At 53.6% G+C, this 60,948-nt stretch overlaps 1 protein-coding gene across 2 annotated transcripts; it reads right to left on the bottom strand.

Moving 5' to 3' along the window:
- Positions 1–2,990: 2,990 nt before the first annotated feature.
- Positions 2,991–29,963, bottom strand: MTCL2 (microtubule crosslinking factor 2). Of its 2 annotated transcripts, none has more exons than XM_064465789.1 (15): positions 29,154–29,963; positions 20,741–20,965; positions 19,063–19,221; positions 16,350–16,412; positions 12,272–13,504; positions 11,146–11,265; positions 10,837–10,962; positions 10,240–10,470; positions 9,954–10,061; positions 9,514–9,681; positions 8,173–8,424; positions 7,928–7,999; positions 7,499–7,569; positions 5,795–7,244; positions 2,991–5,699 (listed from the first exon to the last, which is right to left on the bottom strand). In XM_064465789.1, exons 1-15 carry the CDS (start codon positions 29,865–29,867, stop codon positions 5,550–5,552), a joined length of 5,142 nt encoding a protein of 1,713 aa, XP_064321859.1. In that variant the 5' UTR covers positions 29,868–29,963; the 3' UTR covers positions 2,991–5,549. The 2 variants fall into 2 exon arrangements, with proteins under 2 accessions (XP_064321859.1, XP_064321860.1); XM_064465790.1 differs by having other exon boundaries at positions 11,146–11,262.
- Positions 29,964–60,948: the final 30,985 nt, after the last annotated feature.

Here is a 60,948-nt window from a genome sequence, read left to right as displayed (position 1 = left end):
TCCTCCCACTTCCCCAGTGACCAGTTCCAGCTGCACCAGCCCTAGGGAGAGGCGTTTCCTGATGTCCAGCATGAATGTCCCAGCCTGCAAGCTGTGGCCATTACCTCTACTATGAAAGTGCCTTGAATAGTGGGGATGGGGTGCGAGGCTGGTCCTCCATCTAACCTAGCCACACATCCCAGCCCCAACAGTAAGGGCCCTTCCTGCTTGCATCAGGGATGGCTGTGTTGGAGGTGGCTTTCCTGGCTCGTAAGGGATGGGATACAAGGCATGGGAAGGAGGAATAGAAGGAGAAAATAACAGCAGGAGTCAGATGTGCTGGGAGTAAAAGAGTGCAGAGAGGAAGAGGAGAGGAAGAATGGGAGAGGTCAAGCTGGGAAAAGATGGCAAGTCAGGATGGAATTGGGAGGTGAAGGAGAATGGAAGGACAGTGAGAGAGGGAGGTTGCGAGGTAAAGGAGGGAGGCTGGAGCTAAGGGAGGATGGTTAGAGGTCAGGAAGATGTGGAGAGCAAGTCTGTGAGATAGGTGGGACGCCTGGAGGATAAGGAAGGATGGGGAGATGGGGAGAGATGGAGGAGCATGAGGAGAAACAGGGAGACTGTGGGAGGCGAATGATGAAATGGTGAGATAGCCAGAGGTCAGGTACGAGGAGGAACAGGGCAAGAGATGAAAGAACATGAAAAAAGATGGGAAACAATGGGAGGTGGAGGTTCACAGGAAGGATAGAGAGACTGAGGTGGAGGAATAAGAGGCATGAGATGGAGAGGAAGGAGAAGGTATGAAGGATGGTGGAAAGTGGAGGGCAATGAAGAGGAAAAGAGGGGTCGGAGGAGGATGAGGAGGACTAGGCAGATGGTAGGAAGTGGAGGATGAGGAAGAACAGACAAATAGTGGGCAGTGTTGGAGCATGAGGAAGGATGGGGAACAGTGGGAGGTGGAGAAGGATGAAGAAGGTGGGTGAAATGATGGGCAGTAGAGGGAAACAAGGAGACATGAGATGGTAGGTGGTGGAGGACAAGGAGGGAGGGAGAGATGGAAATGAAAGAAGAGGAGGGATGAGGAGACAGTGAGAGATGGATAGGGATGACAGGAGGGGTGGAGAGACATTCAGGGGTTTAGAGGAAGACAAAGATTGGTGGGTAGTAGAGGAGGATGGATGAGGAGATGGTGGGAAATGGAGAAGCACAAGGGGGGAGGACTGGAAATGTGGGGGTGGAGGAGGAGGAGGAGGTGGGATTAGGTGATGTTGGCAGCTGGAGGGATGGGACAATGGTGGGAGGTGAGGGTGGATTTTCGGGTGAGGGGGATGAGGAGATAGGAGGAGGTAGAAGAGGCTGAAGGAAGATAGGAAAAAGATGAGAAGTGGAGGAGGTTGAAATGGGTTGGGGTGATGGTGGGAGCTAATGGAGGATGAGCAGGGATAAGAAGATAGTAAGATGTAGAGGAGGACAGAGTGGTGATGGGAGCTGATGGAGGATGAGAAGGGATGGTGAGATGTTGACATAAGGAGGAATATGAAAGGAAAAGAGAAACTGGAGACAAAGCAAGAGGAAGATGGATGGAACGATGGAAGTGGAGAAGGAAAAGAAGACATGGGGGGGATGGTGGTAGGTAGATGAGGATAACAAGGAATGGGATGTGATAGATGGAGGAGGAGCAGGGGAGGGATGGGATGCAAGTGTGACAGAAGACAGGAAGGTGGGATATGATGGGCAATGGAGGAGCACAGGAAGGAGGGATGGGAGGTTGTGGGTGATATAGAAGTGCGGGAAGAAGGGATGGGGTGTGGTGCGGAGCACAGGGGGACAGGAGGGGACATGGTGGGTAATGGGGGAGCATGGCATGGCAGGGAGGGATGGGACACGGTGGATGACAGAGGGGCACACTTTGGAAGGAGTGTGGAAGGATGTATGGGATATTAAGGGGGTGGAGGAGAACAGGGAGGGATGGGAGGCGGTGGGTGATGGTGGAGCACAAGACATGTGCATCATAGGACATGATGGAAGATGCAGGAGCACAGGAAGGAGGGACAGGACATGGTGACCAATGGAGAAGCACAGAAAGGAAAGATGGGATGTGGTGGGTGACGGAGGAGGATAGCAGGGGTGGATGGGACACAGTGGGTGACAGGAGCAGAGGAAGGAGGGACTGGATGGGAGGACAATGGAGGAGCAGCGGAAGGAGTGGGACAGGAAAGATGGAGGTGCACAGGAAAGAGGAATAGGATATGGTGAGTGATGGAACACGTGAAGGAGGAATGGGATGGGTGGGTGATGGAGGAGTACAGAAATGAGGGCTGGGATGAGTTCGGTGGGTGATGAAAGAGCAGAATAAAGAGGGATGGGACATGGTGGGCAATGGAAGAGCACATAAAGGAAGAAAGGGATGGGATTGAGGATGGAAGATAACAAGAAGGAAGGATGGGACATGGGGGATCAAAAAGCAGGGACAAAACAGATGGGACTTTAAGGATGATAGAGGAGCAAAAGGAGGGGCGGGTCATGGTGGATGATGGAGGACCTTAGGGAGGGAAAGTTTAATGTAGTGAGCCTGGAGGAGGCTGGGACCTGCAGGTAATGAGGGGCACAAGGGCAGGAAGCCATAGGCAGCGATGGGAAAGGGGATGTGCGGTCCACGTGCAGGCTGGGGAGGATGGGATGGGACAGGGGAGGCATAAGAAGCACCAGCATCACAAGAACAAAATGGAGCCAAGAGGAGCCCTGAGCAGGGTGACACAGCCCTAGCAGAGGGGACACACACGAGTGATGACAGGTAGCTGCGGTAGTGTGGCACAGCCAGGGTCAGCGCCCGGGGACAGGACTGGTGAGAGGCAGGCGGGCGAGGAGATGACAGGACACTGTGTGTGGGCTGGGAAGCTGGTGGGATGGAGAGACAGGAGCTAGGTGCATCTCCCCACCCCTGGGTGCCCCAGCCACTCCAAACTCCCCTCCACAGCAGCACCAGTTCCCCAGACAGGACAGGCATCACCGTCCCCCTGCCGCAGCCCGGGAAGGCAGAACTGAGGGCATGGGTGAGGGGTCGCAAGGCCTTTATTCATCACATGACAAGCAGGCATGGTACAGGGGTGCAGGACGGAACGGGTAGGGAGCATGTCATCGGGGCAGAAGGTGCCCTTCATGCGACCTTGGCATGGGCTGACAAGAGGAAGCAGGAGGACAGGTCAGGGGCAAGCGTGGCTTTGCCCAAAGCTTCTCCCCAGGCCAGGCACTGGCGTGTGGGGAGGATGGGGGCAGAGGCTGTGCTGGGGCTGGGGCCGAATCAGCCACCTCCACACCTCAGGCAAATTTTCCCCATTGCCTTTGTGAATCCCCTGCCTGCCCCTAGCCCCGCAGGTAATGCCCAGCACCACTATTTACAGAGTACAACAGAACTGACCAACATTACAAATAATTAAAAGGCAGTAAAAATGAAAAACCACATTCCGAAAGTAGAGAGTCTTTAAAACCAAACCAAACCAAACCAAAACCCCAATTATCAATGAAAATGCTAAAAACCACCCCGAAAGGATCTATGTACAGCAGGAGATTGCTCGCAGCAGCGCTGTGCCTGCTGGGGTGCAGGGACCCAACTTCTCCGTGGCAGGCAATGATGCTGCCTGGCCCCGGCTGCTGGTGAGGGTTGGCAGTGCCTGCCCTGCGCACCCCATACCCAGGTGACGAGGGTCCCCATGGGGCCGGACAGACACCGCAGGAGCAAAAGGCCATTGGTGCTGGGCCTGCTGGGCCCTGGCTGATGCTGGTGTGTCTGGAGACACAGGCAGTGAGCGGCTGTCGCGGAGATGCTGACGGAGGCTGCGACGTGGCAGTGATGCAGCCTGCCTGCTGCGGGTAGCGTGTGGCTGGACGGGAGGGGGCAGCAGCTTCAGCAGCCGGAGCATTTTTTAAGCGAAGCTGCAAGATGACAGCACTGCGCAGAGCCCCTAAAGCAGCGTAAACAGCCCCAGGGCAATGGGCAGAGCCCCTGGAGCAGCACAGGGAGCCCCTGGAGCAGTGTACAGGGACTCAGAGCAATGCACAGAGGTCCTGGAGCAGTGTACAGAGCCCCAGAGCAACGCACAGAGGCCCTGGAGCAATGTATAGAGCTCCCGGAGCAATGTATAGAGCACAGAGTCCCAGGAGGCATAGGCACCTGCAGGCAGCTCCATCTGGGTGAAACCCTGCCTGGCCCCTGGCAGGCAGCTCAAAAATAGGTCAGGCAGCCTCCTCTAAAATTGCTGTTCTCTTCTGGGGCTGACAGGGGCAGCAACGCTGCTCTGCGTGGGGCTGGGACACAGCTCCCCAGCCCTGGGAGCTCTGCACCGCCTCGGGGCTGTGGCCATTGCCCCCCTTCCTCCCGGGTAAGGCTTTTTCTGGCAGTGACCGAGGGATGTGTGGCACAGACCGTGGCCCACGCTGCAGCCTCCCAACCCACAATCTCTTAATCCAATTGGTGCATCTCCAGTGTAGCTCATTTCGGTATTTTTAAAATGCACTTGGTTTTACATTGCAGGCTGTCCGGAGTTGGGCAGAGCCAAAAGTGGAGGAAAAAACAAACAAACAAAAAAAAAACAAAAAAAAAAGAGAGAGAAATATGTATATTCTGTATATTCAGCACTTGGAGGACCAAATAACTACAAGTGGTCCCAGGCAGGGAGGTGGGTGCAATGGAGGGGGGGCCGCACAGCCGTGGCCCCTCAGGATGGTGGCAGGAGATATGCACGCACGCGGGTGCGCACACCCACGCACGCACACGCTGTCTCTCCCCATGCTGTGCACACGGCGCCTCTGTCGCTGCAGTTGGAGGAGCCGGGGGGAACTGCCCGGACCCTTCCCAGCAGTGAAGGACCTCAGCAGCACCCCCCCAGAACGGAAGCGTGCCTAGGAAGGACCCCCACACCCAGCCCAGCCGGGGTGACCGCAGGGACCCTCCCTGCCTCCTTCCTGCCCGGGGAAGCACATGCAGCCCTGCGGCTGATGCAACCGCACCGGAACTGGGGCTGGCAGGGATGCGCTGGAGCTCGGACAGGGCAGGAAGCACTGGCAGCGGTCGTGGGGGCCGGAGCCAGCACCCTCCGCCTGTGGGGGCCAACACAGCATCATGCCTCCATCCATCGCATCCATAGGGCGTCCCTGCTGTGCTTCGCCCCAGCACTGCCCTATCAACATGAGCAGCCTCCCCCAGCTGCTCTCCCCTTCTCGGGGCCCTGGCAAGCCCTCGGCATGGCGGGGTCTCAGATGACATTCCCAGGGCGGTGGGCACTGGCAAGGACCCCCCAGTGCCGGCAGCGGCTCCGAGGGATTGGGTGTCCGCACAGACAGGAGGTGAAGCAGCCACCCTGGCAGGATGTCCCCGTGCACCCCGGGGCTGCCGGCAGCCTCTGCTGCTGGCTCCACATCTGCTTCGTAAGCGTCCCCGGGGGCGAGGGGACGGTTAGGAGACAGATGCGCCCGTGCTGCCTCCGAGAGGGGCCCCCACGGGGTGTCAGCGCGGGCGCTCCTCCAGCAGGAGAGTGGATAGCAGGCACGCTGCGTCCCCCTGCCCCCTGTCCTCACTCACTCGAGGCCCCCAGCTTCTCCTCCACCCTGGGGGGGTCCGCGGGGTGCAGTTTGCACTTGGAGGGGGAATGGCGGACGGTGGAGCGGGACGGCCGGGCAAAGCAGGACGTAAGGGATTGGGAGCTGCAGTCACACGCCGTGTCCTGCAAAGACAGACAGGGCACAGGGGGGTTAGAGGGGTTGGGCACCCCATCCCCTGCCATGCCGGGACACCCCCGGGGGCACCCTGCCTCGTTACCTCGCTAGCTATGGCCGAGATGAGGTCGGGGTCCCGCAGGGCTGCGTCCTTACTCCCCTGGCCGGGGGACGAGAGCTTGGGGTCCTCGCAGCTGCTCTGCTTGAGGACTTTCTTGTTCAAGACGCGGGAGATGTTTTCGGCTGGGTGGTGGGTGGCTGGGCTGGGGTGCTCAGCTCTCTTGCTGCCCTCCTCCCCGGTGACCTCCTTCTTTTCTGTGGGGGCAGTGGGGCTCTGCGCCCGCCCGCAGACGTTCCTGAAGAACTCCTGCACAAGGCCATACTTGGGTGCTTCGGGCTTGGCCCGGCTGATCTCAGGGCAGCCTGGCTTCCAGATGGACTCAGTGCTGCCTGCGTGCTCCACCACACTGAACAAGCTGGACAAGCCGTCGTTGATGTTGCTGAGGACAGGGCTGTCGCGGGTGGTTGTAGAGCGGGCCCAGGCAGAGCCATTCTGCTTGCTCTGGTGCAGGTTCCAGAGGCTCCTGTCCTTGGAGGCATCCAGCTTGGAGGAAGACCTCCTCTGGAGCTTTGGAGAGCCATATTTTGGGGAGCAGCATGGCCGCTCGATCCTGGAGTGGACCTTATCCAGGGAGGAGGAGATCTGCTTGCTGCGCACGGACACAAGGGAGGAGCTGCGCGGGGACCAGCTCTTGCTGTGCACGCCACTGCCGCGCGGCAGGTCAGTCTGCAGGCCGACGCTGACCGTCTGGATGGTCTGCGTCCCCACGTGGGCCAGCCCCACGGTCTGGCTGGAGGCGCTTTTCACCTTCCTCTCCAGTGAGCTGGAGCGGATGGCCTGCCGCACGCAGTTGGTGATCTCCTTCATGTCGTCGCTCATGTTGCCAGAGATCTCCAGGTCGTGCAGTGATGGGGGGAAGCGGGGCACCGGCGGCACCACGCTCTCCACCGTGCTGCCATCCAGCAGCTCCCGCTGCTGCTTGGAGAAGTTGCACAGCCACTGACTGTAGGTGCTCTCAGTGCTGGCTGACTGCTCTGGCTCCTTCGGCTTGGCCATGGTGAACAAGAAACCGGGTTCAATCATTATCTTCCCCTCCTTGTTGTGCACCAGAGGTGCCTCCAGCCGCCGCACCACCGGCGGGCTGTAGTAGATGCGGATCCCTGTCTTGTCAGGCGCTGTGTAGCTCCTCTGCATTTGCTTCTGGGCTGGGTCATGCCCAGAGAGGCTGCTTGCCTTTGAGTAGTCCCAGGAGGAGATGCCCAGCTTCTCCTTGGCCAGGCTGTCGGGGGCAGGTTGCTCAATATTCACATATGTACAGTTTGACGGAGGAACACTGGTGCTATCCCGGATCCCGTTGGGCAGCAGCTGGGTGGCTGCAGATGCCTTTTTACCCCGGGAATGGTCACCCAACCCCGGTGTGGTCTTTCCAGGGAGGTAGGGAGAACAGTCGAGCAAGCTTTCAAACTCTGACATGGAGGAAACGGACTTGGTCCTGTGGGGGGAGAGAGGACTGGGCTCACAAGGGGACAGGGCAAGCGGGCAGGGGGCAGCTGGAGGCACCCTGCTCCCACCCCAATGGGACCCTCCTGGGGACCCAGCCCTGCTCCTCATGGGAGCCCTTGGCCTCCAGGACAATCCTGGACCATGGCTGCATCTTCGCCCAGCTGCCAAAGCTGCCAAGACCAGGGACAGCCCCCCACAGCCTCCTCCATGCCTTGGGGACCATGCAGGCACCAGCGCACTCACCTTTTGAGGTTGGTTCCCTTGGCTTCTGCTTCAGCGATTGTCTCTTTGTCTGTGATTTTTTCATTGAGAGCCTAGGACACAGAAGAATGCTCTGGTTTCAGCAAGCACAGGACCAAAGCACACAATGGGCTGGAGCAGGGGCTGCACCTTCCCCAGGCACCCAGGCCCAGGATCCCATTCCCAGGGCTACATAGGGCTCACTGTGCCCACACCTATTTTAAATCAACTTTTTATTATCGCAGTGAAGCCCTTGGGGTTCAGCCATGCTCTCCACCCTCTCATTCTCCCCAGTCCCTGGTGCTCCCTGTTGCAGCCTCATTTGCTGTTCAAGGAGGTGATATTTGGGGTTCAGATGACCTCCCATCTAACCCTTAATATATACCTGAGCCCAGTGAACACCCTGAGAGGCCTCTGCCTTCCCTTGCCCACCTCCTTCCAGTTGCTGCCATGCTTCTCCATTTCAGAGTGCTTCAATGCCCAAGGGTTGGCTCCTTTCTGCAACTGGAGAAAGTGTCGGTCACTCAACGTGTGCAACACGTGCCCCTCTGGGCAGGCAAAAGCATTTGCTTCTTTGGCCCTGGTGCATGCCCTGAGAGTGTTTGCACGCTCTCAGGGGACACACAGAGGGCAAGTGGCAGAGGCTGGAGGGCATGTTCTTGACAGGTACACCATACCTGGTTGATTTTGTTCTGCAGGTCCTTTGCTTGCTGCTCTGCTTGCTGCTGCTCCTCCTTGAAGCGGGCCAGCAGCTCCACTTTCTCCTGGTTCCAGTTCTTCTCGCTGATCTGCAGCTGCTTGGTGAGGTCCATGACGGCGCTGTAGGACTCGGCTAGGAGATGCTGGTGCTCCTCACGCTCCCTCTTCAACGCTACCTTCCAGTCTGGCAGTGTGCGCTCCGTGATCCCTTTGCCTGCCTTTGACTCCAGCTGTGGGGACACATTGGTGGCTGTGAGGGACCTATGGCTCCAGCACGGTGCTGGACATCTCCAGCAAAGGGGTAAGGCTGCGGGCATCCCAGTTCCCAGTACAGGTCCCATGCTGCCCAGGTTGGGCAATAAGTGTGTCCCCAAGGCTGTGTTGCGCAGCACAGCTCGCCCCTGGGCCCAGCCGAGCTGCAGCCAGCCCTGGCTTGCAGCCATGCCATACCAGATGGCCCGACAGACGGTCACCCAGCGGGACACAGGCTGAATGTGCTGCCTGCTCGGCTGTGCTCTGCCTGCAACCCTGCCTGCTGGACCTGGCTCCTGGAGAGGGGCAGCATCACCTGCGGGGCTGGCAGAGCAGACCCTGATGCTGCTGCTGCTGCTGGCAGCCAGGAAGGCACCTGAAACTGGGGTGCTGCCACTGTGACAGCTCTGCTCTCTTTTGGCGGGGGAAAGAGGGGAATTGGGGACCACCACTGAGCTCTGCCTGGAGAAATCCCACCTGGGAGTTGCTGGCGCCTGCTCTGGGGAGCAGCGCTGATGTGCAGCCTTGGGCTGCTGCCAGCACAGCGCAAGGGAGCAGAAAACCCTCATCACTGTGAAGGCAGGGCTGGGGGACTGATGGGACTGCTTCTGCAGGCAGGAGCTTCCCCCAGTGCTGAGGCTGCCCTCCCTCCACCCTCTGCCCTTGCCGCAGCTGTACATGTCTTGCAGCATCTGCTGGGTGCTGAGTCCCCACCTGCGCTCTGCACCCCACATGGGGAAGAAATGGAGGGTCTGATGCTGCTTCCAGATGCCTGTCCTGGGAAGGGATGCTAAGCCCTGGTACCAGCCTACCCACCCCAGACAAACCCAGTGGAGGAATAAAGAGCATCCTCTGCCGCTCCACAGTCAGATTTTCGTGCCAGCCCTGTTGCTATGGAAACTCGCCTGCCAAAGCGGCTGCTAATTGAGATTCCCACAGTGCCACCCTGCCTCCCAGCCCTGCCCAATAGCCAGCGCTTGGTGCACGGCACAGGCAGCCCCCCAGCCCCACGTCCCCACCAGGCAAGGGGGAGCTCCACCAGCCCGCTGGGTGCCTGGGGCTCCCACCTGGGCGATGTGGCACTTGAGCTCGGCGCGCTCCATCTCCCAGGCAGCCTTGGCCTTGGTGAACTGCTGCTGCAGCTCGCTGGCGCTGCGCCGCTCCTCCCGCAGCTCGGTGCACAGCTCCTTCAGCGTCACCTTCATGTCTGCCAGCGTCTTGATGCACTCGTTGGGCTGCCAGGGGATCAGGGGTGAGTGGAGGGAGCTGGGGCCCCATGCCAGAGGGGACCCAACAGGGTGGAACCCCACAGGAGCTGCCCTCTCTGCATCCCAGCCCAGCAGACTGCCCACCCCCGGGGCGAGGGAGAAGGGGTGCCTCCAGGGCAGGGCACCACCCCTGGGGGTGACATGCCAGTGGGGAACATCCCTGTCGAGCCATGTACCCCAATACGACCCACCACCCCACCCCATGCAGCTGCAGCGGGGGCTGATCATGCCCCGCTCACCGTGTTGGGGGTCCAGCTGTCCCCAGTGCATGTCTTGTTGTCTGTCTGCTGCTGCGGGGCGAGCTCCTCTTCCTCCAGCAGCAAGTACAGCTCCTTCATGCTGTTCACCTGTGGGAGACACCACGGCTGGGGTGATAAGGGGACCCACAGCCCATGGCCAGGGATGGGGGGACACCCAAACAGCCCTGGGTAAGACATGTAGGCACGAGGGACAGCCCCAGGGATGCCTGACAGCATGGTCCCCCTTCCACAGCAGCCGAGGTGGGAGCCCCTCAGCCCACAGTACCTCCAAAAAGTCCTCGCCCTCACTGTGCACCATCTTGCCCTGGCGCCAGCGCTTGAGGAACCACTTGAGCTTCATGAAGAGCAGGAGGAAGCTCTGCCTGAACTGCTGCGACTCCTGCACCAGCAGGTTCTTCTCCTGGCTCCAGAACTTCTGCTCCAGCCGCCTCTGCAAGTTCAGGCTCTGCAGTTCGAACTCCCGCCGCAGCAGAGCTTTCTGATGGTCCTCCTTCAGCTGGCAAGAGACGCACGGGCTCCAAGACAGGGGCTAGTGGCAGCAATGTGGTGCCCTGCCCCAGGGTCTGGGCTGAGCCTGCTGCCAGCCCCATATTTAACACCCCTGGGGAGCTGCAATGCCCTGGCAGCATGCTGAGGGCAGCAGGGCCATTGAGGCATCGCCGCAGGTGGAAGCCCTGCATGGCTGCACATATGCAAGGAGGAATGTGCTCAGCCCCTGTGCCCCTTGAAGATGGGGCATGCTGGGTGCAGTCCTGGGTGACACCTGGGTCCCCAAATGGGTCATCAGCCTAGGGCCGGAGATGGCACAGCCATGGGTGAAGGGAAACCTGTCTCCCAGGGATTGGGGCTGCTGCCTACTCACCTGGCAGATCTTCTGTGAGAAGTTGTCCACCTCATCCTTCCTCAGCTGTCTCTCCTGTGAGAGCTGCTCCTGCAGTCCCCGCAGGCTCTCGTTGGCCTCTGACAGCACCAGCTGCAGCTCCTTCATCTGCAAGAGCCCGGGGAAGGGATGGGAACGGCCGGCTGTGCCTGGCCGCGCCGCCCCATGTCCCTCCCTGATGGGGCTCTGCTGCTTCCCTTGTCCCTGGCTCTCAAGAGGGACAGCCCCAGCCCCCAGCCCTGTCCCCAGCCCTGCTGGTGGAGAGGACACTGCTTCCTGCCTGCATCGTACCTCGGTGGCGTAGGAGTCGTTCTCCTCAGGCCGGCAGGTTTTGTAGCTCCGGGGATGCGTGGGGTCCATGTCCTTGGTGTGGGGGATGCGGTAAGGGTCGGCGTCCCTAAAATCAGGCTGCTGCATGCGTGGGCAAGTTAATGAGAACAAACCAAAAGAGCGGGAAGAAAAAAAAGCCAGAAAACAAAACAATGGGTCTCCGAAACAGTAAAGAACTACAAGACAACAAAAAGGATGAGGAGGAAAAGGAGCTTCATCACCATGGTGGGAGACAATGCAGAAACCAAAAGGAAACACAGGATGAGGAGACACGTGGCCTGGATTGTTTGGGGAAAGGGGAAAAAAAGAGAGAAAGAGGGAAAAAATGTGCAAACACCAGTTACGGTGCCATGCAGTGACTGTGGGAGACTGGGACCTGGGGCTGGTGGGACTACATGCAGAAAAATAGGACTCTGAACAAGCGAGTGTGCTCCAGAAAGGGGCTTGTACCCGCGGCCCCAGCCATCATTGACATCGCGGGCCCCCGACACGAGCTGGCCTCCCCGGAGAGGTGGGGGATGGCAGGGCATGAGCTGCTCTACACTGCTCCAAAGGTGCTCGCCATCAGTTGCAGATTTGCCCTGGAGCCTTTGCTCACCAAATTACCCTGCCTGGGTACCAGTGGAGGCTGAGGCTTCTTGCAACCAGAGTCCCCGCAATCTGGGCTGCTTTCAGGTAGCTGCAGGCTGCTCTCCCCCCATCTAGCTCATCCCCAGTAAGCAAAGTGCTTCTGAGCTGGGGATGTTGCGCTGAGACAAGGGAGAGCAGCTGAAACATCAGCCCCTGCAAAGGTGGAAGCAGCCCAGACAGCCCCTGGCCACAGGCAGGGCAGCCTCAGCATGACCAGCCCATGCCGGGATGCACCAGGATGCCCCCTGCCTCCTGCCCTGGGCACACTCTGTTGGAGCAGAGTCCTACCTTGTCCCCGGTGCCACTGGCATGCAGCGAGGTGTTAGTTTGGGTTTTGCTCTGGAGAGGCAGGAGGGAGGTTACAGTGGGGATTGGGGTTTGCTCCATTAAAGCGGGAGGAAACAGGGCAGCAAATAAAGCGGCGGCAGCTGCGGGGGACGTGGGAAGAAGCCCATACCTGGAAGTCAGAGGCATGCTCCTTCTGCAGTCCCTCTTTGGTGGTGTCGTGGCTGCCGGGGCCAGAGAAGGGGAAAGAGTCCGTGTGCTCCTTGAGGCCACTGGTGAGGTGGTCCACCTTCCTTGTGAAGCAGCCCAGGTCCTGCTGGAGCACACCCAACCGCATGAGGAGCACATTCATCAGCTTGGCATCGCTGGGGCTCTCGCTGCCACTACCCACCGCCTCACCCAGCAGCCCCCCCATGCACTCGTTGTCCATGCAAGCCTTCAGCCCAGAGGTGAAGCCATTGGCATCTGAAATCAAGACGTCGATTGCTTTGCTGACAAGTGTCGCCTGGTCCCGGATGCCCAGCAAGGTCTCCAGGTCCTTGGCCTTGAGCAGCTTGGCGGGACCATCGGGCACCTTCCCACTGCCGGGCACCCTGTCCTCCCCGTCGGCTTCGCTGCTGCCCATCCCGTCCCTCCAGCCGGCAGTGGGGATGCACTGCGCCGAGTCACCAGCCTCAGCATCGGTCTCCAGCATGGGCCGGGTGGTCTGGCAGGAGGCCAGGTCGCAGCGCTGGAGGTTGGAGAGCAGCACACGGTTCTCATACTGCAGCTTCTTCACCTTGCCGCTCAGCTCGCTGATCTGCACCTTGGCTGTGGCCAGCTCCTCCTGCGAGGGCTCGCTGACCACTGAGCAGCTATCCTCTGACAGCGTCACGTCCAGCTCATGGTCCGACTTGTACTTGGTCAGCTCGTTCAGGAGGAGCTTGTTCTGGTCCTCCAGCTCCAGCAGCGAGCGCCTCAGCAGCTCGGCCTCCTCCTCCACGAATTGCAGGTGCCGGCGCAGCTCTGCCACCGTGTCCCCCGCGTCCCCGCAGCCAGAGACACCTGCCAGGAACCGTGTGTCCTGCCCCGGCAGCTCTCTGTCCCCCTGGCCCTTCATGTCGTCCATCTCTGCCCGCAGCCCGCGGTTTTCCACCTCCAGCTCCACTATCCTCCGGCTGAGGATGTTGGCTTCCTCCTCTACCAGCTTGAGGTGGACCTTCAACTCAGCCTCCCGGGAATGGGGAGAGTCAGCCAACTCCTCCACGGAGAGGGAGCTGTCGAGGTCCCCGTACAAGGACCTGTACTTCAGCAGCTCCTCCTTCATGCCGTCGTTCTCCTTGGCCAGCTTGGTCAGCTTCTTGCACATCAGGGCAGACTCCTCCTTGGCAAAATGCAGCTGGCACTTCAGGTCCGCGCTGTCCTCCTGGGGACCGAGAGGGTGCGGGCATTAGAAAAGCGCTCCCAGGGGCCTCGGTGGCTCCGAGTGAGCCCCGGGGACAGGCTGCTCTCCCACCCTGGTGATCCTGGGGAAGCTGCAGCCCCAGGTCATGGAGGGGAACAAACTTTGAGATCTATCCTGGAGGCTTTCAGGGAGAGCCTGGACACAGGGCGGGATGCCTGGGTGAGGAGACCTGTGGCTCTAGCCCCAGGAAGGACATCGAGCCACCACTGGGGATGCAGAGTCCGAGCCCAGCCCTGTCTCAGCCCAATCCACCGCGGGGAGGAGGGGGAGGGAAAGCTGTCAGGCTCCGCAGGGCAAAATAAAAGCGACCAACAAGGTTTCCTCCCAAAAACCAGCAAGCACTGAAACAACTGGTGCTGCTGCTGCTGCTGCAACCCCCCCACCAGGGCTCTGCTCCTCCCGCTCAGTCCCAAATACTCCATCACGGGGCAGAGAAGCAGAGGTTTCAGCTGGAAGCCTGAAGTCTCAGCCCTCATCCAGCACTCGTCCTTGCTGCAACCACCTTGCCAGGGGACAGAAAACCCAGGCAAACCCCCCACATCAGCTCCCTGGTCCCTTCCCAAGCCCCTTTGCTTCCTGGGACTGTTTCACCACGTGTTTTTTTTAAATTTTAGCAGTTAGGATCTTGGCTATTTGCCCAGGCAGACCGTTTCTCTGCTTTGGAAAGCTTTTTGGATGGAGGACCAGGATTTCCTGACATCCAGCTTGCGGCTTCCTGTGCCGTGGGGTCACTTGAGTGCTCTGAGCTCTGGCGCGGTGACTGCCTGGAGGGGACCTGCCGGGACACGACCCTCACTCCGCAGCACCCGCTGGAGCCCCGGGTGGGTGCTGGAGGTGGCTGAGCCCTTTGGCTGGGTGGCTGCTGGCCCCAGCAGTCCTCTGCCTGGCTGAACACATCCCCTTTCCTGTTTCCTTGGCTGGCAGAAACAAGCTGTCCCCCTCTTTGGGTGCTCCTGACCCCCCAGCCCCCCAGCCATGACCATGATCACACCCACCAAATCCTGCAGCAGCTATTTACTCTGCAGATTTCCCGGGCTGCTCAAATTGAGGCCGGGGCAACAGGGGGAGTCCCGTGAGTTCAGGGTGCCATTTTATTTCCCAAACGCCCTGCCGTGACCACAGGAACCACCCTGCTGCTCTTCCGCACTCCTGCGCGGAGTCACAGCCTTGCTAAGGACGCATTAAAGCTGTGCTCCCCTAATTAGCTGCGGAGATTAGGGGAGGGCTGTCTCGAGCAGCTCTCCCCGCCAGGGCAGACATGACCTCAGTTCCTGTTTTTCCAGGGGAAAAAAAAAAAAGCAGCAGCCTGGTGTGTCCCTCTGCCCCTTGGCATCGCTGGAGGGACACACGCGTCCCCAGGATCATCTCAAGTGCTCCTGGGGTCCAGGACAGGCCTCCGTGTTCAGTCTGACCCCCCAGCTCCATTTTTGGTGAGCACCAACGCTCGCCCAGCGCAGGAAAGGGGCCCAGGAAGCTACCAATGAGTCACGAGCATCTGTGCCCACAGGGCCACCAGGCCAGGCTGCGTGGGAGAGGGAGTACGCAGGGCGGGCTGTGTCCAGGGGCATTTGCACCCACGGAAGCTCAGGGTTTGCTTTCCAGCAGTGGCTTCTTCCTGGAGCATCAATCCCACCGCAGAGCTGGGGCCGTATCCAGCCCCACGTCCCAAGGCTGAGGGATCTCAGCTCCACGGGGATGTGGGAAGTAGAGTGGGGGTTTTACTGCAGCCCAGGGCTGGGGTCTGTTTCCTGCAGAAGAGGGGCTGTATTTCAGCCTCAGGAAGATGGAGGCGCTCCTGGGAAGCCCCCTCACTTGGGGCACAGCTGGGTGTAGGAGCAAAGCCACAGTCTGCTCTTTGGGGAAATGGGGGTCAGGACTCTGGGACCATCAGCCGGCTTGAAAGGGCTCTCAACAATGGAGTTAAAGGGAAATGATAAATAAAAGACCAAAGGGCAAAGTCTTTGAGGGCCTGGGGATCCCTGTCCCACGGCTGCAGAGTGGGCTGTGGCAGCAGTGACACAGGTCACCCAGAAACCCTCAGAGTCCCCTCCATAAGATGCTCCCAGCAGCACGTGGCAGGAGCGTCTCGACAGGGCCTCCCTCCCTGCCCCGGCTTCAGGGGAGCAGATCTGCTCCTCAAAATAAACCTTTCAGGTTTTTTGCCTTTGAAGGAAGATTTTTCCTGAATTAAAACACTTGCATTTCTATTCCTGCAACAGCAGCTCTGTCCCTCCAAGCCCCAGTAACAGCATTAGCAAGTCACAGCAGCTCAGCCCAACAGCAAGTGACAGCTGAAATCCTGCTGCCTCCAGCAAATCCTTCCTCCCCGGCGCTGCCCCAGCAGCCCGGCGTGGGGCAGGGATGGCGCAGCCTTGAGCTGTTCCCCATGGGGACACTCAGCTCCCCCAAACCCCGTGGGGCTCCAGGGCCACCCTTGAGCACAGCTGCTGGCACAGGCTGCAACAGCCACAACCCCAGAGCAGAAGCAGCTTTGCAATGCAAAAGCCAAAGTCCTTCAGCTCCTTACTGCAGTCCTGACACGCGGAAAGGGTTAAAGCCACCGGCTGGCCACTGATGCTCCATTGATACATGAGACAAGGGAGTGGCTGAGGACAGTGAGGGCGGCCCAGCACATCAATCCATCCCTTATGCAGGGTCTCTGAAAGGCATGAGAGCCCTGCAAGCAGGGGGATGGTGCCGACATGCCCAAATATACTTCTGGGCCAGGCACAGTTTCCAGCTGGCACCTCGACCTGGGGTGCTGGTGGGCCACCATGGTGTGTCCCCGACGCACCGGCGCCGATACCTGCACTGATGGTTTCTTCTCGGTCTTCCCCATAGAGCGAGAGCCCCGCTTCTTCAGGGAATTCTGCTGAGAGAAGAGAGAGCTGTTACCCGCAGCGGTGGCACAGCACCCCAGCATGGACAGACTCAGCGTGAATCAACATCGACGCTGACTTCTCCAGCTGCTTGTGAACCCCAGGAAAGCACCAGAGCCCCAGCGGGCTGAGGCCCTTTGCTCTGGGGAAACCAGACTGGCAAGCATCACATCATGAGGTTTGGCCAGAAATTCCCCCTGCAGGCAAGTGAGCAGTGAGAGAGCAGGAGTGAGCAGGAAATGAGCCGTGGAGAGGCTGAGTCACGGTCATGTCAGGGCTGGATGGAGCGGGGAATCCAGCCCCCAGGCCAAGAGAGGGCTCCTAGGGCATGCCAGTGTGGGAGCAGCAGATGACGACTGCCTCCTCCCCAAGCAAGGGACACATCCTGGTCGCTCAGCTATGGGGAGGGCTCCTCAGCAGGATGATGGTGACTCTGCCCTCCGGGACTCTGGGGACACAAGGGACAATCTCCAGGCTACAGAGGACAGACGGGGAGGCCAGACAGAGCAATAAGGGAGACCAGAAGTGGGGAAAAACGTGGGTGCCCAGAGCAGGGCCAGTTATCTGGGGAGGGGAGCTTGGGGAAAACCCTCAAGAACATCCACACAGCCCCCCATGAGCACTGGCCGATGCATGCGATCACCCTGGACCTACTTCCAAGCTGGCGCTGAGGCCCAGCAGCCAGAGAAAGCAGCTGTGAAATGTAAGCTGCTGCCTGTGCCAAGGTGCCGGGCTCCAGGCTTTCCTATTAAGGCCACGACCATCACTGGAGCTGCTGCTGCAGCAGAGCCTGTCCCAGGGGCTGGCTCTGCCACGTCGGCATCCCTCACCCTCACTGTGCTGGGAACCAGGGCTGGCAAAGGGCATTGGCTGGCCCCAAGCACAGCACCCTGGGTCAGATGGCAGCTGTCTTCGCTCCACTTTGGGTGCATCCCTTGGGGTAGCCATGCCTAAGGGTCTCGTTGCAGCCAAACTCAATTCAGCAGGCTTGGCACAGGGTACCTGGACCGGTCCCACTGTTCTCCTGCCCCCTGGGAGATGCCACGGAGGGGTAGAGCCGGAGGGGCAAATGCATGCGCCTTTGGGGATGATGTGCCCATCCCGACAATTATCCAATTATGGGAGAAACCTCTTGGAAGGGAGAAATAATCAGCCCTGAGGGTAAGCCCAGCCCTGCGCAGCCTACACTCCACGTTGGCTTGGCTGCTAACAAGCTCTGCCATGCTCTGCACTCTCCAGCAGCCGGGGGGAAGTGGAGGAGGGCTGTTAACTCACTCGTTTGTCTAATTAGTGCTTTGCAATCAGTCAGTAACCCCAATGCCCTTGACGGCCTGGGGACATGCCATCCTGAGAGCTCGGGGAGCTGTGCTCTGAGCTGTGCTGGGTCTTGTGCCAGCCGGCAGCATCCCCTTTGGGCTCCTGCAGCTGCAGAGAGGGGCCTTATCCTGTCCCACGCTCTTTTGCCAGGGCAAGGCAGCAGCTGGTGCTCAGGTCTCCCTGCACACTGACCAAGCAACCATTTTTTCTGTCTGTTTTTCACGCACGTCAGTCCTCCAGCCCAGCTCCTGCTGCTGCGATTTGTTATTCAGCTCGCACTCTCTGGCTGCACGGAAACCCATTTCACGCCTGTTAGCTGAGGCTGTGCAGTGGAGGGACAAGACACCCAGTCTGGGGTGACGCTGCTCTGTGTCACTCTGTGAGAAGGTGGCGGCAGAGGGGACGGGTGCATCCACGGCTGGGTCCTGCAGCTTGCCTGGGGCTGGCCCCGGCATTAACTGGAGCCAGCCGCGGAGACGCCAAGCTGTGTGCTGGCTCCCTGCCCTGCCGTGCAGGAGAACACAGCTGGGGGCAGAGAGAGCCCTCCCTGCACCGTGTCCTCATCCAGTGCCTGAGCTCTGGCATAGCACGTCTCCTCTCATGCGCTGCCCTGATGGCTCAGCCAGCGATGCTTCCTAAGGGTCCTTGGGGACCAAAGGCATCCCGGGCAGTAGGGAAGTGGGTTACAACTGCTGTGATGGATCACAACGCCACGCTGCCACTGGGATGCCTTTCCTGTCACCAAGGATGACACTGCTCCTGGCCAGGAGCTGGTCCCAAACCTGGCACGGCACGGAGTGCCCTGCACCTACGCGTATGGGTACACGGGTGGCACGCGGCTTCCCAGGACACAGATGGAACTGTGCACCCACCCAGCTCCACAGCGCTGCCAGGACACCCCTGCGACATCACTGCCATGCAGCCCTGCAGCTCAGCCCGATCTGAACCAGCAGCATGCGGTCAGGACCAGGCACTGTGCCAGGGACACGGCGGACTCCACGCATCGTGCAGAGCTTTGGCTGGTGGGAGTTGGGCATGGCCCAGGGCTGAGAAAGTGGCGAGGACACATAAAGTCACTCTAGTGCAGGGGGGAAGTCCTGTAGCCCACTTGGGACAGGGTAGAGCCACCCCATGCCCATAGGGCAGGATGAAGCACACCTCGCCAAGGGCAGGCACTGCTTGGATTTCGCAAGCATCTGCAGCACAGTTTGGGTTTCAGCAAAGGCAAGCAGGGATGGGGGATTCTGCAGTGCAGGGCTAGGACACCTGCTATGGGCAGAGCCTTGGGGACGCCTCCTGGACACCCTCCCGTGTCCCCCTCACCTCTCGGAGCTTGTCCATCTCGTTCTGCACCACCTGCTTGGCCAGCTCCATCTCGATGAGCCGCTGACGCAGGTCCTCATTCTCCTCCTCCAGCCTGATCCTCTTCTTCTCCACTGCCTCCAGCTCATTGTGGAGCCGCACGGAGACATCCTTGGCCACCTGGGGACACAACGGAGGTGCCATCGCGCTGGCTGCGGTGTGCACAGGGGTGGGACCGCAGCGCCTGGGCACCTACAGTCCTCATGCAGCACCCATGGAGATCGTCAGGCCATTACTCCCTTTGGAGCAGACACTGTGCTAGCCCCGTGTGTGTCCCCTCTGTCAGGTGCCACGACTGCTGCTTCTGCTTGGCCGGCTGCACCCCCAGTCCCTTGCCAAACCCTGCCTTCCCCAACCTTAACACGACACTGCAGGACACTTGTTGCCTTTTTGTACTTTTCTCTCCACATTGTGAGGCTGGAAAAGGCCCGCAAGGCTGGAAAAGCTGGCGGACAGCACCAGAGCAGGCAGCCTCTTGCTGCGGGCAGCAGCTGTGCTGGTTGGGAGAAAGGCGAGCTGCTGCATCATGTTACGGAAAAAACTGGCAGCTGCCCCCGGGGTGAAGGGTGCCTCCATCCATCCCAGGCACAGCCCAGAGCCCCCCGTCCGGATCCCTGCGAGAGGGCCGCCCGAAGCATAAAGGGAGCTTAACGGCACAGAGCATTTGCTCCTGCATATACAGGAAGGGAAAAACTGTCCGCAATCCCCCGACACCCTGCCCTCCCGAGGATGGGCTGTGCTTTCTTTCCCAGGAAGGGAGAAGCTGGAGGGGGGCATTTTTGGCAGCAGCACCCCAAACCAGGGGTTGCTGAGCAGTTTGGGGAGGGGGCCAGGACCCCAGCAAGGACAGGGAGGGCAAGGTGGGTTTAAAGCCCCACACTTGTGGCACATTTCAGCTCTGGAACTGGCTATTTTCTGCTCAAAAAACTAAGTTACTTGAGCCGCTGCCCGTCCAAGCCGAGCCGTCTCCAGCTGCCACCGCACCCCTCTCCTGGCAGCGGCCGTGTCGGCAAGAGCACTCAGCAAACACTCACGGGCACCTGCGGCTCCTTGAGGGCCAGTGGCTGGGGAGGGCGAGGCAACTGCCACCCCACAGAAATCCCTTGTCCCTGGCCCAGCCTGGTGTGCTGGGATGCCTGGGGCTCTGCAAGGTTTCCCTGACGGCCAAGAGGAGTAGCTCCCAGGTGGCCATGGTCCTGGTCCCCCTGCTTCTCCCTGTGTCCTTCTGCTCCTCCAGCCTGTGGCAGTGGTCCTGTCCCCATCAGTGCAGGATAAGGGAACTTGACCCTGGGGCACACGGCTGGGCTGTGCACCAGCCTGCACAGGATGAATCCCATGTATGGTGCTGCAAGATGCCCATCCTTGGGCAACGCTGTCCCTCTCCATCCCCAAGATCCCCCCAAATGCCCCCATGCCCAGACCACCTGTGAGCTGAAAGCACTGCTCTCTGCTCCTCATATGATCGCTGCTAGTGGGGAATCATGATGCTCCCATTAACAGCCCTATAAACATCACAACCCTGCACCCCAACATCCCCTGCCACCCCCTCATGCCTCACCAGCCACCATGTCCACATCCCGCCAAAACCCACTTTGGGGGACTTGGGGCCTGCCTGGATGGGGACATCACCCTCTCTCACCTTGACATCCTGCTCGAGGCTGTGGATGAGCTCGCCGTCCACCTGGCCCGTCTGTGCCACACGCAGGCTGCGGCGCTCGGCCTTGCGCAGACGGTACTGCAGGATGCGGCAGGTCTTGCTGGCCTGGTCCAGCTGCTGCCGGAGCTCCTGTAGCTGGTAGACATCCTCCTCCATGTAGACATCCCTCATCTCCAGCATCTCGGCACGCAGCTCCTCGATCTCATCCTGCAGGGAGATGCGTGTTAGAGGGGACAGACCCCGCAGCTTGCTTTCCCCTCTTTTCCCCCTGTGACACCTCCCCACCCTGCCCTCTGCCACCCCACGAGCCATTTTCACCCTTCAACCCCTCAGATCAAGCCCCATCCTTGCAGGAAAAGGGCTCAGAGCCAGCAGGGCACCATCACCCACTGGTGAGCCAGCCACCCCGGGGGGGACAGCCAACATGGGCGCCTATAAATATTTGCGGTAAAAGAAAGAGGAAGGTGGGGGAGGGAGAGGAGCTGCAGGAGCAGTGCAGGCGGCAGCCGCGGCGAGAAAAACGTAGGTTGTCTTTGGAAAAGATGTGTCAGGGAGGCAGGCGAGGGAAGGAGATGGCAGGCGAGGACAGGGGAGGCAATGTGGGGACACGAGCGACACGCCGCCAGCACCAGGGACCAGAGACTGCCCCTTGTTTTGCTACCAAGCAGCAATCGCTGGGCTGGGTCCCCCTTCCACCCCTTCCTAGTCTCATCAGCTCTCATGGTGACAAACTTCTCCCAGCCCAGCAGAGCCTCCAGTGCGGGGCCACAGCGTCGCTGTCGCAGCAGGGCCAGGGGTGACGTCCTGCTGGCACCAGCACCGACCCAAAGCCTCCTCCGGGTCTGCAGCACACGCCGCTGTGGGTCCCCCTGCAAAAGCTGCAGCCCCAGTGCCACCTCCACATCCCAACACAGAGCTATGGCTACTGGGGATGCTCAAGGACCTCCAGTCCCTGGGGACCCGCACAGGCTATGCTGCCCAAAGCTCTTTTCAGGTCCCCATGAACATGGTCTCAACCCGGATCCCCCAAGCAAACGCTCCAGCCTTCACACCGGCTGTTCTCCTTGACAAGACCTGGTCCACCCAGCACAATCCTGGTAAGGGTCTACTTTCCTGCCAAAAAAAACCCACCACTAAACACCTGTCGCTGCCAAATGCAATAGCCACTTGAGAAGCGAGGGGCATCACACTGCCACCTTGCACCGTGGCACGGCCCAGGAGGGGACAAGATGAGGATCTGGCACGGGCAGCAGGGATGCACAGCCTCGATCCACCCCGGCAGAGGGGGACAGGGCCCTGCTGCTCCCAACACTGCCCACGACAGCGACCTACAGCCTGAGACAGCAGCACCGCGCTGGCCCTGCCAGGCACTGGCACGCTCGCCGCCACGCTCGCCCGGCCCGGACAAAGCCCCAGCTGCAAGAATTCCCTGAAAGAAGAAGCCGAGCCCAGGGAGGGGGGGCGGCAGCTGCGGGGACAAGTCACAGTCACTCACTGTTGGCTTTAAACACTACGTAACAAATAAGGAACGTCAATTAGACAATCCTGGATTATCTACTGTTCCAGGCTGCCAGAGCCCGGTGGCACCATGGCCACCAGCGTCCTGCCACCCTCCATCGCTCTGCTTCTTGCTGGGGGGTCTCGAGAACAACAGCAGGGCAGAAACAGCCCCGAGGAATTGGGATGGGCAGCCGGGTAGTCCAGGGACACCCAGCGGGGCTGCTCCTGGGACAGCCTGAGACGGAAACAATCCCCGGACAGCTCAGGCGTGAAACCCCCCAGGGGCGAACCAGATGTGCTAGCAGACAGCCCTGCAATGGCTGCGATGCACCCCGGTGCAGCGACCCCGATGGCAACCCTCCGCCAGCACTGCCCACCCCACACGGCAGGGCCACCGCCCCAGGGACACAAGCAAAACCCCCATAAGCCAAACCAGCCTGGGGAGCTGGTTTATGGGATCTATTCCATAGGAGCTTTCATGGGAAAAAAGTGCATTATGCATTGCAGGCGAGCAGGCGCTCTGCAACAGGGTGGTGGAGAACAACCTTTCACCACCAAAGTCATGCGAATTGTGGCTTGAGTACGATTGCAGAGGCACGTGAGGCTGCCTGCATCCCACTCCAGCGCTGACTGTACCGGCTCCTGTTTGCCACACAGCTTCCCCGGCAGGAGCCGGGCAGGGCAGGGAGCAGGGACCTTGGAGAGAACCCAGCCAAACCTTACTTTTGCTGCAAGGAAGCCTGGGCTTGCCGTGGTAAGAGCTCCTGCGTGTTTATACCTTGGGTTGTAGCAAGCTTATTTTAGGGGGAGGCAGTGTCCGGTGCGAGCCGCTGCCTGGGGAAAGCCTGGCAGCGCTGCCCTGAGCTGCTCCTTTGCAGGGTGCGCCCACAGGGAGCCTGGCTGGGGAGCTTGCAGCAGGGCTGGCACCGGGGGGGCCGGGAAGGTGGTGCCTCCCTCTGCTCCAGTGGTAGGAATTCACCTGTAACACCAAAAAAAAGGGTGCAGCAGCTGCAGCCCAGCAGCTGCATGGCCTGTCCCGAGCTTGCCCCTCGGAGGCAAGTTGTGCTGCTAAGCTGTAATGACTAGATTAGGATCAGAGAGCAGAGAAGTGCCAGCAAACTGGAAGAGAGCTTAGGATGGCAAAGCTGACCCCCTCCATGGCCGGCCTGTGGCAGGCAGAAGAGCCCTGCAGCTCCTGGAGGCAGCCCATGGGGTGCACAGAGGTCCCCTGACAGCTTCAGGGTCCATGACAGCCACTGAGCCTCGCCCTTTGCATCTGCGTTTTCCAGAGTTGATGCCCAACTTAGCAAAATCAAAGCAAAAAATTCATTTGGATAAAGTCACGTGAGTGCAGAGCCAGGAGTGGGCAGGAATCATCTAGAAACATCCCAAATTCAAGGTGGCATTGCAAGCATGAAGCACCATAAGCGATGCTAAATAAAGTGTGAAATGGAGATGAGGTGGGCAACACTGAGGACGAGATAAATTACTTCTTTCCAACACAACTGCCTGTGGGGGGTACCAGGCTTGGCCACTTGTTCCATAAAGAAAAAGGCACCCACCCCTACATGGAGTCACAGCCTCCCAGCACCCATGGGCAGCTCACACCCTCCATCCTCCAGGATTATCCACCACTGCATCCGCGCTCACCCCATCTCTGCAGCAGCAGCAGAGGTTACATGGTTTCTTTAGGCCAGAAGTCACCTGCCTTGGAAAAGACACTGGGGATCTGCAGTCCAGGGAGACTTGCTTCAACGCCCAACGGTTGACATTGTGCAGAAGCAAACATCCCACCTGTGTTTGCAGGAGCCAGGTTACACTCGATGGAGGAACCCAAGAGACGACAACACACTTTCAACCTTCGGGCAAACTTCAGAGAAACTCTCTCTCCTTGGGGAGATTATTCAGGAAACTAAGAAGTGGCAAGGAGGGTTGCAAACTGCCTGGTTCCAGTTCAGAAAAAAAACCCATGCATTTTCAGAGCAGGAGAAGGTAACAGCTACGGCCGCGTCTGCACACCCACTTGCAGGACATCAGCTCCTCCAGGAAGGGCAAGACCTGGAAGGGGCTGAGCTTTAAGGTGATGGCCCTGAACGGCGGCATGGCAGGAGAGGAACCAGCGGAGATGGCAGAGCACACCTCAAAATGCAGATCAGACCGGTCATGGCTTGCAGCAGAAGAGTTAAAGCCCCAGATCTCCTGCCCAAGGGGACTTACACACTGGCTTAGGTGCCTGCAAGAATGCAGCAAGCTCAGACCAGACCAGGGGACTCGCGCTGTGCAACGCTCGCAGCTCCTCCGCAGGATCCACTATCTTTTAGAAGCAGAAAGCAGCAACGGATACCAAACAGGATCATGCAAATAACGACATGGCTGGCTGTTGTGCCGCTGACAGCACATACACCCTCAGCTTTGGCAGCCCCAGGCTGTGGGGCGCAGCCAAGCAGCAGCCGCCTGCCCATGGGGGACGGGCAGCCCTCTGGGGAGCACAGACCTGCCTGCATGCGCACCCCCCACCCGCACCCCCAAACCTCAGCACAAGATGCTAACGAGGAGAAAGGGTGGAAGCTGCCTGTATGTTTTGCGCTGATGCCTTTGTGCAGAGCCCGGGGCTGCGCTGGCAGCGGATGCGCCTGCAGGAGAGCCTGCAAGCCCTCATGCAAGGATGGGGATTACTGTCCAGGAGCAACAAGCACTGCTTCCTCCGAGATTACAGGACAAAAGCAGCAGCTTTCAATTAACTCTCAGCGTTTGCCAGACAGAAGAGGAAATTTTGATAGAATTTGCTAGGGAAAAAATAAAATCAGAGGAGATTTCTAAAGGAAATTGTCCAGGGTGCCCAGGCACATCCCCTGCCAGCAAGGGGGTCCCAGCAAACGCAGCTCATCCCCAGCCCACGCTGGGGTGCAACAGGTCAAAGGATGGGTAAAGGATAGCCACGTGTCACACACAGGGGTTTCTTTATGTGCATTAACAGCAGCTCTAGCCTGGCTCCAACAGTAAACATCGGCCATCCTTCCCTCCATGTCAGGCTGCAGCCTGCACGCTGCCCCGTCCCCGGCCAGCGCGCCAGCTCCCGCTCGGCAGAGAGCATAGCACATTGGCAAGGGAAAAACATCAACATTTCTCAGCTTTACACCTGCCCCCATAAATTAACAGGCAAACAGCTGGGGGCTCTCTGCAGCACAACCCGCATTGTGCAGCATCCAAAAAGCAAGAGGCTGCAAAGCCCCTTCCAGGGTTGCTGCTGATGGGGTGATACGTGGCAGAGCCCTGTGCCCTGGCGCTGCCTGTGGCTACCGGGACCCCTGAGCACAGTCCCTACCCCTGTGGCCTGGCAGGATCTGAGCAGCAGCAGAGCTGGGACCCAGTGCCAACCAGGCTGCCCAGACGCAACCTCGGGGTCCCCCACGCAGCCTGGGGTGCCCCTGCAGGATGCTCTCAGCGAGCCCTTGCTGGTGACATGCACTGGGGCCCAGCTGCCTTGGGGGAAATGAGACACCCACCCACCTACACACCCTATGTGTTTCTCCACAGAGCTGGGAGATGCATGCAAACCCCGAGGGATGTGGGGTGACGCAGGGCACGGAGCAGCGGTGGGGGGGAAGACAGTAGGAGGGGGCAGGCAGGACTGTGCTCCCAGCATTATGTGGCTTTCGCCTAAGCCCCTTCCCACAGAGAGGAGAGGAAAGGGTTTGCAGGCATCCCCTCCCCTCGCTCCAAACCCTCTCCTGTGCCCACTCTTTGTCTGCCTGTCCCTCCGCAGCTGCTGCCGTATCGCATCTCACATTTTCCAGCCCGCTGAGCAGGGCCAGGAGCTGCTCTCCATCGCCCGGCTCAGCAACAGCGAGACAGGGCAAGGACACCTGAGACGCCTCCTCCCTCACTGGGCTGCCAACCTGCACATGAGAAATGGCCCTTTTCGGGGAAACACTTGAAATAACCCATTTATGGGGGGGTCACAGCAGGTACATGCACCTGGGAGCAGGGGCACGGGGAGACACCAGCCCACCCAGTACACCCAGAGCAGGAGGAGGAAGGCAGAGCCTTGCCAAAGTCTGGGTTGCAAAGAGAAATGGGTGAAACATGTTTAAATATGTACATTTTATTATGGCAGCTGAGGGAAGATGCAACGTGAGCTGGCACTGTGATAGAGGGCTGCGATGTGCTTTGGTGGGAAGCTCCAAAACCCAGCGTGCATCACATGGGTGTAAAAGCACCATGCATGCCTGCTCTGTGCCAAAACATCGTCAAAACCCTTCCACCCCCAAAAATCCTCACTTCTCTTTAAAAACGCACCAGGTTTTAGCTGGCTCTGATGAATAATTAAAAATATATTAATTTGCAGCTATTTGGGCAAGTCCTAGGAAACAAGTCACCTCTGATAAGCCTGATTTATTCATACCTGAGGGGAGCTATCGAGGCCAGAGGCCATCTCTGCAGGGTCCCTGCATGCTGCTCTCCAACCTGGGCTGCACAGCAAGGAAGGTGATGCTGATTGCTTGGGTTAGGGCTTTATTTTTGTCATATGGCCTCAAATCCCCAAGTTTTTAGCACAGACAGCACAAGCCAGCACCATCCTGCAAGCCCAGTAGTTTTCTGCTCCTTGCTGGAGAAACTAGGCAAATCTTCCACCTCTTTTTTGGAGTGCAATGGGTGTGTGCATCTGGCTGCAGCTTCTGCCCAGCTGGAGCCGGGGTACCACCCTGGCAGTCTCCTGCTCAAGCGCCAGGAGAAGCGAGGTACCACGCTGAAACATAGTTATAAGCAGGATGCACGCATCAGGGAGGAGACCCACTCGCTGGCGTAAGCGCACATAGGAGATGTCGCAGTGAAGAAGGGAGGATGGCACCAGCATCCTCACAGCGCTCCTTGGTGCATGCCTCCGGCAGCTCTCGCTCTCCCCACTGCTCCTAGCCGGGGGATTTCAGTTGCCATCTCTCAGGCAGGTAAAATACTTGCACCCTGCAGGCCTGCAGCTTGATGGGAAGAAGATCACATGGAAACAGAGGGAGCGATTGCTCTGTCTGCGGGAACAGCAGCGTTTGCACATGCATTCTTGGAAACTGGAAGGGCCTCATCTGTATTTTTCCAGCTCTCAGTAAATCAAAGCCCTTAAGCTCTTGCTGCTAATTCTGGCAGGACTTGGGACACCAGCTGTGAACCAGGGCTTTGCTAACGGATAAAGGGCCTGATTGAGCATCTTTGAACGTGTCACCCAATGCCCAGCTCCAACCTGATAGCTATAATCCCAACACATTTACAAACTTCGGCACCAGTGGTTGAAAGCTGGCCTGATTTCCAACCTGTAACATCTGAAGAGCAACCAGCAAGACATGGTACCTATCCCTGAGCCCCCCAGCAGGTGACTGCCCAAGCATCTCATCCACAGCTCTACCATGAAGAAGAGCAGAGGGTGCAAAATGCCTACAGCCCACCGGGACATGGCACCTAGTGGGTTTGCACCCACCCTGCAGCAGGTGCCAATGTGCATCGGGTCGATGTGTGACCGGAGGTAGAACAGCTCTGTGCCCCTATCCCCACACAGCACGTCTGCCCTGGCTTCACCACGCGCCCGCGACAGAGGCAGCCACGCCGCACGCCCGGAAAAAGGCCCCGGGGAGTACTGGAACTGGTGGAAAAAAAGTGAGTTGGAAAATCTCCCCAGGCTCTGGCATCAACAGCAGACAAGGAGGGCAGTGGTGATCATCCCACCCTGTGCCAGGCCGAGCTGTGCCCAACCATGCGGGGTCAGGTCGTGCCATGCTGTGTCCCAGGATGCCAAACCGGGCTAAGCAAAACTGTGCCATGCTGAGCTGTGCTTTGCTAAGCTGTGCCTGCCCAGGCTGTGTTGAGCCTAGCCATGCCAAGCTGGGGCCGTACTAGGCTAGGCCATACTACGCTGAGCCAAGCTGCGCCCACCTATGCCATGCAAGTGCAGGCCATGCCCAGCTGGGTCATGCCTGGCTAAGCTGGCCTGTGCTGTGCCACTCCATGCCCTGTGACAAAGTGTGCCATGCTATGCTGAGCCAAGCAGTGCCCAGCCATACCACACCATGCTGGACCATGCCCAGGTGGGCCTTGTTGTGCTGAGACAGGCCAGATATTGGGCTTAAATGGGCCATGCTGTGCCAAGCTGAGCTTTGCCCTACGTCCAGTTGGCCCGCGCCAGCCTTAAGCAAGCCATGCCCTACATCCAACCATGCCACACTATGCTGAGCTGAGCCAAGCCCAACCACGGCATGCCAGGCCACCCCCAGCTGTGCCATGCTGTGCTGAGCCATGCGGAGCCCCACATGCAAGCCACACCATGCTGTGCTGCCCAGCCATGCCCAGGGATGCTGCACTGTGCTGCGCCCTACCTGGGGATGCCAAGGCATGGTGCCATGCTGTGCCATTCCCAGGGATGGCGTGCCATGCTGAGCCATGCTCTGGGATACCACGCCGTGCCATACCATGCCCTGGGATGCTGTGTTGCGGCCAGAGATGCTGAGCCATGGTGACCCATGCCTCGGGATGCCATGCTGTGCCATGCTATTGCCCAGAGATGCATGCCATGTTGAGCCATGCCCTGGGATGCCACGCTGTGCTGACCCTTGCCCTGGGATGCTGTGTTGTGCGCAGGGATGCCAAGCCATGCTAACCCTTGCCCTGGGATGCCACACCATGCCATGCTACAGCCAGGGATGCTGTGCCATGCTGAGCCATGCCCTCAGATGCCATGCTGTGCCGTGCCATGCACAGGGATGCTAAACCACGCTACGGCCAGGGATGCCGAACCACGCTACGGCCAGGGATGCCACGCCGTGCATCCCTGCACACTACCGCCATGGGAGGCCGGACCATACCGAGCCGTGCCCCGGGACGCCGCGCCACGCCACACCGCCGTGCCCACCTTGAGATAGTCGTTCTCGGAGCGCAGGTCCTCCAGCTCGCGGAGCAGCCCGTCGGTGCCGGCGTCCAGGAGCTCCTCGGTGAGGTCGGAGAAGGCGAGCGAGGTGCTGAGCTGCAGGCGGCTGCTGGCCATGGAGGCCATGGAGGGCTCCTCGGGCAGCGGCGAGGCCTCGCCGGCCGAGGGCGGCGGCGGCGGGGCGCTGCCCGGGGACTCGCCGTCGCTGCCGCTGAGCCCCAGCTCCAGCGAGAGCAGCTTCGCCTCCTCCGAGGCGCTGCAGTCCGACACCTCCGAGCTGCTGTCGGTCAGCCCGGCCCCGGGCACCGACCCGGGCACGGACCCCGCTCCCGGCCGCCGCGCCCCGGCCGCCGCCGTCTCCGCCCCGCGGCACCGCCCCTTCGCCCGCACCGCACCGCGCCCCGCCGGCCCCTTGCCGCCGGCCCGGGCCGCCGCCGCCGCCCGCTTCTCGGGGCGCCCCTCCTTGCCGCCCCCCGCCCGCCGCGGGTGCGGGTGCGCGCCCCCCGCCGCCAGCCGCGGGGCCGCGCCCGGGTGCCCCCCGCCGCCGCCGCCGCGCCGGCTCTTGGCCAGCGACCAGCCGGGCACCTCCTTGGGGCGGGCGGGCGACGGCGCCCGCTGCGGCTTCTTCTTCTTCTCCGGGAGCGGCGGCGGCGGCGGCGGCGGCGCGGGGGGGCCCTGCTCCGCCGGCGCGGCCTCCATGTCCCGCTGCGCTGGGCTGGGCTCGGCCCCGGCTGCGGCTGCGGCTGCGGCCCCGGCTCGGCCCGCCCCGCCGCCGGGCGGGGACGCGCACGGGCGGCGAACAAAAGGCGGCGGACGGGGAAAGGGGGGGGGGGGGGGGCGGTGGCCGTGCTGGCGGCAACAGCGACCCCTCCGCCCGCCCAGCGCCGCGCCGCCCCCCGCCCCCGGGCATCCCCCGTGGAATCCCCCGTGTATGAGGGGCATCCGGGGGGGGGGGGGGGGCGGCACCCCCGCGGGTAAAGGATCCCCCTGTGCGTGCAGGTCCCCCCCACCGCGCCCCTATGGGTGAGGGTCCCTAAGGCATCCCTGTGGACGCAGGTCCCCTCGTGTGTCCCGGCAGAGCAGGTCGCTGGGGTACCCGGTGGGGGGGGACGGGGACGGCATGCCGGCGTCCCTGGGACGTATCTGAGGGCAGCTCTCGCAAGGGGGTCCCCAGGGTGTTCTCAGCAGTGCAAGTCCCCTGGGAGACCCTGTAAGCGCAGGTCCCCCGGGCAGCCTCGGAGGTAGGGGTCCCCAGAATACCCTGTGGGTAAGGGTCCCTGAGGCCCCCCCGTGGGTGGGGGTCCTCCAGAGCACCACTGTAAATGCAGGGCGTCCCTGGAGGCAGAGGTCCCCCATGTCCCCCGTGAATGGGAGGTCCCCGGGGCCCCTCTTGGTGATGATTTCCTGAGGCACCCCCATGGGTGGGGGTCCCCTGGGGCCCCCTGCCACGCTGCCCAGGGCCAGCTCCAGCTGCCTGCCAAGCTGTCAGGGCATGCACAGCCCCTCTGAGTGCCTCTCCGGGGGGAAGCCGCTAGCGCCAGTGCGAGTCTGCTCCCACCCACCAGCCCACGTCTCTCATACGTTAACAACCCAGCCCCAAAACCACTGCGAGCAGCCGAAAGCTGGGTTTGAAAAATGCTCCTCCGTGCCTGCCCCCCGCGGCAGCACGGCCGGCCGCGGCCTCGCAGCGGGAAGCAGTGCTCTGCCGCCTCGTGCAGAGCCCCTGTACCCCCACGCTGCTCAGATCCGGCTTTTAATGCTAGGCAGCACAACCCCAAAGCAACAGCTTCGTTTCTCCAGGAGCAAACCCCAGCCTGGCCGAGGAACAGACCCCACCGCACATCTTGGACAGCTTCTGCCTGAGACAAACACAGGTGGTGTTTATTAGGGCATTTCTTGACGCCCCTTCCTGCTCAACACATGTCCCCCTGCCCTCCCTGGGGGGCCTCCTCAAGCACTGGGCACCCTCTGGGACACAGGGCGGGATTGCAACCTCTGCTCTTCCCTAAACAAGCCGTGCATCCGGCATAGGAAAACCAGGATTGTACGACAAACCCAGGCTTTTATTGCAGAAATAGCTTCACGCCGCTTGTCGCCTGACCAAGCGCTATAAATCAGGTGGGTGCCTCTGGCCACAGCTTGTTGAGCGTCTCCTGCGGCTCTACAAATCCCTAGGTGGTGGCTACAGCTGGTCAACAGCTAATGGCCGTGACAAGGGGGAACTGGGTGGAATAAGGGACCCCAGGAAGGTGAGGAGGGCTCAGTGCCCTGGCCCCACGCTGCAGCACAGCCACTGCACTGGGGCAAGGTCCTGCTGAATCGCAGCCAGATGCTGTTTTCCAGGCTCTGGCACATCACCGGATCCCACACCTTGCTGGAAAGCAGGTTGAACTGTTGCAAGGCCCATCCCACAGCTCGGGGCACGAGGGATGGACCGAGGGCGGCATGGAGCTGCCTTTCTGTACGTGCCGCGAAGCAACACATGCCCAGAGCTAACGGGAAGGTTGCTCTCCACATGGGCCTTGCAGCATCGTTAGCGGAGTTATGATTCAGCCCTGCTGCATGACTGCACATGCCCCTGTGCGGGACATCAGGCCCTGACCGACAAGTGCTGTGCTCATTAATGAAGATCATTATTTTTCCTTTGAGCAGCGGTGAATTGCGTAACACAAGGCACACCGTGGGCTGCCCTCGTGGAGCCGCTCAGCGGCAGGGGAGTGAGGGATGGAGGCAGCCTGTCCCCAGCCTCACCACCCTTGGGGACAGCCCCAAGGATGCCATAAGGATGAGGCACGTGTGCCCCCAAAGTTAATCAGGGCTGAGCAGAGTGAAATGGCTTTCCTGGAGAGCAATCTCCCTCAGGAAACCCCTTCTCCCAGGATCTGGCTGGTCGCATCTCCCACCGCCCATTTGCTGGAGCTGGGGTCACATCCCTGCACTTGTAACCTGGGTCTGGCTTGTCCCCACTCCAGTCCAGGTGGCCTCAGGTTCTTGCACGCAATGGTGGACATGAATCTCATCACAGCAGGGTGTGCATCCAGCGGTGCACATGCATCCAGTTGCAGGCTTGCTGCATCAAAGGTTTGCAGTACAGCGAGCTGGCAACAGGCTTTGGAGGCAGGTGAGGGCTGAGCCAACCCCATTCTGGGACCGCTGCCTGGGGGACAACTGTTCAAAGGCAGAAACAGGTTTGGGGTGGAAGCAGGAGGGATATTAACAGACCTCAGAATATCCCCTGGGGCTGGAGGCAGTGCGGGCAGCCAGGTTTAGAGCTAAGCCAACGTCGCCCTGGGCCAGGTGCCTGGTCCTGCGCTCACCATCCCCTTGGCATGGCCACTGAGATGCGCTGGAGGACACAGAGCCCTCCATGGCCGGGGCCGTGCCAACTGATCTCATCGATGGTCTGTTGTAGCGGCTGGTCTTGAACTAGCTGTTCCCAGGAGAATTATTCAATAAATCTGAATTAAATGCGGGCGGGCGGCTTTCTGAAGCCTCTGAAAGAAAAGCAATGAGCTTAACCAGCCCCCTGGGCCCTCGGGAGGTCTGGCCGGCAGCCAGCCAGAGCCAGGATTCGGCACATCCCTGAGCAGCGCAGGCGGAAAGGTCTGCTCATCAGTGTCTGCGCCACTGGAGGAAGGGCTCGGGCAAGGCAGGAGTGCCCCGGCCCTCCCAGGGGCCACCAGAGCCTGGGAGAGGGGACACAGATGAGGTGTCCAGAGGGAGTATAGCCCTGCTGCACCACGCAGGGTCCCTGGTGGGTGCTGGCTCCTGGCACGGGGTCACCAACCCTGCAGATCCCAGCCACCACCTCACAGGGGTTGTAGCGGAGTCAGTCCCACCGTGCCGGGTGTGGACGAGGGCAGAAGCACACCAGGGATTCAGGGGGACATATCCCTAAATATGTGTCCTAAGTGCAAAGGGCAGAGCCCAGGTGAGCACCAGGAAGCAGCAGCAGGTCTTCACATGTGAACATGTTTCTGGATCAGGCCCCGGGCTCTGCTCCCTCTCTGCTCCTTCCCCTCTGGCTCTCAGTGGCAGCACTGGCTTCTCTCCAGACCTCTGATGAGGCTGTCAGGTGCATTTTGGGTCAAGATGCTAAAAGCCTTGTAGCAAAGAGCTACAAAGCAAAGAGCAGCAAGCCCTGGGGAGTGGCAGGAGGCAGAGCCTGAGCCCTCAGCCTCCGAGGGGGCAGCAAGACCCAGTGAACCTACATGCTGGCCAAAACCATGTTGACCAAAGCTGAGAAAACCCCATAAATTGATCATCCTATAATTTCTTAGGGGAAAAAGATTTAGAAATGGTTGTAATGCTTAGCCAATATTCAGCATCCCCTTGTTCAAACGTTTGAATCTGATGTTAAGCACTTTATATATGCACACACACTATTTGAATGACAAATATTCTGATAGTGTTATTTTTAAACACCTGCATGCATTGCTTAGTGTAAGTGCCATGCTTTCCCCTCCCCAGCGCTGCTTTCACTGATGGGATTTCTGCTGCCGGGAAGGGTCCTGGGTAGGGACAAGGGTGGGGGCATGCAGCCAAGGGCACAGCCGGCGTCCCAGGGGAGGCTATGGGAGCAGAGGGGACAGTGTGCGTAGCCTGCCATGCTATGCTCACACCTGGGGGAATCGCTTTGCTTTCCAGCTGCGGCACATCCGCTTGCAGAGCTGCTTGACATGATGTTGCATCAAGGACGGTCTGTGGCAACCATAGCAACGGGGCTGCCTCGGTTTTCCACCTTTCCCAGCAGAAATGATACAGTTTTCTCCCAAATTTGCTGCAGCCTGAGGGATGCCAGCAAAAACCTCTGGCTAGGCAGAAGAGAGGGGCTGATCTGCCCCGGGGAAGGTACCCAGGTTGGGGATCTGCTGTCCCATGCCAGGTGAGGACTCTGGTGTTAGGCCTAGAGAGCAGTTCCGCAGGCTCCAGGCACTCCCGCACCCACCAGCCCGAGCCTCTGCAGAGCCCTGAGCCGCATCCCAAACCCTAGCTCTCTCCACCCAGCACCAGCAGGGTGGGAAGCAGTGCCTACCTGCACCAACAGCTTGGATCCCACAGGAGGAAGGAGGAAGACCAAGTAAGACCAAGCATCCAAACATCTGTGGCGTCAGCCGCATCCTGTAAGCAGCCGTGGTGCCAGCACAGCATTGTATGGTGAAGCACGATGGCGCTGCCCACTGGAATGGCTAATGGGAGATGGGGGCCCTGGGTCCAGGAAGGGTGTCAGAGCAGCCCCCCCAGTTGCTGAGGGTACCCTGGGATCAGAACTACACCCGGTTTCCATGGCACACCACCAGCATCTCACTGACCTGCAGTAAGGTATTAAAAAATGCAAAGATGAACAGAACACAGGACACACCCTGGACTCCCCTCCCCTGTCCCCAAGCTGCACCCACTCCTGCACCAACCAGTGTCAGGGTTACTGCAGCTGCAGCATTCACTGGTCTGGCACCAGCTGAGCCTGGCCACAAGCCCCCCAGCCTCTCCTTGACCCAATCACACCTTCTGGTATTGTGGATTTTGCAGCTCATGCTCTCCTGTCATCACTGGTGATGCCCATGGTTCCTCATCCTGCCCCTGGTGCAGGTCCCAGAGCTGCACAGAGCCTCAGCCTGGCCTCCCCAGCCTCTCCTCCCCTTAAAGCATTGTCCAGGGGGGCTCTGGGCTGTTTTGCTGCTGCCCCAGTGCTCCCCCTCTCTCTGCAGCAGTGATCTCAGGAGATGCTTTTGGAGGGAGGGGGGTCTTGCTCTTGGGGTGCTCAGCCACCACGCTCAGATCCAGGCTGCACTCCCCTTGCACAGCTTTCCTCGCCCACACGCTGAGCATTCTGGCTCTACCACGGCAGCAGCGCAGGAGCGTAAGGTCAGGTCCTGGGCTAGATACAGGCAGCACATCGAGTCCCCCAGCCTGGCTGTCCCCAGCACTGGTGACACTGCAGTGTGGCAGGAGGGGGGTGTTTGTGAGCAGCAACAGGGATAAATTTGCTTCAGAAACCCACCACAGTGCTCAAAACATCTCACCCGCATTTCCCGCGTGGGAACCAGGGGATGTGCCGCTGCCCTGTGACCCAGGACCCCAGCAGGCAGCCTGGCTCTCCCAGGCTGGAGATGGGTACCTACATCCAGGAACAGCCATGGAGATTTCGGGCATCAGAGCGGCCCTCTGAGGTGCTAAGGGCATCTCCCAGGCTGCCCGCTCCCCAGCTCAGCTTCACAGGAGCTGCTCTGCTTAGGGCAGGGGCAAGGACATCCCACCCATGAGTCCGCACCCCAAAAGCCCAAAGCAAAGCAAGGTCCTTCGCAAGCACAGAGTTCTGCAACAAACACCCGAACGGGCGTTTTGTGCCCCGTTTCTCTCCGGGCTGCTGGCCGTGGCCGCGTTGCCATCTGGTGACCACGGGAAGCAGCGCAGTTGCCTTTGGGGCTCGCAGCTCCCCGGCCGCCCCACCAGCTCCTTAAAAACAGGCTACGGAAACGAAACTCTGCCTGCAGAGCCAGGAGTACTTCCATACATCGTCACACACACAAAGGTTATTATGTTTAGCTTTGTACATACGTGCGATGCAAAGTTGCTTCAGTCTTCACCCAGCTTTTTTGCTTGTATTTTGCATCCCCGTGCCTGATGCCTTTGGTGCTTTCGTGCCTTTCCCCTGGGAGCAGGGAGGGGCAGGGACCACAGCTCTGCTACAGCACTGCCCAGAGCACTGGCGTCCCGTCTGGGGCACTACCACAACATGCTAGCAAGCCAGAAAGCCTTCCTTTTGCTCCCATCTCACTGATGGGGATGTGCCGGGGAAACAGTGACGTTGCAAAGTCTAGGCTGATATTTAAGGGATGCTAATTATTTTTTTTTTTAAAATGGATATCCAGCAGAACATTTAGCATCATTACAAGTATAAAACCCGGACAGGGCAGCCCAAATGGTGAGCTGAGAGCACAGGTGTGGGCACTGGTCCATCTCCCCTACAGCTACCAAAGACAACTAAAGATATTCAACTATGGGTCGAAGCTGGGGAGGGACAGACGGACAGCAACTCCAGCGTTCAACCAGAGGCTTATGGAAAAGCCTAAACAAATTCTTCCCATTTCTTGACTTGACCACTGAGAAACTATCAGCTCCTGCTGTATAAAAAGTTACAGGGTTGGACAAATACATTGATATGCTGACCACAAATTGTATTTTAAGAACTCTCCAGTACAAATATCTAGCTTTTTAAAAGATATATTTGTAGAAAGGAAAAAAACCAGAAGCCCAAAGCCTGAAGCTATAGCAGTGTTCAGAGCTTGACGCTTTGACCCCAGTGCAAGCCCAACTATATTTGCACCTAGCCTTTAAAGAAGGCTTTGTAGCCAGAAGCCCAGGGCAGGCCTTAAAGAGTGCTAAGGAAGAGAGTTACAAAAGCCATCAATGCTTTTCCTAGGGAAGGTCTCCTAAGAGAGACTAAAACCACATTTTGTAGCTTTAAAAATAGGCAGTATGAGGCTAACATTTAGTAGCAGGATAGAGAGAGCAAGTGAACACATAGGAGAAAAATCACCCATGTTTAACCTTATCTTTTGTGTCTCCCAATACATATTAGCCAATATTTGCTACCAGCTGAGCTAGAAGGAGCTCATCCTGTGGACCCAACTCATCTAAGCAGCATCTCTGCTCAACCAGCTACCAATAGGGTGCCCTGAGTGCACTAATAAGCCTGAACCCCTGATAGGCCTCACCTGGGACCCCACTCAAACCCTCCACCCATGGTCCTGGAGCTCTATTTAAGCTCAGACCCAGGCTTCTTTTAGTTTTCAGCTGTAGGACTTTTAGGGCAGTCTGTCTGTCTTATAATTTTTGATAATGTTGCTGTTGGGAATTTTTGTTGCAGTCTACTTCTGCTGTCCTCCTAGGAAACAGTAAGTGTGACATCTGTTGTAATGGCTCTGTAAGCTGGTATCTGGCTTGTGAACAGCCACCTTTGCATACAGAGGAAATGCTTGTAGCTGCTAAGTGTGGCTGCTAGCCCTGAGGAGGTGCATGCTGGCATTACTTCTGTTGAGAGGGGAAAGCCCCAGAGAAGAGCTGCCTTGCAAGGAGCATTTTTCCTAGAGGGAGGTATAGCCCTTGATGGGAAGCTTTCAGTGGTTGCTGTGCTGCTGCCTCCCCTATTTAGTGAGCCCCATGGCACGCTGGGGTCTGTCCCCTGTGGCTCTGGCTCATGGCTGTGGTGTGTATCCTTGGGCAGCTGATCCTGCTTGCCTTGGCTTGGTGTTAGCTTGGTTGACCAGAAATCTTGCTCGCTATGACCTTCCCCTAGGGAAAATCTGGATACAAAATCTAAGGGTTTGGAAGAAGCAGCAAATGGTTCTGCATGTTCCTCTGTGCCTGGGGCCTGTTGTGTTAATGTTGGCTGGCTGCTCACACCTTCCTGCGTGAAGCTGTTTGCTCAGGCACCTGTTGGTGGTCAGCCTCGATGAAGAAACTTTCTGCCCTCTTGTGGGAAGGGAAGAGGGCTGGAACGAAGGCCTGAAGGGAATGCAGGTTCCTGCAAGGAAGAAGAGGAGTGGGGGTGTCCGTGTGTAAGACAACTGGCAGTATGTGAAAAGCATGCTAATACCTTTTAATGAGTTTTAAATTTTAAATATGATAAGGTGGTCTCTTTGATCAAGTGAGGGAGCCTTTCACCACTCCATCCCTTATGCCCTAGATTTACCATGTCTTCCTCATCTTTCATAACTATTTCATGTGCTGTTTAAAGACTACCTGTAATTAGCAGAGTGAAGCTCAGGCTGCAAAATCCAGAGGACAGCCAGTGCAGAGACCAAGCCCTCAAAGTTCAAGGGGATTTAGTTCAGCCAAAAGGGAATGGCCCACTTAGAAAATCCCCCTGAATTCAAGTTTTGAACAGCCTCAGTGTGCAAAAGTGCCTGCATTCAGAGTATGAAAAAGGCTCCATCTTCAGCAATTTGAGTTGTGCCTCTTTTCCCTCTTGTCTGTAGCAGGTGGGTACTGCAGCCCTGCAGGAGCTGTGCTAGAAATGCTGCTGTACCTCTTTGGCCCATGCTCTAGGGTTCTCGTTTCCAAGTTGAGCAGTTTTGTATCAGGTCAGTATTAAATAGGGGAGTCAGGATTTCTTTGGAGGAGTCCCTCTTCAGAAATAAAACTTACACAGGCATCACTTTTTCTTGAGAGCTTGAACAAAATGGGAATTTTTGTTTGAGATGTAGGTATTGTAAAGCCTTCAGAACATGCAGTATCAGTAAATTCAAACCAACTTTTAAGTAGAAGATGCTGTGAAAAAGAACCATATTGAATAAGAAATACTTAATATAATGTAGATTCTCAGTCTGCTTAATAGCCTAAGCCTGAGATGGCCTGTCTCAGCTATGTTGCTCTACCCTGTGTGCCTGGCACGCTTTCTGTGCACTGTGGGAAATGTTATGGTGATGTTGGTGACAGAGGAGAGATGAGGTAAGGTGCCTTCGGTGCTGCCTGCGCTGAAGAGGGCAAATAAAGCCCCTGTAATGAGTTGGCCAGTGCACAAAAGCACAGCTACCACCTTTGGATGGAATTGGAGTTGCTTGGCTCTGAGCAGCAGCCCTAATTACTGCTCATTAATGGAAAACTTATTTCAGTTTAATTGCTGAGAATTTGTGCTTCTGAAGGAGAGGGGCTGACCTCTAATCTTGCCTCTGCTATAAAGCTCTAAGCAAGTCCCACAGTCTATGTAGAAATTTTGGTCTCCCACCCAACCACGGCAGATCTTGAAATGTGATTGAATCTTTTCCTTGTTGGGCTTGAATTCCAAAAGGTCTGGATGCTGATAGCAAATCCTTTCCATCTTTGCCTTTTAGCCACTTTTCTCCCAAAACAAGACATGGAGAGGCTTGAATATACTGGGGGTTTGAGGTGTGGAAGCACTAGGAGGTGATGGGCTGATAGTATGATAAAGAGGTTAATAAATGTTAGAGAAAGTCCATGAGAGTGGGCTCTCAGGATGTCTTGGGAGGTTTAATCTTGCAGCTGACTCCCTGTACAGGCAGGTCAGCCGTTCCTGCGTGGGAGGGAGCATAAAATGCTCATGCCTGAGAAGAAAATCTGTGCAAAACAGGCTCTGGGACATGAAATAATAGAACTTTACTGTAAGGGCTGGTTCATTAAGGAGATGGACAAAGCAGTAGGGTGAACGTCAGTTTCTTCCCTGCTGAGCTCCACAGAGCTGGACTTGCAGTGGTTGTGAGTCACTGCAGTGCAAAGATCATCAAGTGAAGAAGGTGAGGATGGATAAAACCACTGCAAACTCCTCTGACTGCCGGCTTCCCCCCTCAGAGGTCTAAATTGGCAGATGGAGGTGCTTCCCCTGTTGCCCGTACCTGGTATGGGCTGTGGGACCAGCGAGCACAGTGCTTTCCCCATCGCAAAGGTCTCACTTGCTTTGTTTGGAAAAATAAATCAGCCTGGATGTTAGCTCAGCAGGATACCTGAAAGCTTAATGGATGCCTGACACACCACATTTCCAATGTGCTAGTAAAAATCGAGCACATTAATAACCCTTTAGGGCTGGTATCTAAAGAAATGGGAAGCGCTGAGCTCCTACAGTTGCAAGCTGGAGGCTAAACTCAAGTTTTGGGTACGCGTGTGGGAGATGCAGCCAAACACCTGGGTCGCCTGCTGTCGCGGGCAGACTGCTGCTTTCCAAATGGGATTCCCAGCACGTGGCTGAGGGCGATGTGCTGCTGAGTTGTGTAGGTATGAGCATTAGCTACTGAGTTGTAGAGCTAATTTGATATGCTTTATGTCCAATGTTTGTAGCAGATAGCAGCTGTTTGCTACTCCTACTATTTTCTCACTGGAGTGCTGGTTAAGAAGGGTGATATTTTTATTAAAAAGGCAGCAGAAGATGTTTCTGTGGGGAGGGGAGTTAGTGTGGATGCCCATCGGGAAAAGCAGTGCCACTGAGATGCCACAGGTGATCTTTTTTTTGGAAGGTGGAAAGCATCGGGTGTCACCGTGCCTCACTGTAGGACCCAGCTGGTGGCCTGCAGAACCCAGGCTTGGGAGTGCTGTTTCCTCTGCTTTTCCCTGAATCCCACCAAATCATTTGCAGCTGCAGGCAGGCTTCTAAGACAGAAGTCATGGGTTGTTTGGTTTTTTTTTTTCATAAAACTAGGCAGAAAATAGGTCAAGAACTTTCAGATTTTTATCCGAGGGATGCTAATTCCACCCTCCTACATGTGCTGCAGGAAAACTGAGGAGGAAGCATGGGCCCCAAGTCTGAGCATGGCACAGCCTCCGGCCAGGACCCTGCATCCACTGAGTCTGGTTCTCCTCTTCCTTGGCATATAGCAGGCCTGTGGTGGGAAATATTCTAAATATCGGGGTAATCACTAAAGCAACAGCTGGCCCGTTTCAGTGACAGCCTCCAAGCAACAGAACCACAAATATCAACATTTTCTGGAGATGGAAAATTCCTCTGGTCCAGACTTATATCCCTAAGATGTAGGCTTTTGGGTCCACTGTAAGATCTCCCTGACTGCCCAAAGAGAGGTTTTCTGAAATCTCTTTACGGCTTTGTCTGGGGAGACTACTCGGGGATATTTGACTGGAGCTTGAGGAAGGTTGTTGCAGCTGGGGGGTTGAAGGCTTTGGCAAATACTGGACATGACCACATAAGATGAGGCCTTGTGTAGTCTCTTTCTTCCACTGATCATGTCCTGCAAGCTGAACAGGCATCACTTGAAGGCCTTCTGTGAAGGAAAGAGGATTGCAATAGGGCATTTTATAGATGGGCTAAATAGTTTCTGCACTTCTTCTCCTGCTCTGAGCAGCACTTTAAAGGGCATGGCTTTTGCAGTGTGATGCAGGATGCTTTGCTTCCTCCTGGAAAAATAAACTAAAGGTGGGGCTCCCTGTCACTCCTTGCTGTTTTAGTGGCACTCCGGAGGCAGTGCAAGCCCTGCAAAGCGGCAGCGCCGGTCCTGCTGTGCCATGGCAGCTTCTGGCAGGGATTTGAAGTTGTGGGAAGAGTGACAGGGCTCTTGGAGGTGGGTTTAATCCAGGTCGGTGGTTTTGCAGTTTGGAAAAAATCCACCAGCAGCCTACCACGAGATGGTGCTGTGGGACAGGGGACACTGCCACCGAGACGTGCCTGCAGGGCCCTTCCCGCGGCGTTACGGCGCTCGGTGGCACGGAAAATCAGTTTGTGGCTTCAGCAGAGGAACCGGGGATTTCTCACGGTGTCTTTGCGGAGGTCTCTTCAGAGAGAGCAGATGGGGAGTGAGCAACACTGGCTGCAGCTGGCGGCGTCCCCTCCATAGGAAAGCCCAGTCAGAGGGAAAGCAGTCACCAAATCCCATTAAACAATTCATAGATGACAACTTGTGCCAAGCCCCTTTTCACTCGGAAATTAATGCTGCTAATGTTATGATCAAAATCTTTATGGGCAAAATGGAAGCTCACTTTATGCAGAAGTAACACCAGGAATACATTGCAAGTATATATGGTATCATCATTTAATAAATATTAGACAAGATAGGCAGTTACAGAAGAAGGAAATAATGCAATTAAAATGTTTATACATGCACTTGGCTTCTACCCCTTTTTTTGGGCGGGAGCGGGGGGCTTGGGGTGTGTTACGCTCACCCCTGCCTTGCTCCCCTGGTTCTTAAGGTTGGTGGTTTCATTCTGGTACCAGTGAGGCATGTTACAGCAAGTTGTCAGCATCTGAGGCCTTTGGTAAGAGTATGGCGTTCTTGGTGGTGACTTTGGTTTGCTTGCTCTAAGGTCCTCTTGAGGCCATTTCTTTACACAATTGCGGATTTCTTCATGGTCTGCAGCTGTATTATGTCTAAATTTATCATTTGCAGTGGCCTTTTCATATACTTGATTCTGCTTCTCTGCTTTCTGTCACGTTTAAGACCAACTTTGCCTAGCTCCATGTCCGCATTTCTTTAACTGACCATTAAGGAGTTGTTTATAGTTGTGGGTCCCCTGTGCGGATCACTCCATACCTGCGTGCGCCTCTGCTGCCTCCCATGTTTCCACTTCTTCAGTCCTGAGGCTTTGCAAGCTTGGTACAAAGCTTAAGGCCTGCTACTGGGGATGACAGTACTGTACGGCAGGGTGTGTGGTTACCCTGGCCATGCAGGCACCGGAAAGCAGGCGCGCGATTCCTGTCCCACAGCCTTTTTGGTGCCTTTCCCTCCAGTCACGATACTTTGCACATGGGAGGGCTGTTAGGGGCATTTTTGTTGCTGAGCTCCTGATCTTGGAGAGTCTTGTTAGGGGAAAAAGTGTGTTTTATGAACGTGTTCTATCAAATGGTGTTCTTCATTAATGATACTTTTGATCAGTGTTGTGGAAAATGTTCTTAGAAGATTTGGTATTTCACAAAGAAACTGAAGAGGAATGAATGAACAAATATTTGCCACAGGCATCCTGGGTTATTCCAACTGAGAAAAGATAATATAGAAAATACAAAAAGATCCAGGAATTTCATGTCAACCTGTGTTTTTGATTTCAGAGCCTCTCCATCTAGATGTTAAAGCATTAATGGGGTTTGATCTGGAATCCTCTGAAGCCAAAGGAAGATTTTTTTCTTTAAAGTGATTCGGTAACAGTTAATAGTGGACTGAGAGAGGCTAAATAACTTAAATTAGCACTGCTGTGCTTGCTATCCAAACATGCTGTGAGCCAAAGGGTGCACTGAGATGTCTCTGAATACAGAGCTCCCCTCAACTTCCAATACCCAGGCTGGGTCCAGCAGCAGCTGAGCCACTGCCAGTTTGCCTGGGCCCTTAAAACCCTCATTTGTGGCAGCTGCTGGGTTTTGCTCAAGTTCCCCCATGGGGGTGGTGTGGGGTTTGTCACACCTGGGTGTACATAGGTGATGGAGAGGTGTGTGATCTCACCAGTGATGCCGGTGTCGCTGCACTCCATGAGAGTTGTCAGGGACTGTCAGAGGTGATGTGGTTTCACTGGGTTGTATTGGTGCAATTAGTTAATTCAGTTAGTTGAATTTGTTTTTATCTGTTTGGTTTTATTCTGAGGAATAGGTCAGCCAGGTAACAAGCAAAACACAAGTTGCATCCTGTTTCTGTAACATGTCAAAACCAAAATAACCCCTGTTTGGGGCTTTTCTCATGCTACCTGTTGACCAGCAGGACCCTTTGTTACTGTCCAAACAATGATTTAAGTTTTGCTTCTGCAGCAGTAAGAAAGTTGAGCAGTTGAATTTTTCACCAAAGTATTGTTTCCTCTTATTAATTTATTATTTGTTCACCCAGTCACTCAGGGGTGATCATCCCCCAGAACTTTTAGTGAATTGTTTTGTGATATTATGCATGTCTGCTCTAAGACTTCAGTGACTTTACTCGCTGTTGGCGGAGTGATGTGGTCATGCCGGGCTGTTGTTCTTGGCTTGGGGTTATTTAGCAACAGCAAGACCCAGGGTCAAGGCTGCAATGCGGTATTGCCTACTCTGACTTTCTGTGGTGATGACACCCACCTCTGGCTCACGTGTTCCTCTCCTTAGGCCTTGCCTGGGAATAACCTCCTCTGCAAAGAAATAGCCAGCTCCTGATTTTGTGCTGATGACTCAATCTCTCCCTCATCATTCCAGACCTGCCTCTTTCTGTCCATACAAAATCTCAGCCCGTCTCTTCAACATCCTCTAGAGATGCAACTATCAGCTCAATCTCCATGTGGCTGAGAAACCTCAGTCTGTTCCACACGTGCTTCCCTCCATCTTCTTCCTCGATCTGCTGCCAATACCATGATTTCCCTCTGGGTCCTGATGTTGAAGCTGCTTCTGAATTTTGCAGATTTCCCGTGTAACATTTCTGTAATTCAACCCTTCTGATCCATCTGTGCAGGTAGGGTGTCCATGCCTGCTAGCTTATCTAGGACTCATATTTCTTCTGGTGCTACCAGCTATATACAGTGCAGGGAGAGGTATTAAAGACTTTCATAGCCACAGTCAGTCTGGAGCTTGACCAACTTATTGCAGGGTTGCTGGAAATTTTCTTTGTGCATAGGTAGGTTTGTGGATACCCTTAAGCGAACCCCAATTACTTTTCTTACTGGGCTTCCAGAGTAATAGAAAACCTGGAAAAGTGCCATGAATCCTTTTCACCTCACCAAGACTTTTTTCATTCAGATGGAAAAACCACCAAACTAGGTAAACCCAGTGATGCCAGAAATTTGGGATTGTGACTTCATCTCTGCTAGTGCCCTGTCGTTGCCTCAGCAAATGCAGTACTGCCCTGCTCTGCTCAATTAAAACGCTTCTCTGGGAATCATGTTTTTACCAATTTGCTGTGACTAACTCTCCCCTGCCTGCACCCCTGCTGCTGGCATGTCAGTGCTGTGAGAGGGAAGGGGGCAAAAGCTGTTGCCTTGGCTCTTCAGGAGTACTCCTTCCCTGAAGCCAATCTGCCCCCTCGACAAACATCTTTGTGGCTTTTCCTAAGCAGTTTCCCACCCACAGCTGGACAAACTGCCTGTAAAGCTGTGTTAGGTTCCTCACGATGGTCCTTTACTTTCTTCTTTTAACATAAGTTAAATCACCTCAAGGAAGGGGATTCTGTGTCTGCTCTGGTGAGACCCCCCTGCAGCGCCGCGTCCAGCTCTGGAGCCCCCAGCACAGGAGGGACATGGACCTGTTGGAGCAGGTCTAGGGGAGGCCACAAAAATGACCCGAGGGCTGGAGCCCCTCTCCTGTGAGGCCAGGCTGAGGGAGTTGGGGCTGTTCAGCCTGGAGAAGGGAAGGCTGCGGGGAGACCTTATTGCAGCCTTTCAGTACTTAAAGGGGGACTATAGGAAGGATGGGGGCAGCCTCTTTAGCAAGGCCTGTTGTGACAGGACAAGGGGTGACGGTTTTAAACTAAAGGAGGGCAGATTTAACTTGAGTATAAAGAAAAAATTTATTACAGTGAGGGTGGTGAGGTGCTGGCACAGGTTACGCAGAGAGGTTGTGGAGGCCCCATCCCTGGAAACATTGAAGGCCAGGCTGGATGGGGCTCTGAGCACCTTGATCTAGTTGAAGATGCCCCTGCTCACTGCAGGGGGGTTAGACTAGGTGGCCTCGAAAGGTGCCTTCCAGCCCAAACCATTCAGTGATTCTATATTTTGCACCTTCAAATCTTGACACCAGGTAGACCATTGACATGGAGATTTTGCCTGGGGCTGCTTGGTATAGTTTCCCTGATTCCTTATTGCTTCTGTCATCTTACTGAACGCAGCATTAGATCACAGGGGGAATGAGTGATGTGCAGGAGGCCAGACTAGCTCCCAGCCCTTTGCACCTTGCTGTTCCCAGCCCAGAGGTCTGCTCCCAATTCCCTCTGCCATCCCATCAGCTTTGCATGTGATACCTTCATCATCTGAGGAAGAGACCGCTTTGCTCTGTACACTGTCTGGAACAACTGAGTCATAGGCCAGTTTTCACAGACATTAGTGCAAATTGCTAATTACCTCCCAGAGAAAAGTGGCTGTCTCCTATTTTTCTGCATGCAAAAGTCTCTCAGATCAGTATGCAGAGAGAAATCGGTTGTGCTGGACAGGGGTGATGGTGGCCCAGATCTCTCTGGGGTGCTTTGTCTGTGCATCTAATAGGCTTTGTTTATTAGTGCAAGTCATGATGCCTTTGGGCACCACAAATGCAAAGCGGAACAGTTCAGACTATGGAAACTGGGTCAAATTACCCAAGGAGGAATACAAAAGACTAGTGTGTGAGCCTGGGAGGACAGAACCAAAAGGCTAAGGCACAAAATGATGAAGGAACTAGGAAGGATATAGAGGATGAGAAGTTACGGCACAAGTATGTGATGGGAAGACGGGGAAGTGCTGGTCTGGTCCTCAGTGAAGAGGGGAGGTTGCGGATGAGCAATGCCCAGCAAATTAGAGTGTTTTATATTGAATTGCTTCAGCTTCAACTAAAATGTGCAGCTGCCACCAGGCAGCCAAGACAGAAGAAAGCAAGAAAAAGAATGTAGATTGTTGTTCTCAGATCAGCTAGGTGCAGTGAAAAATCACTGTAGGGTATGTAGAGAAAAGCCTGGAGCAGAGACAGAGCTGTTCGCTGCTGTTTCTGAGACCTTATGAAGAATAGGCAACGTCTCCTGGCAAAGATAAAAAGCTAGTTCTCTTTCAAATGAGGTTAAGGAAGCTCCAGGTACAGACCAGGAGTTTTATTTTATCTGCCAGGAAAATACCGGAACAAATAATGAAACTGTTAGCACATAAGGAGGAGGTCAGCAGCATCCCATCGGCTTTGTCTAGAACAAATGGTTTTCAAAACATTTTTATTTTTCCCTGTGACAAATAATCCAGTATTTTATGGTCAAAAGAAAATCAGTGGATATCATATAACTTGACATTAATAAAGCTTTTGATTTTTTCCAATTATATCTCTGTAATCAAGGTAGAGAAACCTCATTAGAAGAAAACTTCATTTGTTGGTTGCAAAGCCATGTTAGAAAGTTGTTCCTTATCAAAACAAGGCTCTGCAAGGTGGGCTTCTGCAAAGGTTTGTCCTTGGTTTACTGTCAATCAGAATTTTTATTAATGACCTTGAGGATGTGATGGAGATTGTTCTTATTAAATTTGCAAATGAGGTCAAACAGTAGGTCTCAGCTGCAAATATGTCAAAGAAGGATTAGGATTTAAAACTGTTTTGAGCAAAGAGATAAGGAGTAAAATGCTCTCTATGCCCACTATTAATGGGAGAAGCCATGGTTTTAGATTTCATCTATTTAGGCCACTGAGTGCAACTTTCCAACAGGAAGGGTAATCACGTACTGGCATCGCTTGCCTCAGGGTAGTGTCAAACTTCAGCACAAGCATGATGTAAGAAAAGGAAATTATGGTATGTTTTGTGTAAAGATGATCCTTCCTGGTGTAGAGGGCTGGCCTGTTGAGGTCTCTTCCCTCCTTGTTTCTGGTCTGCAAGGTGGGAGAGGGTGGTTTGGTTGCTGTCTGTCATCACAAGCAGTCAGGAGCCAGCCCTGTATACGGGTACTGGGAGGCAACAATGTGCATGTTCCCCTGCCACCAACTTCCATGTCTCTGCTCGTTTTATAGAGCCTCTAGTGGCTTGCAGACCACTAGAGTATTCAAAATGCTGCTTGTGCTGTTTCTCCAAATTTCTTTGGTTGAGGGGGTGAGTGTAGGACTTCATAATGTGTCTTATCAGCTACACAAGTTAGTAATGTGGATGTTGTGTAATTTGGACCACTACCAAAGAATGAATCAATGATACATAGATATGCTAAGTTCACTAAATTCCCAGAGGTAAAATTCCTCCAAAATTTATCTGTATCTGGAATAGCATTCTTGTAACTTACGCTTACGTTTCTCTCTCTGGACTGCTACAGCTCATAACATTTTTTCATTTCCAGTTTTGAACTTGAAAAAGGCATCAAAATGAAAAAATGAATTTAGTAAACAGGGATTTTCATTTTGGATTCTATAAAAAGAACAAAATTTGTGCATGGAAACTCTTGCTGGTCTGAAGTGGTTCATTTGCTTTTGTCTTCAGGACGTGATACCAGATTGCTTTGAAGTGTGTTCTTAAGTAGGGATGGATCAAGACCTCATCTTCCACCTTTGGGTCCACTTGGCAGCTGGGTTAGACTTCTGCAGTAGGAATAACTCCTTCCTAGAGCCAAGCAAGACTCATGGGGCTTTCACAAAACCTTGGGTTAAGTGGGGTTTGAACCTGGGCATGACCTGGGTCTTCATTTTCCATCTGAGTGGTTTTTTTTTGTAAGGAGAAAACTCTGCATAAAGGGAATCTATAGGCAAGGAAGGTATTGTGCTACATTGTAATCAGATTTGAGTTTCATCAATATTCAGTACTAGTACATGCTGGGTGGTGTTAGGGACTGAGCAGATATTGCTAGCACCAGCTGTCACTTTATGGCAGTTTTTTATGCTTAATGGTAGGAGACCGAACTATAGCTTCATGCAAAATGGAAAGCTATCATGAGCTGTAAAATTCATGCAAATCCCCGTTTGCTCATTAATGGCTGTTTGTGGTTGTACTGAGGAGGAGCAGCTTGGTGGTCTGGAGTTGTTTCCCTGCACTGTCAGAGTCTCTGTGCAACCTTGGGCAAGTCTCTAAGGCATAATTATTTTAAGATATTGAGGTACACAGAAGCCTTTGCTTTAACGTTGACTAATACATTATAAAGTCTCTTCAACTCTGGCCCTTAGGCTTCTTGAAGATGAGTCATCTGACTGAAACCACCTGTCCATGTCTTATTCCCTCACACCATGGGAGGGTCTCTAGTTCTCTGGGCCTTTAGCTGGTGGCACGTGGTTCCCCAGGGTTTCGTCACGGTATCCACCGGTTGCACCAAGGAAAGGTGTCCTCAGGGTAGGTGCAAGCAACCTGCCCAGATTGCCTTCTGTGCCTCTGCATACATTCATTTATTTTTCTTAATTCTCAGTCCTCTCTTTTGCAAAATGACCTTGTAGGTATTTTTGTCCTTTTTGCAGGTACTTTGAAAAAAGACCTTGCAGGTCTCCTTGCCTTACAAGACCTAAAAAACTCCCAACGAAGTCTTCAGGGATAAAAAGTGCTGAAGGCAGAGGCTTTACTTTCTTCTGCAGTGAAGCCCGGCCAAAGAGCTTGTGGCTGGCACACAGGCTGTCCTGGGGCTGCCACCAGCACACCACAGCCAGCACCAGAAAAAGCTCGGTCCAATGTTACCAGGATATTCCGTAGTTGTGTGGATTATTCCTTGAACGACCTCGGCCAGTCCATCCAGGTCTCAGTATCTTTTTATGTAAAGTAGCAGTTCTCATTTTTCCACTCACTGTCTGCCTTGAGTAGTCAGAGATGTGCAGTCGTGGGATGTTCTTTACTGTTTTCTGTGATTGACCTATTACATGGGGAACCTCAAAGCTTGGTGGTAGGCAGTGCAATTTTAGAGTTACTGGGGATAAAGTGCTGGGACTAATGTCTGGAGAATGGGTTTTTTGTCCTTTAAAATCCAAGCACAATGAGTAATCATCTTTCAGATTTGTATTTAGAAAGCATATATGGTAACCTTATGAAATGCTCTTTTGACTAGGAGTAGATAATGCTCTGCGGTTAGAACCTGCTTTGGTTATAAGTCTATAGTGTGTGGTCAGAAATCTAATTCTTGAATGACTAAGACATGCTGCCCCAAACGCCCTATTGTTGTTGCTAATTGCAGCGTCTTGCCATGATACAGAATTTCAATTTGTGGAAATATTTTTTTGAGAGCGGTCTCCATGTTGAATGCCTTTAGGCTAATTGAACTGAAGCATCAAATTACAATTAAATCAGAGCTCAAAAATGGTTGTAATTAGGACTCTTTAAGGGTTATTATTATAACTTTTTGTAAATCAAAATATAAGAGTGTAGTTCTAGTATAATGTTTTACTTTTTGTTGATTTTCATTTATGAAAAGACTAACTTGAAAATTGTTGGATTTTATTTCTGATTTGCAAGGGTGGGGGAGGTGGCATCAAACAGTAATTTTCATACTCTGGTGAAATGGCAAGATGGTGCATCTACAGGAATGGGAACATACTGGGTTATGTGCCATTTGCCAGGGGAGGAAGCAATTTCCTGTGGTGACTAAAGGCCTCTGTTCCCCTACCAAGGTCAGCAGAAGCGTTCGCTGCCTTTGGCTACTTCATAATTGCATTAATAAAGACTGCGGCTCCCAGGGGCAAAGGCTGCAATTAGAAGCAGTATCAGAGGTTTCATCACTGTCTCTGCAATGTTCTCCTGCAAGCGGATAGGCTCTGCCTGAATTTATTGATGCCATTCCCTGCTTTTGAATAAGAGGTTCCCACTGTCCTTTCCCTACCTGGCAAATCTCTCTACAGTTAGAAATGGGTGCTGGGGGTGCTAATGTGGAAATCAGATCTGCTCCCTAAGCCCTCAGCTGAGGGGATATGGCAAGAGCTACCCCCGGTCCAGCAATGAAAACAAAATGATTTGGAGGATCAGCTGGGGCTTATCAGGAAGGGGATGATCGTGATGGCCGTGTTTTGGCTGGTTGACTGTCTGGGGTGTCTTGGTGTAACTTCTGCTCTGCCTACCTCGGCTGCTCTTTCAAGTTTAAGATTAGCCCTGAATGACAATATCTGTACAGACTATCCTGCAAAGGCCTCTGTGCCTCCACAGCACCCACTTAGGTGACAATTGCTTGGCAAACCTTAGCTGCAAATGGCTCTTCATTTTATTGCAAAATTGTTGAATACAATGCTTGAAGACCCATGTTCCACACTATTGACTGAGATTTTATAAATGTGTGCCCATGTGTGTGCACACACATATCGCTGCATATGCACATATGGAGAAGGAAAGACACAAGCCCAAAAGAGCACTCACGCTGGGACTGTCAGTGGCCTGACAGCCACTTTACCAAGGCTCCTGCCATCCATCTAGTAGGCAAGCTCTCCAGGGGAGCTGCTGCCTGGCAGAGTGAGGCAGAGCTGCTGCTGAGCTTTTCTTTACTGATAAGTCACTGCTATGTGCTACTGCCTGCTTAGTAGCTTATTTTCTCCAAAAGATGACGGTACTGGGAAGGTCTTAAATAGCTTCTTGCCCTCTTCGTTGCACTTTGTGGAGCTATTGCTTTTCAGCATTTCAACTTAAATAAAGCTTCTTTTAAAGAAAGAGGATAGGAGTGAAGTAGTGTGATTGTTTACTCCCTCTTTCCATGTGGGAAGCGTAGGTAGAGGTTTGAGTGGAGCAACATGCAGGAGAACTGATGGGTCACGTTTGTTAGCAGTCTCCTTGTAACCTCCAATGAAGGTGGCACTGGATGGATATGTAGGAGACTTAGATTTGACCCATAGCTGGAGTAAACCAGCCAGATCCTGTGTTGGTTTCAGTGGAACAGAAGATAGAAAAAGCTTCTATCCAATAACAGGAATATTTATTCATATTCAAGAGTATGAAGCACTTTGGCTAGTCTGTAATGCTGTTTCATTCTATGTCATACTCCACAAAGCTGGGAAAATGCTAGTGTGTCTTCCCCCCATTCACATCACCACCCACCAACCTGCTGCAACATGCCGTTCCTGTCTCCCTTTTCCCCTTGCCAGCCCAAGGAACTTTAAATGAAAAGAAAAAAAAAAAAAATCATAAAATTGCCATCTGGTTCCCACAAACACGATCAGATCTCGGGCCATTTCCTCAGCATATGCTGGCATGGTTCCATCCTCCACAGCACATCCACTCATCTTGCTCTAGCTTCAGGTTTTGTCCCATATGGTCAGTGCCCAAATTATTTATATTATTCATACTACTGTTGTGCTGCAGGTCCAGGACCTTTATGTGCTAGCTACTGTGCAGAATCAAATAAAACCAGTCCCTGTGCTGGGGACTAATACATGTTAGTACCAATTATACTCAATACCTGGCTGTGTTTTTAAGTAACGTCCCAGGGGTTCCATACGCTTTCTGTAGTCAATCACTGTGGCTCATAGCTTTTCTGCAGCATTTGACCATTTTCTTCAAGTCCCAGGTGGAGTCATGTGCTTATATGAAAATAGCTGCTTTTAAAAAAGGAAATTGAAATTTATATCACCATAATTTTTGTTATGAAAACTTAACCTCCTAAAGACTCAAACCCCAATGGATCTAGCCAACAGAATGGATTTCTTATAAGCTCAAGGTTAAGAAGGTGTTGACTTTGTCAGCCTCAGGCTGAGATGAGAATTGGGACTAATAATCACAACTCTATTCCAAGAAGGTCTGGTAACTCATAATGGAGTTATTCGTACTTTTAAAAACTGTTTTCTTACTTACCTGGTAATTGAAAAAAATGGATTAAATTATGTTCATCAGCTGACATATCTGGAGCTTTCTTCCCTGCAATAGTCAACAAATAAGCAACTGGAAACGATTTCTCGCTAACCCATGTGGACAGTCAGGCTGTGGCGTGTCTGTTCTTTCAGGATGTCAGCAATAAACTCATCTGGACCAGTGGCAATGAAATGCTAGAGAGTTTCTACCCTTATGATGAAAGCGTGGGACCTTCTGGTGGCTACTGTGCGACTCGTGGTTGCCTCCCACAGGTCAATATAACTGAACACAGAAAGCACGAATGGAGCTGTTTTACCTCTAGTAACCATGTTAGAAGAAGATTGATGTTTTCACTGTGCAGCTACTTCTGAAGAATCTTGCTGGCCATATCCGTAACTCACACCCAGGGTTGTCTTTTGCATTTGGAAATCGGAAGGTATTAATGGGTAGTACTCATGATAATGAAGAAGCCAAAGCCAAATATAAGCTGAGTTAGAGCTAAGCAAAGTCTCCATAGGCATTTGGGTATGGAAAAGTTAAGTCTGGAGTGTGTGGGGGGGAAAAAGCATTACTGCAAGAAAATCTTCTCAAAAGTTTTTTGTTTTGGTGGAGTGACCACATTTAGTGGAGTCAATCTGAGGGTTTCTAGCCTCCGAAAGCAGCAAAATAACTTCAAATCACATAACCTTTGATTTTTTTTTTTTAAACAAACACTAATAATAATGGATCAATGTTTGAAAGTCAATTACAATTCAGTTAAGCTGTGACCTTTAAAACCTCCCTGAATTGCTCAGTTGTTTTCTCCAGTGACGCATCAGAACTCCCCGGTCTGCTCAGAGTGGGAAGCTTTCTTCATTTCCAAAATTTACACTTTTCTCTTGAAAAAAAAAATAAAATTCTTTAGAGAGAGAAAAATACAGTCCTAAGTGTATTTTTTTTTTTTGGTCTGAAAGAGGACAGAATTCCTTAACGTTGACAGAATTGTCAAGGAAAGAAGTAATCAAAAATACACATGCCCATCCGAACCTGAACACTTTGATGTGCTTTCCTATTTCCCAGCCACTTACTACTTAAGTGGCAGCCACTTATGCCTTTAGAAATGGAACACAGCTACCTACAGTGTGCATGTTTCATGTGTGGGTAGGGCTTGTCTTGGTGACCATCTCTGATGGCTTTCATCGTGAAGGGAAGAGAAGAAAGAGCTGTCTCTAACTCAGAAACAGTTAATCCATTGACATCCTTTTAATTATGCTGCTGCCCATCAGGATGTGAGTGAGCATGTCTGTGCACCTTGACCACACTGATGTACTAATGAACCTGGGATGCTTTTTATATAGCAGAAAAAGAAGCTTCTGGAAAATGTATCTACTGAGGCTTTCCAATTACTGCTGCCCTTTTTGTGCTCTGTTCCTTTTGCATTAATTTAGGTGAGTTCAGAGACACTAGGTTAGCCAGGTTGGTAAATAAATTAACCTTTATTAATTAGACTATTTAGGACTGATTCGTTTATTTTGTTTCAGTATTTGTGATTCACCAGTACTATTTTCTGCTCTGTCTCTCTGCCTCACAATCTGTTTGTCTTGAATTTCAGTTCACTGTTGCATCTGTCTGGGATCTTTTAGTATGGGAGAGAGCTATGATTTAAGGATTATAAACACATACAAACAATGCATTAATAAACTGAGAGGCTTGGCATATTACCTTGGGCTCCATGCCACACTAACGTGACTATTAGGCTTATCTGGTCTAGAGCTGACTCTTATCTGTCCACTTTGGAAAGGAGATGGTAATAATAGGCAGCTGTCTGCATCTGTCCCTGCTGATGCACTTGAGCGCGACAGCATCCTTGACACCACTTTGGGTCCTGAAGTACCAGGCCGAATGATTCCTCCCTGTCAAAACTGGAGGGTAGTCCCTGCTGAAGCACCAATAGTGCAGGATATAACACATGGTTACCTTTCAGTGGCCAGCTTTTGAAATTAATTTTTGGTTCGATAGACACACATCATGCAGTTTGTTGGACAGGGAGCAGAGCATTCCTGCCTCTCAGTTTTCCAGAAGTGGACTGAAGATGGTCTGAGCTATATTTTTGCTCTGGTAAGAAGACTGCAGGTCTGATATCCTCTGTCTGGACATCACCCCAGCAGACAGAAAGCAGCACAAAGTTACCATTACACCTCTCACCTCACCTTACCCAGTCTTGGTGGCCAGTAGAAGCAAGACTTTGACAGTTATATTTGCATTTCTTTCAACTCTATGTTTGCTTAATTTTCCCTTCTTGATGGGTCAGAGAATGGCAGAAGTTGATGTGTTTCTAGGACAGCACTTGCCCGTGCCCTGAAATGCTTCATTTAATTGTAGAAAAGCTACTCAGGAGAGGAATTTATGGAAGGAAAAAGAAGCCGTTCTGGGAAGTGCAGCTTGCTCCCTGCAGGGCAGCGGCGTTTCCAGGGGTGTTTGTGTACGTTTCCCCTCTGAAGTGAAGAGGTTCCTGGCTTACACAGAGACCCATTTGTTCTCAATAGTCTGACCTAGTGCTGGCCATGCTCCTGAGTGCGCCGCGGTCGGATCCTGCCGCTGCCTGCTCCGTCTCCCTGGAGGTAGCGCTCGTTACCGAGCGAGGACGGCTCCGTGGGTGCACCTCTCCTGTATGCTGGCGTGGCCTGGAGATGCTGCATGCGAACAAGTCAGGTAAGACATGGTGTTGGTGTACACAGGGAAAATTCATGCTGTAGGAGGCCACAGAAGCTTAAAATCCCAGGTGAGCTGCTGCTTTGAGAGCTGAAACTGCCGTGTCCCCTGCGGTGGCTCCCCAGCCAAGACACGTCCAGGCCAAACCAGCACTAGCAGCAGCGCGCACCCAGACAGGGTCTGCCGCCCATTTGTCTTACTGCTGGGGCTGAACCTATCATTACACACAGGTTCTTTATCACAGGCAGTGAAGCAGCATCTTCAACATGGGAACAGGTTTATGCTTTGACAGGCCCTAATAAAGCCATTTTTCTTTCGCAACCTCGTCCAGGCGGGTATGCTCTGGATGCTGATCAACAATTTAGCTTTACTTGGATGACTTGGAACAATTCTGACTCTTTCAAGGCTGAGTGGAAAAATGTTCCCAGCATGTCTAGGGGAAGACCTCAAAGATTTGTCTACAGTTGTTATGGCTGGCGCATCCCACAGTGCATTTGATTCCCACGTCTAAATTCTGAGCAGAGAGCAGTTAGCCTTCACCAGAATACTTTTTTTGCAACCCATTGGTGTATCAGAGAGCAATATTAATGCTTTAAAGTGCAAGTCCCAGACACCCCAGGTCTGCTAGGAGCAAGCAGCAGGCTAAAGCATTCAGTGGTAAATAAGTTTAGCAGATCCTTTGTAAAGAGTAAGAAAAGGGCCGTGTTGGAATAAAACAACAAAATGTGCATCCATTTGCCTGCGCAGATTTTCTAGAAAGAAACACACATGGTTGGCACCTAGCACTTTTTGTTTGTAGTCTGTGTGTGTCTCTGCTCACATCAGTGTCTGTTTTTCTAACAGAAGATGTATTACACCTCCCTGCAAAACTTGCCTCTCATTCTTTAGGCAGCAATGGGTGCCATTGTATCACTGCAACCCAAATAGATGTTCAAATTCTGTGTGTCATTTCTCTTCCTTAACGTCTGTCTTTAGCAGGAACGAAATATCACAAGCTACCTTTTTGTAGGGAGCAACTGGGCATACAATGCAAATATTATAATATGCTACTGGGATGGGCATACCTATTCCCTCTGAAAGTGGACGGAATTAATTCCTTTTTGCTAGCGGTAGCTGCTGGGCTTTAGCTCAAACAATGACTCAATTTCAAGTTTTGAAGTGTCCATTTCTTATTAAAAAATACCATTAGGATACAGCTAGAGCGAAGTTCTCAGAAACCTAACCTTGGAAACAGGTATCTTTCTTTCCTGCAGAACACAATGAACTCACAGTTGTTTTCTTTTAAATGGCTAACCTAAAAATAAATTAAAATACCCCAATCTTGACTCTAAACAGTTTTTAAAATTACTTGTAAGATGTCAAGGTTGCTTATTGTCAGGATAGGCTGGTGAGACACGAGCTTCTATCAGTCACATTTCATAGTTTTGTGTGTTGAGTAGGTGAGAGGGTAAAAAAATACATATAACAGAGGTGGTTTTGGCAGATTAGTTGATGGGACCAATAACTTCCCTCCACCCACTCCTCTGCTCCCTTCAGGCTCTTGCAGGCAGAAGTCACAAAAACAAGAATTTTTCTCCTTTTGCCTGTCCTTTAAAACTTACTTTGAGCTGCAAAGCCATCTGGATTCATAAGAGAAAGAGCAAATCCTCATTGGAGCTCCTTTGCTTCTGTACATATCATTTTTATGGGCAAAAAATTAATGCCACATGGGATTTGAAAACAGAGGTGATAGTCACAAAAATATTTGCTGGCAGGTTTGGTTCTTTTCTAGCAGCCTTTGCTTTATAGCACAGGACTGAAATAGCAGAGACTGCTCCTCTCCTGAAGTAGCCACAGTGAAACATGCCTAAGGTGTTTTAGCAGTAATGTTGAGGCAGAATTGCTAATATTTTGTTTTCATCTTGACACTGAATGGCCTCTGGTGTATATACCCTGAAATTAAAAGGGAAAGGAAAGACCTTACATGAAGTTTGCAGCCTCAGACTTAAAGCACTGCCACGTGTCCCTGTTAACCATTTTTCTGCTGCAGCTACTTACGGATTCAAATGAGGTTTTCTGATGAAGAACTTCAACCGCCCCAGCAGACGCACAAACATGTTACAGTGCAAAAGAGCCCTCTGTTTCTGCTCCTTCCTCCCTCCCTCTCCAGAAATACGGGCTACTGAAAGAAAGAATAAGATTTTGATATGCTAATATCATTAAAACATAATGCTTGCTTGTCCTTTATCAACAAGCTCGTTCATCTCTGAGGTTCAGCCGGTCATGCCTAATCATGTGCCGTATCAGCTGTCCTCTGAGGCCGCTGAATGAGGGTGAATATTAAGACCAGAGAGTCAATGTTAGGTAACCACATTCACTTGGCTTTCTAATATCTCTGCCTATGCGAGAAAGGACGTTACTGCAGCGCTTTTGAGGCTAATGATGGGGAATAGCATCAGCGGCGTTGTGAAATGTCCTCTAGGGACACTTTCTGGACTTGCTGCTCTCCAACTTGCTAATCCGATCTCAGTGCATTGCTCCTGGCTTGGCTGGAGCTGCTCTGATTTTTATCTGTTAAAATCAGATCAAACCTGAGCACTGCTTTTGCCTCCCTCATCTGATTTATCTACCCCAAAGTTTCAGAAGAACCAGCTCCATTCTTGCAGACAGGCATATATGTGTAATTGCAGAGAAATTTCCATCAGCGTAACTGGAGTTAGTGCTGGGGGAAGAGGCCAGTAGGTAATACTGGTCTCCGAGTTTGTAAAGATTCCTGATTTTTAAAATTACCTGCCATCTCTAGGTACATGAGAGCAATGTAATAGCATTTCTATTTCCCATTTCATCCTTTTTTAAAGAGGTCACAATTGCTTTATTCCTACCTCTATACTTCCCCGCTTGCCAAGTGCTGGTTGGAGCCAAGTCCAGCCGGGCGTTCAGGAACTTGCCTGCCAATTTGCAAAACTGAAGCCTGTGTCAGCAGCACCAAGTGACCCCTGCGCTGGAGCTGCCAGCTGCTGCATCACTTCCATCCCCACCGCTTGTCTGTGTAACTTCTGCTCAGGTAGGTTGAACATATATTCTGTTCAGCACTGAGTATGTTTACAAGATTTCACCCATAGCAAAGGTCTTGAATTCAGTGTCTGCTACAAAATGCTCAAAGTGTTCATGGAGTTCCCTTAGCATGAATCTGGACCAAAACATGTCATGTGCACAGGGGTATGTCACCATAAAATGAATCAGAGGCAAACGACCCAGAAAAATAAGGCGAATAGTGATGTCTGTATTCACCTACTTTTGCACCCTCTAAAAATGAGTGGTGAGCGGATGGAGCTCCAGCCCTTCTTTATTTCAATGCGGGTAGACCTCTGTTACTTTATCTCTGACTGTACAACTGTCAGTGATTAAAAACATTAGCTATCCACATTACTGCCACACCAAGTCTCATAGATTTCTGACTGTGACATCTTGCAGAGGGATCTGTCATATAAGAAATTCCTCTAAAAAGATTTTTCAGTGTTGATCTTTTTCTTATACGTAACAGCTTCTAGCCTCCAACAGCACATACCTTAGGGAAGTCTCGTTTTCAGATTATTCTCCTACCATAACCATTACTTATACTTGCCTCTGCTGAGATGCAGTGTCTGTATCACGTGTTGGCATAAAAGTAATTTATTTTACTAATCCCATCCATTTGCAGCTACACAAAGCAAATAAACTTAAACTTTTCAAACCACAGGCAGACACAATTTGCAAAGCAGCACATTCACCTGCCATCGGCGCTGCAGAGAGAAAATCTGTAGAGCACCACGTAGATGCTTCTTGGCTGATTTTATCTATCAGGCTGGATTACTGGAACAGCAAGATAAAGGGAAAGAAAGAGTTCAAAATGTATTCACTGTCCTGTAGATATACACTGTGAATTTGCAATGAGTGTGTAGTGGTGGGATTATTTTACTTTATGAACAGCAAGATTTCCAGCTCCACATTTTCTCGGTGCACTTGGTGCCGATATACCCAGCAGCACCCATGGCCCCTCGCTCTCTCCTATGTATCCCCATCCAGGCAAAAGGCCACGCATGCTGTGGTGAGCCGGAGGCATCACTGCACAAATGCCTGGCTGGACACCAGGGGCTACATGCAGGCAAGCAGCCGTGAGCCAGGAAGCAAATATTGTCTTGCTGGGCCCTGTCCTTCACTTCTTCATTGGCAGGTGGGTGAAGCAAAAAGCCCTGGCTAGCAAAACAAAAGCTTTCTGGGGAGTAGCACGTTGTGCAGGTCTGGCTTGGTACGAAGTGATATTGATCCCACACTAAAGCATTTAAGAATGGCTGCAATACAAAGAAATAAATGTCACGCTCATAAATAAAAGTTGAACTAATTTAAATTACCCCTGCAAGATAATTAGAAGCTATTACAGCTCTGGATCCACATGCTCCCTGCTTGAAATATATAATTTGGCAAGCAGATAGCCCCTTTCTGCTGTATTTGTATTTTTTTGGAGCCTTTCAAGGGACATAGCAGTAATATTGGATGGAAATGAGAAAGATGTTTATAGCATGAATTGTGCTTTCCTACAATGCACCCAGAAAAAAACTCTTTCCTCATTCCATATGAATAAAATAAGCTGAAGATAGAGGGCAGAGAAACAGAGCCTTAAGCTTTTAGGAGCAATCCTTCTAAACTTGCTATCCCATACTGCTTTTTTAATTAAAAATTTATCCTTCAAATTACTTCTGGTTTCCAGCCGAATTTGGCTTTCATTTACCTTTCAGGCTGTGCGAACGCTGGCATCTATTTTAGCAAGTACAGCCGCACGCAGAGGGGTGGGGGGGTCGGTCTCACGATCAGCATGCGTCTTTCCTGTTTACCTACGTCCTTTCATCTCACTCCTCTGCTGTATATGCTTAGCATCTGGCTGCTAACCAAACACATTTGACTACTGTCTACAAATAACAAGATTCCAAATATAAAATAGTCTGTGAGTCACGTTAATTACAAAAAGAAAAAGAACAAAAAAAGGGGGGTTCTAATGAACTGGAAGCTTTCCTGGGAAGATGAAGCGATCTATGTGATGGCCATGAGCCAACTAAAGAAAAAAAAAAAATCCACAGAGGAAAAGAGAAGTCTCAATTGTAGTAGAAAAGAAAATGTGCTATGTATTTTAGATAATAGATTTAAAATTATACAGAGTCAGCCTCAGTGGTGGCAAAACAGCTGGGGTCATAGCATCAGCCACCACAGAGCTGTAATCAGAGGGGTTTAAGAAAGAGATGTGAAGATGCTTTTCTGACAGCCGCGTGCTGCTGACGCACTCTCAGCCCGCCCTGGTGCAAGGAAGCGTTACCGTGTCCCTGTTGCGTTTGCTGCTGGGGATTGCTGAGCACCATCGCCAGGTGCCATGGTTTACAGCAGTCTCTGCTCACATCCCACCTTGCCTCACTCTGTGCCCTTTACCAAAGCTGAGAATAAGCTCAATTTATTTGCTGGCATTTGGTAATCTAGATACTAACCTGTTTTAAATTTATTTTGTGCACTCACGTTTCTTAAAGGTTGGGGTATCATGTCAAATTACTGCAGCTGCCCTTTCTTCTGCACTCCCAGGCTAGAAATGATGCCTTTTTTCTGGCACCCAAAAACACGCCCTCTCCCAAGACTGGCTGGTCTACTTGTTTTTGCAGGGAAGTCTGAAACCCCCATAGAAAAGCTGCTCAGTGTTTGGCACACGGAGAAGGTCACACTTGATGAGATAAGAAATGTTATTTTTCAAGCTTATAGTCAAGTGTTGCAAATAATTACAAAATAGAGCTCCATATTTATGTAGCTTAGTGTTATTTTAACTTGCATTGATCAACGCTTGCTTCCAATCTAATGCATGAAAAATTCTATCAAGAATAATGCTTATTCAGTGTGAATCTCAGTTAGAAATAGATCCTCAGGTGATACATCCATGATGAGCCACTTTAAAGAGGGTATTATATGTCTCTCAAAGGCTTTTGGGAGGGAGGAGGAAAAAAGTACTTTGAGACAATAGCAAGCTGATTCAATAGCTGCACATGAGAAAGGCAGGCTCACAGTGCATCACAGCGCCTTTATGAAATGCAAACGATTAAGGTGAAATGAGAAGAACTAAGAGAAACTAAAGGCCCAGAAAAGGCAAATTAAAACGAGACGGATGCAAATCTTTGCAGGAATTTGGAAGGAAACTAGGACTGAACTGTTCCATCCCTGCTTTGCTTTCAGATTGACAGCTGGGACAGGTAGCTGGAGTGTTGATCTCTCCTAAAATATGTATGCTTTTGTGGTCTCTCTGGGACAGTTTAACAGACCTAC

This window comes from Phalacrocorax carbo, chromosome 14 (assembly GCF_963921805.1).
Source record: "Phalacrocorax carbo chromosome 14, bPhaCar2.1, whole genome shotgun sequence".
Lineage (NCBI taxonomy): Eukaryota > Metazoa > Chordata > Aves > Suliformes > Phalacrocoracidae > Phalacrocorax > Phalacrocorax carbo.
This window is presented reverse-complemented; position numbering and strand designations above follow the sequence as displayed.

Bases quoted from the DNA above. Each gene is read 5' to 3' on its own strand.
- MTCL2 (XM_064465789.1), bottom strand. From the start codon at position 29,867: ATGGAGGCCGCGCCGGCGGAGCAGGGCCCCCCCGCGCCGCCGCCGCCG. The intron at 13,505-16,349 runs GTATCGGCGCCG...CTCGGTCCCCAG, and splicing joins AGAAGAAACCATCAGTGCAG to GAGGACAGCGCGGACCTGAA. The intron at 10,062-10,239 runs GTACTGTGGGCT...TGTCTCCCACAG, and splicing joins AGGGCGAGGACTTTTTGGAG to GTGAACAGCATGAAGGAGCT.